The 72,089-nt window shown below is 27.9% G+C and overlaps 5 protein-coding genes across 14 annotated transcripts; 1 reads left to right on the top strand and 4 right to left on the bottom strand.

Annotated features, from left to right (window-relative positions):
• Positions 1-14,461: 14,461 nt before the first annotated feature.
• LOC113550958 (acetylcholine receptor subunit beta-like 2) lies at positions 14,462-30,632 on the bottom strand. The gene is made up of 11 exons (XM_026952933.1): positions 30,569-30,632; positions 29,258-29,403; positions 29,025-29,179; positions 28,078-28,258; positions 27,813-27,969; positions 24,823-24,950; positions 23,784-23,959; positions 23,545-23,697; positions 23,293-23,399; positions 22,963-23,066; positions 14,462-18,804 (listed from the first exon to the last, which is right to left on the bottom strand). The coding sequence occupies exons 1-11, from the start codon at positions 30,630-30,632 to the stop codon at positions 18,577-18,579; spliced, it is 1,599 nt and encodes a 532-aa protein (XP_026808734.1). The 3' UTR covers positions 14,462-18,576.
• An 11,251-nt stretch (positions 30,633-41,883) lies between these two features.
• On the bottom strand, positions 41,884-44,147 carry LOC113560749 (eukaryotic translation initiation factor 3 subunit I-like). Its single transcript, XM_026966803.1, has 6 exons — positions 43,987-44,147; positions 43,647-43,893; positions 43,433-43,582; positions 42,905-43,032; positions 42,287-42,487; positions 41,884-42,215 (listed from the first exon to the last, which is right to left on the bottom strand). Exons 1-6 carry the CDS (start codon positions 43,987-43,989, stop codon positions 41,967-41,969), a joined length of 978 nt encoding a protein of 325 aa, XP_026822604.1. The 5' UTR covers positions 43,990-44,147; the 3' UTR covers positions 41,884-41,966.
• Positions 44,148-46,326: 2,179 nt separating this feature from the next.
• Positions 46,327-46,713, bottom strand: LOC113550194. The gene has a single exon (XM_026951895.1). The coding sequence runs from the start codon at positions 46,711-46,713 to the stop codon at positions 46,327-46,329; it is 387 nt and encodes a 128-aa protein (XP_026807696.1).
• A 4,151-nt stretch (positions 46,714-50,864) lies between these two features.
• On the top strand, positions 50,865-54,396 carry LOC113560518 (transmembrane protein 138). The gene is made up of 5 exons (XM_026966441.2): positions 50,865-51,140; positions 51,229-51,301; positions 51,454-51,628; positions 52,558-52,696; positions 54,028-54,396. The coding sequence occupies exons 1-4, from the start codon at positions 51,010-51,012 to the stop codon at positions 52,683-52,685; spliced, it is 507 nt and encodes a 168-aa protein (XP_026822242.1). The 5' UTR covers positions 50,865-51,009; the 3' UTR covers positions 52,686-52,696; positions 54,028-54,396.
• On the bottom strand, positions 53,873-70,119 carry LOC113560517 (nocturnin). Of its 10 annotated transcripts, none has more exons than XM_026966434.1 (9): positions 68,182-68,337; positions 65,068-65,290; positions 64,787-64,935; positions 64,521-64,715; positions 55,554-55,726; positions 54,927-54,986; positions 54,707-54,828; positions 54,436-54,642; positions 53,873-54,373 (listed from the first exon to the last, which is right to left on the bottom strand). In XM_026966434.1, the coding sequence occupies exons 4-9, from the start codon at positions 64,709-64,711 to the stop codon at positions 53,876-53,878; spliced, it is 1,251 nt and encodes a 416-aa protein (XP_026822235.1). In that variant the 5' UTR covers positions 64,712-64,715; positions 64,787-64,935; positions 65,068-65,290; positions 68,182-68,337; the 3' UTR covers positions 53,873-53,875. The 10 variants fall into 10 exon arrangements, with proteins under 10 accessions (XP_026822235.1, XP_026822232.1, XP_026822233.1 ...); XM_026966431.1 differs by having other exon boundaries at positions 65,077-65,290; XM_026966432.1 differs by lacking the exon at positions 68,182-68,337 and adding an exon at positions 69,986-70,119 and having other exon boundaries at positions 64,787-65,290.
• Between the last annotated feature and the right edge of the window lie 1,970 nt (positions 70,120-72,089).

The following is a 72,089-nucleotide window of genomic DNA, read 5'->3' as shown; positions in this document are numbered from 1 at the left end:
TACAATATGCCATATGGTACCTATATTATTTGTAAAATGTATGAATATATATTTAAATTCGTGAAATATAGTGTACGTATATATAATAACTAATATAGGTACGTATAATGTATATAATGTAGATTGTACCAGTAACTACTTAAATATTCTTTTAAACATAGGGTTTGAAAGAATTCTTGTATACAATAGTGTGTTATCATAATAAAAGCAATAAAAGATAAATAAAAAATACTCAGTGTAGTAATTAATAACGATAATAATGTTATTGACATGAGATATTTAATGAGTAAATATAATATTATAGTACATTAAACATATAATGTGTAAATTAAAATTTTTAATCAAATCTTCGTAAATACAAATAATTAAATACGCGTCTGTACTCAGTATGTAAATATTTTTAACTCGTGATGGTATAACCAATAATTTTAATCAGTATAAATATTAAATATTATTTTTTATGCTTCATAATCACAATTTCAATTTGCATTCACAAATTATTCAACATTCATAATAAAACATAAGTTTGAAATGTACATTTACTGTTAACCATTTACACACATTCTAAACCATATTATTGTTACAAGTTAAATAATAACCGTGTTTACAACAAAATATGTTAATTTTTTTATTTGATATATTATGTAATTGAAAAATTACTATACTTTCATGACTGTTTAAAAACATTGAACACTGTGGGGCATACAGGAATTGTTTCAATGTACATTTTATTTTGTATCTACTTCTTATATTTTAAATAATCATAAAGATAATGAGGCAACATATTATTTTTTTAAGATGACCTGGGATTTTAGATAGAGCTTTTCGTTCACACGTGTAAGCACATTATACAGCATGCGCTGAGGTATATATTATATGTATAAGCAAATAAAAATTGTTTGTATTTATATAATAATTTAATCCACTAGGCACTCGTATAGGAATAATTAATTTTAATATTTAACGGTTTAAAAAAATTTAAAATAGGTTGTTTATAATATTAGTTATTTGCTGCAATTAGAGAAGTTTTATTTTGGAAAGTCGTAAACTAATAATAACTACTATACACTCATAATAAATTCATAAGTACGGGTAGATCACAAATTGACATATATATTATACTCAATCACAATAAATACCATTAATATTCAATATGGTGCGTGCCTAAGTCTTATATAAGTTATTATAATGTACATAAATGAATGATATTGACAATATTAAACAATATGTCTAAAATAATATATACATAATATATTACAGCGGTCGTATAGTTCTATCGTACAGTCTCCCCGATGTATGTGTTAATGTATTATTCGATGGTCACAATTTGGACCAAACGGCTGTCTGTACACACACACACACACACACTTATATATATATAGTGTATAATAATACACTATCGTACTGTATAATTATTATAATATGTTCATATAAACTAATACTATAGTCAATATAGGTACGACGCGCCCGCAATACCATGCTACGGGCCTCGAAACAAGGAACAACATAATATACGAAACTGAGCGCGGCAAGAAGAAGAAGAAGAATGTCTCCGGTTTCCGGTAATGTTCTATTATATATATAATAAAATACTATATAATAATATATATATATATATATATACAGCCGATGGTGACGCGTGCGCGCGATATAATTCAATGTTGCCATTTGCCAAACCACGTCGGTGTATATTATATATATATATGTATGTGTGTGTGTGTGTGTGTGATTTCGCGGCCGTACACTATATTTTTATACCTGCATGTCTACAGAGTGATAATTAAGTATTTATACAAACCGAATAATAATGTATCTAAGCGTTCACACAGTTTGATTTTTCAGCTATTAAAGGGATTAAAATATTTAAAATATAAAAAAATTAAACATTTTTACGATATAAAATTAAATGTAATATTACAGCATTTCTTATTTATTATGTGCCATTTTTACAATTTTTAAATGTTGATAGTTAGGTAATAATTAATTACTAAAATGAATAAGATGTTTCAAATTACAATAGCTCCTATATCTTCCAAATTTGTATTATCATTGACCTTAGTTTATCTAATTGTATTACTCTAAGGACCTATATTATTCTTGGTACTCAAACTTAAATGACTTAAAGACAACTTTTTCAAATTTTGATTAAGTATTTATTTACGTTAACGTTTTCAGAAAAATTATCAGCCAAATAATTTATAGAAGAGAAAAAAGTACTTCATTTGAAAAACAGAAGTTTTTATCTCCACGGTAGTCAGTACTCTTTAAGTAGTATAAACATCCCAAAACTTAAAAATATGGTTCTTCAAATATGTTTGAAAATTTCAAAAATCAGATTATTAAAGAAAAAAATGGAAGTGAGCATTCTTGGTGAATCACTCTGTATATATAAATTAATGTTCCTTTGTGTGTTTGTCCTATATTTTCTAAAAACTACTGGAACGTTTTCAATAAAAAAATGTATCAATAGATTCTTTAAGACTCGGATGGTGCTTTATAATTTATTTTTCAACTTTTCAACTTTTTATAGTTATAGGGTTGCTCTAACATGAACTTAGTTTTGACTCGTGAAAATGTAATGTTTTTTGTTTATTTATATGGTTGCCACTGATTGCAGATTATGTTATTAAAAATTATTAGAAATATCAAGTATAGTATACAAGAAATTATTAAAATCAAATACTGAACACAACTATTACAATGCTTACTTTTACGATTTACTTTCTTAATTTCTGACATACTTTTGATGTAAACACATAAACAGTAGAAATGAATATTAAATAATATTGTATGTCTACGACTGCCGCAGTGGCAAAAACACGTGATGAAACGACGTGTGTGTTTTAGCCGACGCAATAAGCTGTCAAATTTCGCATGGTTTCTCCGTGATACCGAATAGATTTATTTATTTTTTATTTTTTTCATCGCATATCCCGCGATGCCGACAATCCAATGTGAATATATGATATTCCAATTAAAACTAATTTCATTGATTTCATAATATATGAATACTACGACGTACGGTTCTGTGAACTATATTATTTTTTACATAATAATTAGGTATATTATTTTAGTCATTGGTACGTATTGTTGTAGCAATTGGAGTATTGTAGAATTGGAATTCTACAATAAATATTTATCAATATTGCTTTCATTGAGTTAAATATCACAATACAGCACCTGATTTGTATTACTATTTATTTATGTCCTGCTGCGCATTGTGCCTATAGACGATATATATGAGATAACACCACGATCTTTATGAGTTCTTTCAGACTTTTTTATATTCTAAGTGAATCGAATTATGTATGAAGGTTTTATGCATAATGGAGCATCGGTATTTTTCTATGTTCTTATTGTCTAAATTGAACTTTTATGGTGGACACCTTTTGGCTTTTAGAGTAGGGAATAGGTACTTATAGCGAAAGAATGTTCAAAAAGTTTTAGACAATACGCCTTTGTAGCTTGCGTACACAGATCGGAATTAACGAATCCATAAAAAATGCCGACAGGCGTGGTTTTTGTCTTAAAAAACAGTTTGAAGTACTTTAAAATATTATAATTTATAATTATGCACATATCATAATATTACGAAATTTATCGTGAGTAATCAAAAGATACTTTTTTCGCGGAATAGGTGCGTACGCGACGCAATAAAATGATGGTACAAGGATTAGGGTCAGGTACTAGTATTATAATATTATGTTTTCGTTTATATATTTTGTACACGTGAGTTTTTATGTCAACCATATTATTTAAACGTTATTATCTGGTACTCGCATACATTATATACGTGTATATAAATAAATATATATATATATATATATTTTAAGGTAATATATTATAAACGCAGTGGCGGCCGTCCACGCGTTGTTGACTTGTTGTGTTGTTATATCGACATAACCCAATAACTTTTGATGTCTGAAGGACGTGCACGACATTAAAATGAAAAAAACAAGTCGATATGGTGTTGTGATTTCCGAGAACGTAGTCCCGATCGAACGCGAGTGCTCTCTTCGAGCGGACCAAGTCATTATATTATGTACATTGCTGCAAGATTATATACGAATCGGGTTTTGTTTATTGTTTCTCTCTTCAGACGATTTTCAAAATGTATCGAAGTCGATTGATAAATACTTGCACGCGTCCAGCGTGATAACAATTATAATACGAAGAAGTACAACCGTATTGCGTGTGTCGAAATGTATCACCACATACGCAGTGCCAAACGCGTAAATCGCTGCGACTGCACTCTGCAGACGGACGGCATTTGCAATATTGCAATGCGATTTTCGTTTACCATCGCGCCTAATCGAAAGAAATTTAATTTTTATCGACCTCTCCTTCGCGTGTTTTCACTTTCTGTAGTAATCGGTTATTTATTGTCCAAACATAATATCGAACGCGCGTTAAACATTAACGATGGGTTATTAATATACGACCTATTGTGACTTGTGAGAAAATATATTGTTCGAAAAACACATTATAATATAGTAATTGATTGTTCTAATAAACATCTAACAGGCAATGATAATGGACATTCCCAGCATTAATTGTGGTGTATTTTACATTGAAAAAAATCGATTTTGATTGTAAAAATAAACACGAGTTATAATTTTCAACACGCGGGGAAAATCATAAAAATCGGTGAGCGAATATCATCACCACTTTGATTCGCTCCGCGGATTGTCATATAGCATTGAAGAATTCACGTCTAAGAGACTCTCGTAATGACGTATGCAGTCTACTTTTTACTATGTTTTTGACTTAAACAACGTCAATATCGTATGACATAAGCTTTGACTCGAGGGCTGCAGGGTCTGTCGTCGCACCAACACAACAAAACGTTATTGCCTATTTTTTATTACTCCGCCTGGTAGGTATTGTGTTATGATTTTATTGAGTTTTTCAATGGTTTTTAATCTGTTTCAAATCAGTTATCTGTAATAAATTATGTTCGTTGAATATATATTCAAATAAATAAAAAAAAAAAGTCATAAAAATATCGACGAGTGCCCCCCCCCTCTCCCCGTGAAAAAAAGAGGCTCGAATTCGCCAATGTCGTACGGCCGCGTCGTTGACGTCCAAACATATACGACCGCGAGCATGCGCATATTATACAAACGCCTATAATAATAGTTGACAAATGCGCGATCGAACATTATTATCTGTAATAATAATGAATTAACATTGAGCATGCGCGCACGCCACGACCGCGGTGGACCGGTTTCGAGACGGATCTGCGTCCGAGTGAAAGTGAAACGACGACAACGGTGGAACCCGCCCGAAAAAAACCCATCTGACTCACCGGCGGTTTCCGTTTAACCGCGGTCGTACGCACGCACGCGCTCTGTTTGAAGTCGGTCGGTTTTTTCCCGTTCTTTTTCGTTCGGGTTTTTTTGGACAACGCTTGCGAAAACCTCGTCGGGCCAACACGGCAACATTTACCAGGGTGAAATTATAATATTGCGATCGTGTATTCACGTCACACCGTGCATGATGTACGCGGCTAGTGCATTGTGTTTACGCCGCAGACTCGATTGGCGGGGGAGTGCCGTGTGCCGCGGCGATACTATTATCGTTATCGCGTCAAAAACGCCGCCCGACGACTGCGCGTCACGCGGGTAGCGGGTTGATATGTATTCAGAATAATCGTCGCATCGCGACATTCAGTTTTTGAGCACCCACATCTCAATCCTCCTATCTCCGTACACTGATGTCGATTCTTGACGATAAAAATTAATTTCATACATTATTACAAATTACGTATTATTACGTTAACATTCTACACACCTCGAGGCATAGTGCTTGAACATTTTTTGGTCGGATTTTTAAACATGCTTACATTTTTTAAATTCTGAATTTTGGTAACACCCAAACATTCAAAGCCATTAGAAAATTGAACATCCGAAACTCATATAGCGATAAACCCAAATGATTTTTTTTCCACAACACTCGAATTAACCAAAATTGTAATAAAATATTCTAGTAAACGCGAAAATCAAATATTTTTTATTATTTTACAAATTTTATAATAATTTGAAATTAATAATTATTATTCAGAATAATAATTTTATTAAATATAGATATTAATAATTGAATGCAATACTAATATCGTTGACACAAATATACTCAACATTTTTTTTTTAATTGAGGAGTACTTTTGTTGGTATTCATAAAATGTCTTTCTTGTGTGGTATATTAACATCGTGTATCTAATAAGTCTTTTATTTTTTTTTTAAATGTTTTATTTTAGTGTTTAAATGGTTTGAACACCCGAACACATCGGCCGCAACCCGCAACACTCAAAACCCAAATATAGATGACTCCAATACCTGAATTTAAAGTGTTATATTGCGGATAGCGGATTGTTGTTGCCTTAGTTTGTTATTATTTAAGCTTGTAAAATCAAAATTAAGCTTTAGTGAAATAGTAGCATAATATACGTTCTCCATCGATTTTAAATAAGGCTATAAAATTAATTAGTATAAGTATAATTTAAGAATAAATAATTACATTTTTTCTTCAAAAATCACTGCGTGTATTGAAAAAATAATTATCATTTTAACCTTGGTAGGTTAAAAAAAAACATATATTTACTTACAGTAACCGCAATTTTCATAAAAAAAAACCCTAATAATTCCCAATGACAATGTTCAAAATAATCTACAAGTATACTATCACTGCTAAAATACTAAGTACATATTCTAAACTATTGCCATCTATGCCACCAATTAAATAATGCTGATTTTTAACATAGGATCCCAGGATTATTATCCCGGTTTCCGTGACAATTGAAATTTAGAAATTTCAATGGATTAAGTGCATTACATTATTTATATTAGTATAATTAGCTACCTCAATTCTCTACTTTGTATTGGCTTTTATAATACATAGAAAATATATTAAGTCTATTTAATCTCTCTGATTCTTATGAATAATTAAGCGTATTTAAAACGAATAGTACTTACAATAATCTATATATATATATAATATCGTCGAGGTGTACAATTGTGGACAATTAATTTACGAAAAGATAGCAATATAGCATTGCAGCTATAAGATCTGCCCACAAAAATTAAAAACAATATTATAAATTCAAATATAAAACAAATTATTAAGCAAACAGACCGTAAAAAAATATTAATAACCATATAGTTACATATATTTTACATAATACACATAGTTATAAACGCGTTATTCAAATTTCCTACAGCCCTATATTATACTATGTATGTACATAGGTATTATTTAATATACGAATAACATAATATTCCTATAATATTGCTCTATTATGTACATTATATTGTATTTATAGTATAAACGGATACAACGGGTAGGCTATGTAGGCGAATGGCTGAATTATGAATACAGATTGACTAACACTAATATTATGCAGGCGTAAAATATATGTAAATTATATATTATTATTTATTCATATGTTATATGATTTTTAATTTCTGAAAAACTGGGCAAAAGTGCACAATATCTATAATCTATATTAAATGTTATAACTACAGATATATTTTTTCAATCAAGTTATTGCATAAAGTACATTTATTTCACGTTTTTCCAGTTGTACAATACGTTGTGCATGATTACAAGATTGTTCTCACTTAATTTTTTTCAATCGAGTTTGAACGCCTTTTTTAATGAACGTTTTTGTATTTAAAATATTACTCGACAATATACCCGTACGATTGGTTTCTATAATATAAAATGAAATTCAAAACTTGTGTTAAAACAAACAATAAAGCTACAGTTTCGAGTTTGGTGAATAAATTATTTTGCTCTATCCCTAGTTTTTTATACAATTTTGTCCCTGTTTGGGTGAAAAATATTTTTATTATCATTCATTTAACGGTTTTAATTTCCAATTTATTCTCCTCTTCAGTCCATAACTCCTAAGCTATAAGTGGAAAATGTTTTTAAGATTGGTCATTAAAAACTTTAAGAATTTGACTATATATTAAAATTTATAAAATTTACATCATTGTTAATGTTTCTCACGTTTAAACAAAAAATTGACCCATGTATCTGATCAAGTTTTAAACATTTTAGTTAATAATCAAAAATGAAACATAGATATTGATGGTGAGTTTTTATGAAATAATTGATTGAAATCCGAATATACGTTTGTTTACAATACTTGTTTTGCCGGAATGTCGTCGAAATTCTCAACACATCAAATGTTAAGTATTTGCGAACTTCGAATGTTGACGTGCTAACGGTTTAATTGAAAATCATATTATGGTGACGCAACGAACGTGGAGAATTTTTGTTGCTAGTTACATTTTTCTTTAATATATTATAACTTATAATTAACCAATGGAAAATATCGGGATTACCCGTTCCGAGAAACATAAACTATATGGAGGTGACCGTGGTACAAAGTATCTCTCCTCCACTGTTTCCGTCCGTCCGTCGTGGTTGATTCTCGATCAAACATTTTTCGCGTGGTCGTCCTACTATTAAGTATTGTGCACTTTGCAGTCGTCGTGTGACAAAATTCAAACCAAACGAGCTGTGTACATTACTTCCCAAGGGCGGCACATCAAAGTAAGACAAAACCGTGTCACCAATATTATTCACGTCATGTTTCTTTATAGGGGTCGACACGTTTGATGTTTTTTATACGCTCCGACGATTATTATTGACGTTATTTTAGAAATAACCGTAGAAATAATATATATTCACTGATGTATTTTATATCTACCTAGCTAAATATGTAAAATTAAACTTAAACCTTTGTGATATATAATCAGTAGTCAGTATAGTCACGTTATGTAGGATTGCAATTTGGAGTATGGGTATCAAAAAATGTTATAATAAAATTATTCTTTTAAAATTAGTATTCGTTTACTATAAATAGATAGAATAAATATTGAAAATTACTAAATAGGTGATATAATTTGTGAATATACTTGAATGTTTTAAAAACACGAAAGTTTTTAATCATAATATATTAAAAATGTAAACTGGGCTCAAAATATTTGAATAAAATGTATACATGTGACATGGTCATTGCGGTTGATATACAGTTATGTTGTCTTGTTGTCCATAAATTTTTTTTAATTTTCATCGACTATATCTCATATTTATAAATATATTATGAACTATAATTACAAATAAACAAAAATATTGTATGGTAGGTATTCTGCGACCTTATACTAAACACCAATCTTATATACTTACACTCGTATGAGTTATATTATAGGTCGTATTATAAAATGTCTGGCATATAATACTTTTCAAATAATTACTAATTTACTATGGAAACTTATAATATTAATACGTCCTTATAATTAAAAAAAATATTTCCACTAGTTACGTATTGCCAGTGAGTTTCGGTACATTATTAATTGAAATTTGAAGTGTACATTATCAATGTACCGTTGAGTTATTTATTTTAGAAACTATACAGATAGGTAGATAGTTAATATCCAAATATAAAATAATAGTATATAACACAAGGATTGATTAATCAATTAATCAGAACAAATAAATAGTTTTAAGTTATTTACATTTAAAATGTATTTTCGTAGACAAAATTGGACATGTGCAGAAAACTGACAAAATGTCATTGTACTATTGTCTATTGTTATATATAAATATATATAACCAAATAACCCAAAATGTAATCTGTGGCAGTCGTGTCTAGTTGTACACTAGTCAAGTATATCTATATCGGCAATATGTTTTTAATGCCTAATCTCTACTACACATGGCCGCTTTTTTAGAATTTAATAGTTTCTAAGAAATCAGACAGGTTTTTGTTTACTTTTTAATGTACAGCGTCGAAAAAGATTAGATTACAGGGGCTTATCAACTTCTTAAACACGTCTAAAACGTTATCGGCGTAAATGCCGCCGCTGCAGTATCGCTGCCATACGCTGAATTCACGTTTACCTTTACCGCTCAGCGTAGCCGCTCAGGTATATACATTAACTTAATAATTACTTATAATATACAGTTTTTTTACTCACTTTTGGATTTTTGTGATTTGGTAATATTATTTAAATCGTTCACTGTCTGAAATATTAACTACATATTATATTAATTATATTATCAACTATATAAAAGGTATTTTTTCGAATTAGGTTCCTAAATATATAGTATACATACACTGTTGTAGGTTGGTATTTATGTATGTGGTGGTATTAAGTAGGATAATGGAATTTACACGAAAGGTGATCAACACAGCAGATATGACGAATGGGTGATTGGTTGATTAATTATTGGTTACTGGTTAGTGTTGGTAGATGTTTGTGGGTACTGGGTAACCTAAAATGTGTGAACTAAAAAACTACGAAAAATAAATATAAAATAATTTTTTTCCCTAGAGCCCGACGAATAATGGATAATATTATTTGTTTATAATAATTTATGTTAAAGTTGCTTATAATTAAATATCATGTATATTATTATGTTTAATATTTGTATATTTATCTCGTCTCTCAAAGTTCGCACACGACGTCATGATGGTCGAAAACATTTTGTAAACCGTCTGTACACGCGATTACTACTTATGATAACTATTTACGACAGCATACAATTTGTATACGACCGGTGATTAGGTGGTTTAATGAATCGTGAACGCGTCCATCTGCACTATAGGTTCTTAAAATACTTTTAGGTTGAAATTATTGTTTTTGAGTTCTACCTGTCAAACTTGAAACCGAACCGCGATTCAAATTTGGAACTGCGGCCGTGGACCCCCCTCCAACCATGCACTCGGTACCATAGTCAAGTTATTGGTTCGATAGAATTGTTAAGCTGCATATTTCATGTAAATATGTACACATAAATATATCATATATACGCACAAGATAGATTTCCATTTTTACGAATAAATGAAAATGATAAATGTGTATTATAAATAATTCATTGGAAATCGCGTCCGTTTTGATACGTTATTATGTTAATGTAACAATATATTATATAGTGGCATTAACCTCGCGAAATGGCAGGTGCAGGCACATTAAATAAGTCTTGGGGAGGGTCGTGTATACTAACGTTTCATTGATTTTATGAGGGTGAAAATAAATAGAATATTTACCCTACATGTCGATATCTCACAAACAAGTTACTATAAAAAAAGGGAATTTATAATTTTATACATTTGTATGTTAATTAATATATTCATAAAATTAATTTCACGAACATTTGCGATTAAATTTGTATTTGCGACATGTGCAGTAGTGAAACTTGTATATATTTCTATATAAATGCGAAAAAAATGTGAAGAACAGTTCAATAGTTGATTCGTTTCTGAAATGCTTCGGAATTGATGAACAATTATGCGTGGGCATCCTATTATTTAACGGTAATTTATAATATAAATGTATTAATATATAATATTAAATATTATATATAATTATCAATTATAGATATTGATAATTCTGTCATGCCAAAATCTAAAAAGGAATACGTTTTTAAGAATACATACATACAATAATATACCTAAAACCTACTTAACTGTATATAACCGATTTAAAATTAATGTATATAAGCTTACTTCTAATTATTATACATGTTTTTATTTTGCATAGCCCTAAGTCCACGGAGATAATTTGTATTTAATTTTACAAAATGTGTTCAAGTAGGTACGTTCTGTAAAATATTAATGTACAATAGATTAGGCTATATAATATTTATGAATTAAAAAAATAATGTATAGTAATGATAATTTTAAATCACAAGTTATTGCAAAAACGAATAGGATTTTAGATTAATAATAATTCTTTTTTAGCAAACACTCTCAAGAACAAGATGTTTAATGGCGTTTAGAGATGAATTTATGCTGTGAAACTCATTGGTAATGCGTATATTTGATCCACATGGGCGCGTATATTAATGTATTAATTATTATACTGCGCCTGCACAGACGTCTATAAAAAATGTCTCATTAGCTGTTTAACATTTGATACGGTTCAAAAAACCGTGCACATATGTTGTTTAACACATTCCAGTACATCACATGTTATTTTTGTGCAAAGAAAAAAAAATGATTTGACATCGACTAATATATATATATATATATTTAAACCGTGTATAGTACATACGAAGACAATGTTTTAAGAACTGAGCGTGTGTATGTGTGAATGTGTGCATGTGTATATGTGTGTATGTGTGTGTATGTGCGCGCGCGCGTGTGTGGTGTGTAGTATCGTTTAATCCAATTTATATTTTATCCCGTTTTTCTTGCATCGTAGTTTTTACAATAATGATATATAAAAATGAATTTCTCCTATTGCCACACTCGTCTCTTTAATTGTTATGACCCTTCGGAGATAAACTCGCGTGTGGCTAGAGGGTCATTTGTTTAGATACTGTACCAGCTCGTATATCACCACCATTAGTCATACTGTTGGACTACACAATGCACATGAAATATATTATTGTCGTAACGTTAAAATTAAATTAAATTAAATTTCGTAATTATCCGCTACAGTGGTATAGAAGTACGTATACGGTATACCTGTGTTTATTATTTATTCTGCTAAAAACCATTTTTTTTTTTTTTTTTTTTACTGTACATTAAACGGGATATTGCCTCAAACAAAAAAAAAATATTTTTAAATACTTACGATGATATACATTTATTCCATAGTTATGATATTTATTATATTGAGGTTGCAGATTGCGTTTGATTTAAAATGCGTATATTATTATTATCGATTAAATTGAACTAAAAAAACTATTGTTCTACCAACAATAATAGAATAATATAATATAACATATATAGTATACATTATAGTACCTACATAGTATATATTATATATAAACATATTGCATTTTAACTATTAGAGCTCTTATCAAACAGTAAATTCGCTAAACGATCACGTTCGCGTACAATATAATATTAAAATATTATTATATTTTTTATAAACCACGATACAATTTTCCCGACACCCGTACGGCGAACGTATTATTTTTTAATCGGAAGTGTTTGTTATTCTTTATTCTATAATAATTGTAGAATAATTACAATGCTAATGCAAATATGTTTTATTTTATTTTATTTTTCTCTACAAACAAACGTATTCAGATAACGAAAGAAATGCGTTTCTGCCTAGGCGATAAAACGCCATATCGTTCACAGTTTATCTGCTTGCATCCATTATAGGTAAGTCAATGAATAATACACAAATCGACATTATTACCTGTAGCCTGTAGACTATATTAGTATAATTTAATAATTTTAAATATTGGTTACTATAATATAGTATGATATACAGCTATAAAGATGGTTCACCAAGCACGCGCTCCCTCTTTTTCTTCTTCTATATCCGTGATGCGCAATCTATTTTGATCCACGACCCCCAAAATTATTTATTTTGATAATATAGCTCCCCCCTTCCTACCAACAACATTATGTAAGTGTATAATATACATTTATTTGATAGTCATAGTATGCATAGTATATAACTTTTTCATTTGGTGTAAAATTATTGGTGACCCCCTAATAACATTTCGAGACCCCCTTTGGGGTCGCGACACCCAGGTTACGCACCACTGTTCTATATAATCTATTTGATAAAAATCTGAGTTTTGGAATTTTTCGTACCATTTAAAGAGTGCTCTGAAGAGTAATAAGACTGTGGAGGAAACCTCTATTTTTCAGGACATACACGTGGATTCTCTTTTTCTAGTGTATATTTAAGCAAATATTTTTTTCTGAAAAATAAAATTAAAAATGTAGTTTTTGAAAAATTTAACTTTGTATTCTAAGCATAAAAGGTTCATGATCATTTACTAACTATGAGTATAGAAGGTGTAAAAGGCTATGATTATTTAAAATTGTTTATAATTAGTATAAAATTATTTATCTATTAACAGATAAAATTTGTAAAAAATAGTCTAAGCATAAATACTATAGCTTTAATATTATACTTAATTAAAATTTTTGTGAAACCATTTTTAACGACTATCATATAAATTTATTATGTATATTTTAATAACTGATAAACTATTCGTTTAAATTTTAAATTAACTTCATCAACATTTCAAGAAAAAAAATAATCTGTTTAATAATTTACAGTAGAAAAGGTTCCTACGATAGCAATTTATAATATATTGGTTAGTCAGTAAATTATGCGATGAGTTCTACGCTACAGATATTTGAAGCACTTTAATCGCATACACTCATTCATCAAATAATAAAATTATTTCACATCTGCTTATATATGTAGAGTTTATTAAAATATATTTACATAATACATTGATATTATAACATACAATATAATTAACTATAATTTTTAATTTTACTACAACATTTAAGCGTTAAGCAAACCTTACAAACTATACATTATAATTTTATAAGTATACAATAATAAAATTAAAGTAAGTTTTGTAATAATAACAATAATAATTAAGGTATTTAGTATAATATCTTTCAAAAATAATTTAAAAGACATTTGTATACAAAAAGGGAATTAGCAGTTTAAATGCCTAATTAATATTATTTTGTACTCTGCAGAGCGCAGACAACTTAATGTAATTTTACGAATTCATTGAAAATGTTAAAATAATATAGTATGCTTCAAATTCTTAAACGAGTGTAATTATTATAATATGCTTATAATATTGTATAAGAAAATATTATATATTATTATTTTATTCGTTATTATTAAATTTTACAAATAAAATACTACAACATCAATTTTGGAACTATATAGAATACCTACTATTTTAATACCAGTCCACACTTGCATGCAAACTTATAATATAGGTATAAGAAATTCAATTTATTTTAAGTGAATCAATTCACTAAATTAATTTTCTTACGAGGTTACGGTTAGAAACGATAGTTTTAAGTTATTTTACATTGCTTAATTTAAATGTATTTGTATTGGACTGTAATCGTTTATTTGCAGGTAACAACAAGAATTATTGTACATTTTGATGACATATACGATATACTCGTAAAATAAATTATTTGAATGCATTGATTATTTTGAGAACGATTTGGGCTAAAAAATTTCGACTCTTTCAACTAATTAATTAATTTAAAAAGTATGGAAATAAATCGAGTATATTCAATAAATTGTAATAATATAACAAAGAACACACAAACACATAAATATAGATAGACTTTGGACATATATAAAAAAGGGTTTTGAAGACTTAGCACTAATATACAACATTATTCATCCAATTCAACAGAAATCTGTGGACATTGAGCAGGGGATCCATCCACATATCTATTATGTACAGCCATGATATTTCGATTTATTTCTGCCACTAGGATCACGTGGTATACCGGAAGACTAACGATAAAGTCCATCATAATGCCTACTTTGTTCGCGATTTTTGTCTCTATATATTTATTTATAGTTTATTTTTATTTTCTATTTTTTCTATGGTTTTCTACGTTTGGCGGCCGACTGCTAAATATCGTATTTTAAGACCTATACCTAGTCAGTATTATTCATATGAGAACGAAAACAAATGTTCCGCGCAAATTAAAAATTCTGGTGATAACAATATCATCAATAATATAAAAAACGCATAAAAAGTAAACAACGAAACACACTCATTAGCGGAATATGGATAAATATATTTTATAAGCACGATCGATTGTCAAACGTCATGCGCGTAGTTACTAGTTAGCTATCATTCTTTATGCTATTTACTATATTTACATACACTCGTCGAAGCATTATTAAATATATACCTAAAAATAATACATGTATAGTCTTTTGATAGATTGTTTGAGCAAACTTCAAAGTTTCGTTTTTGAATATGATGATGCATAACATGCTTTATAAAATAGGAATAACAATATTAACCTAATAATAAATATGTGTATATTGATGTATGTATACTTTTAGAAAGTTGGCGTCCAAGCGGATAATAAAAATACATCAATATAATAACATACATGTACATTGTTTATTATGCACATAATTAGATAATAGTTGTAATAATTATTATGTACTATAATGATTGCGGTAGGACATAAACTTGTAGAGTTATAACGTACCTATCCAAAAGGAATGTCACACGATTCTGATGTCGGTTATAAGTGTCCAGGCTAAAATAAATTACTCGAAAACATAATTTTTTACCACCTGTACTGACCGTTTTATACATACAGTATTTTTTTTATTTAATTTTTTTTTTCACCGAATAAGTTACTATACTCGTGTATCCAACTATCAATTAGTAATGATAAAAAATCTGTACGACTGCAGTCATCGTCTCCGTTTTGAGTAAATATATTATAATTACAGTGCATCGTGCAACGTATACAAATACGAAAAGTACAAGCATATTATATATAAATATAAATTTAAATATTATATTATTATGTATATAAAACGCACTTCGACCTCGAAACACAATCCCACTGTTCGTTATAAGACGCATATACACATTATATTCGTGCTCTGTGTGGTGTTTTGAATGTTTATTATTATTATTATAACCAGCAATAGACGGTCATATCGAAACTTCGGGTAGAGGGGGTTTATCTGCCTTAAAAGGTCCTCTCGACGCAAAATAATAATGATAATATATTTTGTTTGAGTGAAATATTGTAACATATTATTATATATTATATATATATATATATGGTCAAGCATAGAGTATTAATCGGATGTTGATCTACATAATTCAGATATTGCACTAAAGGGGCAAATCAATATGATCAGTTCTAAATTTAAATGGACTGTTATAAATACACATTTAACTATTGACTTAAATACGTGAAATATTTGTGAAATTGATATATTATTAATGTAAACTAAAATTTAAAACTGTTTCATTATAATTGTTTCAATTTTTGTTGTAAGTACCTATTTAACTATAAACATACTCGTATATTATATTATACAGATTATTGATTATAGCATAATAATTTCTATACATCTGCGTATATATTCTAAATTTTTAACCATCATCATACATTTTAGCAATTAACAATCATTGTTCTAATTTCTATTAGACATTCCATTATTATCAAATTAGATATTAATTAAACGTTATAGTTCTGATGTAGAGCGTTCAATTAGTGTAAGTAACCAAATCACCGTTTTGTGCTCAACTAGGATTCTTGAAACAGAAAATCTGTACTCGTGCATAAATTTTAATATTCCACTTTTATACGATTTGGACCCCAAGGATACAATATCCCACGGCTCACTACTAATGGTTGTATAAAAAGAAGCGCGTAGAATTATTAAAAGAGAAAAATCAAACGGGAATACGGGATTATTTTAGCGGCATATCTCCTTTAAAGCATTAGAAAAATATTAAATTATTGAAAGTTTTGTATATTGATTATTGTCAACCGAAAAGAGCGAGTGGCCAATTTGTTCACCCTCGTGCTCAAAACGTGATGATAGTTTTCAAAATGCATTAGCTCAAGGTGTTCTATATATTTATACAACATACGATTTATATAACATACGATGGCTATACTTGAGTTCAAATGCGTTTATAATATCGTATCGTTGGAAACGTATTTATTGATTACTCGAATAATATAATACGATCACGTGTATTATCGCAACGCTATCAATACATAGGATATTTCGGTAGTTTTGGTAAATATGTAATTAAAACATTTAAAAATTAAAAAAAATAATATTGATTTCTATAAAATATCACACAATCAGCTTTTTTATATATATATATATATATAATATAGAACACACATTATACAATATAAATATTTTTCATACGACGACGAAATTTGTTAGGATTCGCTATACCTATTCAGTTTTCCCACGTAACAATACCACATAAACACAATAGTTGTATACACACTATTATACAGACCAAACAGTCATAATAATATGATTATCGTTATACCTCTATAAGCATCATACATATATACGACGTGCGATTCTGTACGCCGCAGTTTCCGCTCATTTATTATAATATTGGATCGACGTATTGTATTTAAAATAATAATATCATAATACGCACGTGTGCCTACACGGGTTTTTTGGAGTGTCTGATTGGCAACGAATTACGTACGTCAAAAAAAAAAAAAAACGTGTCCACGACGCGTGCGCAACCTAAAAATGTTTAAAGATACCACGTCCATGGGGCTAAGAATAGGAAATGAAATTTTATTTTTTCACACGTAATAATTATTGTATTTTGTTAAATGCGTTCAGATAACATTTAACGTATAATAATTATTAACGGATAGGACATGTAGCGTTCGCGATAAACGAAAATATATATTTAATGGAGACGTTGTAATATTTCGTCAAAACGATGTTATAGTATTACTTTTCATCTATATTATTCGTGTAAGGTTTCCGCCACGACAGTTCAAAAAATCGAAATCGTTTGGGGTTGGAGACTTGGAGGAGAGGTGCTAATTTTTAAATCTTTCCATTCTCTCCTCTCGTTTGTATGAGTTGTGCCACTGCAGTCGTCGCGTTCGAGGATGATTCGAGGATGATTTATATTCGCGAGTGTGACGGACGTGAATCACTTATTATGTCGTTTATTCGGTATACCTATAAATACTTGTGTATTGTCTACGTATAATATTATGTACAATAAATAATGAGCCTGCAGAGGGATTTCAACGGATATCTATAAAATAATACTCTAGTCGGCACCGTACGTGCGCTCGTAAAAGTCGATTTCGTGTGGCAGCGCCAGGTTGCTGCGACGCCGGGGTATGCTAGACAGCTGGAAGTCGATGGGTTGCCGTTGGTCGTACAGCGAGGGTGCCTGGAATATTATGGCGCACGTTCCTACTATGCAAGCCAAAGTGAATACCCACAGGAAGAACCGGTCGAACACCATCGAAACGTACTTCCAGTCCTCGATCACCTGGAATATTCATAAGTATTATAGTACATAAAGTTATATATAAATAAAACTAGTACTTAATAATATTATATATTCGCTAACTATATGTTTTGCCCCGGCCTAGAAAACACGATACGCAAATATTAAAAATTATATGCGAGCCTGCAATGAGTGTAATGTATACAGTAGTGAGTAGGTACCTTGCGAGATGCAAAGTAAAATCGATAGATGTACCGAATTGATTTTCGAGGTTTTATCCCACTTGTGACTTGTCATATCACATCTACAACCATTTTCATTTAACCGAAGTAGTTCCGGATTCCTACTTATCTAGCTTCTGTTTAACGTAACGTTTACAAAAGTAGTTGATGTTTTTAGTCAGCTTTGTAGTTAAGGTAAAGTAAAATTTTAGTTTTATTTGAAGTTATTATTAGAATATAAAATCACGTTATCAATCATTAGCATGTTAAATAAATATATTTATTTGAGTTGCAACTAAAATGCTAAACACATATCTATATTATTATACATTGTATTAAACTCTGCGATATAAATTATTATTATTGCCATTGACATTTAAAAAAAAAATAAGTACGGGATAAAATTAGATAATGTAAAAACGGTAACGAGATGATGCGCCTATGTTAGGTAGTTTTTAATATCAACATCACTTCGAACTACGTCTGTAATCTATATCTATGGTATATTTGTAAAAAAATATGTTATAATAATCGAATAATATGTAGTTCAAAATAATGTATATGATTGGAAATATATGTAGGCATGGAGGTGTTAATGAGTCATTAACTGCAGTGTGACTATTGTTTTTTTCTTCCTCTATATTACCGTTAATTATTATACAATTTTCTAGCATGCGTTATTATTATAGATTATAACTAGGGCCCAGATTTGTATGTGAATAAATATTTTTCAACGCTTCAATTTAGAATAAATCTGATTAAATGCGTAGGTTCTGTATAGTTATTGTTATTATTATTATTATTGTATATTCAAGTAAAAATAAATATAAGTTACATACTTCATTATCGTAGAATACAGGTTTTATATATCTTAAATAAAATAATTTGAATTTCAATCAAAGAGATTTATTAGTTTATTACATTCTTTTACTGTTATGGACTATCGAACTATTTTGAATATGATATAATAATCGAACAATCCGTTGAAAAAATTTATAATTTTCTGAATTTTTTCATGTAATAGGTAAATAATTTACTTATTGTTTGTTATTAATTTAATTGCAATTGTTTTATAATAAATCTATAAAAGAAAAAATAAATAAAAATGCTTTTAAATGTTGATTTTCATAAATCTTTGATAAACTTTTCACCATTTTCTAAGTATTTTTATGTACCAATGAACATATGGTTTTTCATATGTTTATATATTTTTTTATTTTTGTAATTATACATTTTGATGCATATGCTTTGCATAATATTAGCATAATGTGTATTTATTCTAAAATACTGTTTGCATAAAAACTCGGGGTTTAGTTATAACTTATAATGTTGTACAGTTATATTTTTGCATTTAACGACTTTCAAATAAACTTTACATTTATAGCGATGTGTGTTTTTTAGCTTTCTCTGGTAAAAAGCTTTTTTTAGTCTAAATAGGTATTAAGTGATAAAAATGTGTTGTTTTTCAATTATACAATTTATCATTTTATATTTTAAGATTTGAACATTGAATACAACGTTAATAATATGATAAGCTAATCGTAATTCAAAATTTTTTATGAAGATATTTAATAATTTCATAATTACGAGTATAAGCAGTTGTATGTATTATCTATAATTTTTTTATTTGATTAAAATGTGGAATTTTGGCTTGAAATTGACATTTTAATACGAATTAAATACGATATTCAATATACAGAGTGATATTCATCACACACTACCCCTATTTTTCTTTTAATAATAAGTTTATACAAATTCTGATTTTTAGAAATTTTAAGCATATCATATTTTATACAAGGTCCATATTTTTAAATAGTTGAAAAAATCAAATACTATTTTCAAATACCGTCCACGGAGTGTCTTATAGCGATATCAACTTTTTTTTCAACTGAGAATCACTTTTTATTCTTATAAATTGTTAAGTAGATGACTTTTTTGAAAATATTGTGGTATCTAAATAGAAATCCAAATGAGTAGTCTTTAAATTATTTTATTTTGTGTATTAACGATAAGATAAGAAATCTATGATAATAGATTTAGATGATATATAATGAGGGCTATGATAATTTGAAATGTATATCAATTGATTAATTATTTTATTAACATTTTAAAAGTTGTAAGAACTATCTGAGCGATATATTATACGATTATGTTATTATATTATATTTTTAAACCCTTTTATAAAGAATAACACTTATTTTAATCCTTTTTCCTTATTATATGCATTTAAAAAACTTACAACTACTCGTTTGCATTTTGATATAGATGCATCAACATTTAAAATAAAATTATTAATTTCACAATGTACTGAAAAAATAGGTTTTTATTGGAAGAAAAGAAGTTTATTATTATGTCTACAAAACACACTTTAAATTGTAGAAAAATCTAAGCACAATAGATTCCGCTTAATAGAAATATCCATTAATTAGAAAAACCATTTAATTGGGGACATTTTACAATTGCCAGAATAAATAAATGGTTTTAATGTAAATATTTACCGATTATCTGGGTCATGAAACCAGATACATTTTTATCAAAAATATTTTATTAATTATATCGATAATCTGATAATATTCGTTAATCGTTATAGAATAAACATAGATAACATCAATTATTTTTATTAAATGACTAGAGCATTGGGATCAGGAATTAGACAAATGTATTTGTATGCAATGTATACGAATCGCGCTCGTATTTGAAAACATGGGCTCCTTAAATACATTTTAAAATATCAAAAATCAGAAATGAAATAAAATAAATGTACTGTTTTAAAGAAAAATGGAGGCGATGAAGCGATGGTAAATCGTCTTGTTTCTTGAAATATAAAAGGTTTTTAAAACATCAAACGTAAAAAATACACGAATAAACCATCAAATTATAAACATTATCAACATTTCATAACACGCTTTTTACATGTATTTATGTTTAGTCATATCACATATTATAATTGCTTACATGATTTTTGTAAGTAATAGATTAACAGATGCATATATAAAATAAAGTTAAAAATAAAATCAACTACAAAATCAACAAAAAATTTGACAAATTAAATTTATACCTAATTTCCTTCAAATGTATAAGTGGTTATCACTAATAATATAAAGGCTTTAGTTAGATAATGAAAGTAATACGAGTGCCTTTTAGTTTTAGTTAACTTCAGTTCCAAACATTTTTTTTTGTGTATATGTCATATCATAATATTATACATTATATATATATACGTAATCTATAAAACTAACACAAATTTAATTATAAACATGTTATTGTAACTGCATAATAAGTAGATCAATTTATTTTATAATTGATTTGTTTTTTACATTTAAAAACAGGAAATTAAAATTCGAATGAATTCGAACTAATACTAAGTGTTATTTATAATTTATTATTTATTATAATCGAATAAATTTATAAAAAAATGTCTACATATACTTTATACATTTTATGATGGTTAATATAATATAAGTACTCCATGTTTTTTATAAAAGTTTTTCTTTATATTAATTAAGACAATGTATGAATAACATGTAAATTAAGATTAATAATAGTATTTAAAATAATAAATTAAAGATAGGCGAAGGAGAACCGGAATGCGATCAACTGTAAAACTTATTTTTATAATCATTTTTTTAATCACTGAAATGTTCTGAACTTCTATGAATATTATGTTTTGAGAGTTTAATAATTGTAGGTTTATATTATAATCTTTATTATGATGGTACAATGAAGATAAAGTATTTAAGTATATAATATATATATATATATATATATATATTGATTAAAAAATTGTTGTTGTTTTTTTTTAATGTGTACTTACATAGTATATTTGCATTTCTATATTATAAATATTATTATTCAGTTCACGCGTTTATATTATATGAACATTAAATAATTTGAAACTAATAAAAACCATTAACCTATTTGAATATTGTATAATGTATAATTAAATTAATATTTGATTATTGTATTCTATTCAATTTACCTCTTTATCTTTGTCTGCGTCTTTGATATGTTGAGCAATATAACAGACCCCTTGTAAAGCCTTGAGTAGATCAGGGGACATTGTCTTTGGCATTACATTCTCCGCTAGAGAAGTATAATAATTATTTTTTATTAGTCGTTATGCGAATATTACATTTCATATTATATGCATACTACGCGTTTATAATAGAGTTAACAAATATTAAATATTATATATTTTATATTGTAGTATTTATAAATAATTTTCCATTAACAGTGAGAAAATAAATAAATAAACTAGAGGTAGTTATTTATTATTAAATATTCATTACATTATTATATAATGACTTACGATAATTGTGAGGCTGTACTGACTGAATTTTTTTGAAGGACCAGTGTCTCTGGGTCAAAGATGGAGGTTTCTGTTCTGTTCCACCACTATCGCTTATACTGTCTCGACTGTGGATTATAATAATATTATAAGTTATTATATAAGCAATAACTATACTAAGTACGGAACTGCGCATCCGTAAAATTATGACATTCACGTGTTCAATGATTGTTAAAAATGTTTTAAAATTAAGCATATAGCTGAACTAGATACCTGTAGTCCAGTTCGTTGAAGTAACCAGGTGAGCTTTGGAATCCGTCGTTGGTCATCAGCGAATACGGTGGTCTGCGCATCATAAGTATCTGTGGCATCATGTGCAGAAACACGGTCCTCACCCAAGGTGACAGGGTGTGGGTTGATGGTGACCTTTGGGCGATTCGGTTTTATTAAAAGACGCCAGAAGTAATATTATATATAGCAAAATAAGATCTGCACGATAAACGTACACTTACCGGAAATGGATGTTTAACACGACCACGGTCATACCGATCGACATTGACACTAAGACCATGGTAAACAATAAGTACTTGCCAAGGAGTGGAACGGCCAGAGATGTCGGGGGGATGATCTCGGCTAGCAGCAAGAAGAACACTGTCAATGACACTAGTATATTACTGCACAGAGTCACCTGAAGTGTATAATAAAAAAACGAAATAGTATCACAGTTATCATTCGTAGTATTACAGATAGGTAAATTATATTTTTAAAAATATTTATCTAAATTTCCATAACAGTTAATTCGTTACAAAATACATTTTTTTATGTTCTAGATATTTTTTATAATAAATTAATAATACGTTAGTAAGTTATATTAGTTAGTGTTCCAAAAATCAGTTACTCGTTTAGTATGTTTTATATTTTTATTCATTATACCTGCTTAGTATATAAACGCACGATATGTTTTTAGTTATTTAATTTGGGTTGCTAGAAATCTAAATATACACAAAGACCTCGAAATTCCAAATCTTCAAGACCATATCAGAACCTTGTCGAAAGTTTCTTCACGTCTGTCCACAAGTGACAAGTCAACAGATCCACTGCACTACCATCACAACTTAAGACCATCACTTCAACGCCGCCTTACACGTGGACGTCCGCATAGCTTAATTACTTAAGGACCATTTTAGCGTTTAACATTAATTTACTAACCATTTAGTCATAATATCCCATAATAATTTAAAATTAATTTACTTATCGCGCTTAGTAAGCTAAAATATGTATATTTATTTATTACTTTTAGTTATAGATACCGCAAGTTAGGAATATCTTATTTTCAATATTAAGAAAAACTTATTTAATTTGTACTCAATAACGAATTTTTATATTATCAACTCAACCGGTCAAAAAAAAAAATTTTGCGACTTACAAAACAGTTTCCGATGTGTTTTTTTATAACTGGTCAATGTGTTGTATAAATTGAATTGTATGTATAATAGATATAGATTGTTTTCTTAAATTGTTTCAAATACATCTATATAATTGTTACAGTACCTTTTCGCCAGAATCAGATGGCAAATAGAACACCAACACAGTCATGAACGTCAGTCCTACGCACGGAATGATCAGATTAACTGTGTAGAACAAAGTCTTACGCCGCATTTTTATGTTGAACGTTATGTCTGAAAAAATACACCTAAAAAACAGATTCAAAAATAAATCTTTATTAATAGTTACATTCCATTAATATATCACTATATTATATTAATATTCTAATGACATATCTGAACTAGTCTTAAAAGATATAGTATACATTTTATATGGTCTTACCTTATTAGGAATTTTTTTTCACTTGGTTTTTTGGTCGAATTCCATTTTGATCAGAAATTATTTTTTTTTTAAAAACACAATATGTATTAGTATGGACAAATTTAATTATTAAAAAATATATATAATACATAAATAATATAATATTATGTATAAAATGTATGTAAATCAATTTTTATTTTTAAACTAAACAACAAAATCCTTGAAAAATATTTTATTTCTATACACAAGTTATATACAAACCTTTTAGCTAAACTTTATTGGGGCTTATATTACACTATTAATTTGTGTAATTAAAAAAAGACTAAATTAAATTCCAACATTTATATAAGGGACATGAGGATTTACAAGTTTAATAAATGTAATTTTTGTAATTTTGTTAATTCGTAATTGAACTCTGATGTATTATGTTCTTTTTACGTCTACCTTTTTATACATTATACATGTGGTGTGTGCTGTCTGGTATTTTTATTATAGTTGATATAAATTTCTATGGTCATAGTTTTTAAGCTTGAAAATTTAATAGGTTTGAGGTTCCTTATAAGTTATTCTTACCAGAAATAAAATAAAAGTTTAGTGTAAATCCACATTCATTTTTATGAGTATTTCAAGTTACAATTCTGGCGTAAGTCTTCAAAATCACGAATATTTTGCAGTTAAAAATGAATTAATTCATAAGACTTGATAATTTAAGACAAAATTCCTTTTACGATAAGTTAAATTTAAAGCTACATTATTTTTTTTGTTATAGTTTGAAGTTCAAATTACGACGAAATAAAATACTCAATATATACAAGCAGGTAATTAAAAATATAACGAATAAAGACTTGAAACTTTTTACCGTGTTTATAATTATTTACTATACGTCTATACATAATAACATTTTCAACATTTTAGATTATTTTTAAATTGTTTATACAACAAACCTATTCAAAACATTCTACGGTAAATCGGTATTGACTTATACGTTAATGACACGCAACTTGTAATATTATGATTCTTATTATATTATGTAGTCATATAAAATTATCCTGGGTATATTAAATAAGCCCGTAAAATAAAAATACATTTTACTATTATAATAAAGGTATTGCCTTATTTGAAGCTTATTATTTTGAAATTTGAAAATAACTTCATCGTAATAGTATTACTGTGATATCAAGATTTACAGACATCCAATCGATACAACAGTGTCTCCAATAATTACACAATGCATTTTCGTTGTTTATCTATATTCTATACAGTTAGCTACGATAATACTTAAAGAGGTTTTGCATCTAACAATATTTTTATCTCACTTAAATAATATTCGAAAATTAGTCCATTTCTATTTTCAAGTGTGTAAATAATTTGATATCCTTGGAAATAACATTTTTTTTTAAATATCAATGGCCTTATTATGGTTGTTGATTAGACACATTTATAAACAATAAGTAGTATATACTATATATATATATATTGGTAGTATTGGTACTCAATATTATTGAATAGCAATCGATGGTAATTAACCAAAAGATGAAATAGGTATTTAAACGTTGAAAATAATAATATTATACTACCTACCTAATATAATATATTTTGTTTCTCACTGTTATTTTTTTTCAAATAATATGTGATTATTACAAAAAAAAAAACAAAGTTTAAGTTTATCAATAATCTCCCACACAACTAAATATCTACATTTACCCACAATATATAAAAAAAGTCACATTATCACAATGACGCATTTGTACATAATAATCAAGTATTGACGAAAAATTAGGACGTCATAAAATATAATTTACGATAGTGAATAGAGATTTTTTTATCGTACTAAAATATTAAATATATAATTTTAAGGTTTTTATATTGGTCGAATTTATTATATATTATCCCGTGCACACAGAATTATTATTTACTCGATTAATGTGGAAACGAATATGATATAGGTATTTTATTTGTCTGTCAACTATTTGTTATAGATATGTTATTATTTTCTACGTATAGGTAACTTTGTTACTCTACGTCAATAAAATGCTGTGATCTTTTATACATCTTTCTTTCTGTTGACGTTTTCATAATGCTAATAAAAAATCACAATACGTGAATGCTGTTATTGATTACTCAATATCAGTTTTTAGAATTAAATGTATTCTATCCATTTGAGGTTGATTGGCCAATGTTCAAAAATCGTAAGATCGCCACAATAACGACAACAGTTAGTACTTTTGTTTAGACAGCGAAAGTTGTTCTTAAGGTTGGATATTTGATCACTTATTATTCCATATATGATGTATAACATTATATTATTTATTATATACAATAAACATGTATAATAAGTCTATTCAGCATTTTTGTTTTAAGACAATGATATTATTGTACATGCAAAAATCTACTAAAATTAATGTCTCTCAAACATAGGTAGACCTTGTTGTTTTGGTGCAATCGCTGAGTACAATATAAAATGTTATCGCGTAGATAGGTACCTATATAACTGTATTAGGTGCTATTCATTTATACAACGATTTGCTATATTATACCTGTCATATAATCATAACTAATAAAATCCAAATTGTACCAATGTAACCATACATATAGCACATATATGTTGATACAGTACACTAAAATATGGGTGTGGTATGCATAGCATTTAAATAATAAAATATACTGGCTTCGTATATTTGACTATATTTACATGATTTGTAAAAAAAAATCAATAATATTGTGCTTCAACTCACCTGTATATGACTCGGAGCAACAGGAATAGAATTCTTCGTTCCTGATCGCAGGGACTTCGAGTAAATCCCATTCGACGGATAGATAGAATTCGCTTAGATCGATTCCAACGTCCACACGGTTTCTGCCCTGCGATTGATCGATATGCCTCAAATCTACCTGGACATTTTAGCAAAAAGGTATGACTAGTCTGACTTATCCATCACTATTTTATTACACCTATCAAAAATATTTATAATGTTTATTTTTGCATTATTGAGTACCTACCTGATTTCCGTTGTAAGTCCACGAACCGAACATCATGTAACAGTTTTGTTCGTCAAACGGAAAGTATAGAACGTTTATCTCGCAGTACGATTTGTAGATAGCTGGAGGTGACCATAATACTTCGCCAGTATACTTGAGCACCGCTTTTGTCATTAGGGTAACTTCGTAATTCCCGTCAGCACTACACAATATACATATAAATTTATAAAACATCTGATTTTATTAGTTCTCAAATTTACTGAATTCATAAGTGAAATCATCAAAATTATTATACGGTGTAGGTTCCACATTTTTGCATTTCCTTTCTAACTTGGGGTAGTCATTGTTATTAGAAAAAGTTGCTATCTATGAGTCGGACGGTTAGTTATTAAAAAATATAAGTTCTAACCGTATTACATTTGGTATAATAATAATTATTTATAGTATTATAAAATTGTTGTCCAAATTTAGTTGCATTCAAATTGATTTAAGTTTTCTTCATAATTTACGTACCTGCAATTTACTTAAAAACAGCTCTACGAAAACAAACCCAAGGCCAAACGGACATTCCATAACAAATAAACAATATAAAATACAAATACATATTATACAATACTACATAATATATGGATCAATATATATATATTATATTTTATGTTCCTCTATTATACAGTTCATAAATGCATTTCGATTGGAATTTTCACTATGAATATTATGTAAACATTACACAAGAAATGTTATCCACCCACAATTGGTTTTTTGTTAAGCAGCTAAACTCCTCTGTGTGGTCGTTGGCAACAATTACAGCTTGTTTGCGTAATAAATCAAAAATCATGAAACTAAAAATTATGTGTGAAGATTTATGGACGACGATAAAAAGTGTAAAGTTATTTTTAGCACATCCTTATAAATAATATAATTATTTTGGAGTTCACGAATTATGTAGCAATGTTAAGTAAACGATTTACTTGTTAAACAAAACTATGTCTGGCAACCAAATATGATCCGAAGGTACGTATAACTTGTCTAAGCCACCATATTCTTTGGGATCCCATTTCAAATTGCAGTCAAACCATTTCTGGATCAACCACACACTCGTTGTCATCACTTGACTTTTAAGATTCTAAAATAAAAATAAAAATGTGTTGAAAGACATATAAAACTTAAATTAACTAGTAATATCCGTCGTCGAATCCATTACCATTTCGGTTAGCTGAGTGAGTTTTAAGCCCATCCAAACAGTTAAGTTCTCCGAATGATTTTGAACGGGTCTAATCAGCCGATTGTAGTTGCTCAAAAGGTCATCAAACAGATGTTTTTTGTAAGGGTTTCCTTCAAACTTCGTATCTAATTACATTTTAAATGAATTAATAATGCAGATCAATTAATAATATATATAATTAATTGAAAATTAATTACATTATTTCAACAAACAAAAATAAAATAATTGTTAAACACAATCAGTTTTAATTAACGCCATTTATCAAGAACAATATTTACAAAAAAAAAAAAATGTTATGCCCACCTATAACTTATATAATATGTATTATAGAAACTATAAAGTATGAAATGTAAAACTGTTGTTTACCAGGTAGGAGGTATCTACAATTACGAAGCCGGTAATAATTATTTCAATAATACAGGTCCATTTAATTTATATTATCGAATAATGTATTAACTCCTAGATGGCTAGATTCGTAAATATAATTTTTTGGAGTGAGACGTTTTGAAGAATCTTCAATGATCAGTTTATCTCGTCTTAAAATGCTTTGTATATTTTTTAGAGGGTATAGATCTTGGGGGTAAAGCGTTCATGGATCTGTCTCGATAGAATAAAACGTCTAGTTTCTATATTCAACGATTTAAATTACATCGATACTTGGATTACAATATAAACAGTACATTTTCTGATAGTGATAAGTTTATAGATAAGGTTTCACTATCCCTTCAACATAACAAGCGACAATCGATTTTTGTTTATACCTAGATATTATTATTAGCTGTAATATGTTATCCACATTATGGCATTACGCAACAATATAAAATTATTGCCTTAACGTTATCAATTTATCATCAAACTCGTATATACATGCAAATTTATGTGGACATAGCACGTCTGTGTCTACTTTCTGGCGAGCCCAACTCTTAAATTACAATAAAACGAATTAATATATAAATTAGACTAGATATTACACACGTGAAATTAATAGAATTCCAATGGACGAGTCGAACACCACAAATAAATAACATACATACATAGTGCATACCTGCTATTGAGTTATAAAACATAATTTTAACAGTTAAATAATCAAAATGGTAGATTCAATAATTTTTTGAACTTTAAAATATAATTGATTTAATTTAAAGTTCTTTTCGACGCGGTAGTACCTATTACTGGCTTGTAAACACAATCGTTATGTTTTTACACTTATCATTTATGTCTACACATAAAGTATAATAGAATACAGGTCTCGTTCGTTATACATATAGATGATATCTATGTTTTACTTACTGTTTGACGTGAAATCACAATAGCTGAGAGGTAATAGTAACGGGAGGATGAATAAAATATTCATTTCGACGCTGTTAAAAACTAAAACACTGCACAGGAAATTCACAAAACATAAAGAGTGGAAGACTAACTTACATTTCACGTCAGCTGCTTGCACTTTTCGCGCAATGCTAGAAAATCAATAACCACGCCCTCGCGTCTCCAGCTTCCACCCCGTTCCATGGAAAATTCGAACGGACCCGCACGGCCGCACTGAAGCCCGCAATGACGTTTCATTTCTTTCGTTTACTTATACATTATTGTGCTGTCAAAATTCAATTCGATTCCACCAGACCACAATACAATAGTGTTATGTTAAAAATAAAAATAAAATCTATACAGCATATAGAACGATTATAATTCGTTTTAAACCATACATATTACATAATTACTATAGTTGCTATATTTCGAGGTTTATAAAAGTCGAATGTCCATAATATTATTCAAATATATAATAATATTAACAATTAACTCACTTTATATACTATTACTGCAGGTCGTATAAAATATAGGTACCTATATTCTTGTTTAATGTCTTAAAAATACCAATTACCCTAAATAATATAGTTGTTAAACTGCAGTATTATTATATATCATGGTAATATTATATTATGCAATCTTCGTTGATAATGTTGAAAGTTAAATATTTTAAACTTAATTATAACGGTAGACAATGTAGTTACTTTTATATTATATATGTGCAGGATATTTTTTTAATCGCAAAATATGTTACTATTTGTTATTAATATAGTCCTTACAAATAGTTTTAATATAAATTACTATTTAAATTAAAATAAAATAGATTAGGTACAATACTTTATTCATATAATATTCTTATAAATATATTGAGTGTTTTCCAGTTATTGTAGTACAATACACTTGCCATAGCTGCAATGCGCACACATTGGAAATGTCCACGTTAATTTTAGAAAACCTGATATACCTGAAATACCGGTGCAATGAAAAATTGAAAATTCTAGATAAATGTTCAAGTTTCAAAATGTGTTACCGATGTTACCGCATCACATATTATGTGTACAAGTTAGAATCTCGTTTTTATAATAGTCGGCTCAAAGCACTTAATAAACCAAACTTTCAATGCCTTGCTGTCACCTTCGTGATTATTTACGATTAATTGTGTTCATGTCATATATCTGTAAAGACACGGTGTATTATAGTACATTCATATGTTCGTACATTTAACTGCATGTAAAAAAAATAATTTTACATTATTGTAATTATAATTAATTATTAACAATAACTTAAAGTTATTTTATGTAAATATTAAAAAATTCAAAACACGCACTTGATTATACTGTATAGTGTATACTGAGTACTGACACGTAAGTAAGTACATGGTACATAATATATTATAATTCAAAAAAGGTAAAATAAAAAACTATATACACATATAAATTTAAATATCTAATAAAATACAATTGTTGAATCAAGCCACATATAGGTATAAATAAATAATACATAATAGTATAATCATGGCAAAAATGTAGAAGTGGTGTCGGTATATGCGTGACAGTGATTTACAGTTTGGCAAAAACTATATACCTATAGATCAAGGTTGGACACCTACGGCTCCTTTAGTATGCAATTCACAGCTCCTTGGATTATGAATCAATATGGGGAGACCCATAAAATATAATTTAAAATTCAATTATATTTTATTTTAGTTTTATTATGATGAACAGGTTTGAAACTCTTTTGAAAAAATTTACAAATAATAACATAAATACAGTAACTAGGCACAATAATACTCATAAAAGATAAGTCCCCCTTCAATCAAGCCGTCCAGTCCTGTAATCAATTACCTTTATTACTTATTATATAAATTAATACAGATATGTATATTCTTGGTGTCCTTAATAAAAAAAAAGATATATTAGTAAATTCTACTAAACATTTTTAAAAAATTATGATAATCATAAGATAGATAAATTATTGGCTATTATTATTAAGCGTCTAATAGGTTAATTTTTCATATAATTATTCGAATATATAGGGACATAAAAGGAACAGTAGAACGGAATTGACGAGGATGGGCCATACATTGATGAAGGATAGTAAATTGCATGAATCAACTTAACCAAACCGCAATCCTTTATAAACTTGACGCAAATGATATACGCCTGCGTTCGGCTAAAGATGAAAGTCCTAATTTAGTAGCAACAAGAGAATAATCGTATTGAAGATATCCGATGTTTAACAAGAAATCAGCAGAACGAAGAAACCAGCGAGTCGTTAGCAGTACACGGACACCTGACAACTACGCCATATTCCAATATAAACCGTACTAAAGAACAATATTATAACGAAATAAAGTTTTTCTAAATTCAAGACTTATCATTGATTTTAATGCTCACCAATTCCCGATGAGATTGTTTAGTGAAATAAACAGTCATGTATTGTAATACGTCATGTTTTTTCAAGTAGGTACTGTACTTTGAAAATTATGATTTTGCAATTATTTGAAAAATAGTTTACACTAAAAGGTTCCGGACCCCTGCTATAGAAAATATTGAAATAATAAACGTCCTAGTAAAAATATATACAGGGCTATTTACCAATTATGCTCTCTGCCCTTTTGGTTTATTATTTTTAATAATGTATTTATTTAGATTCTAATTTTTGGACATTTTAAGTCACTTAAAAGCCATATTTTTTTCAGTTTATCGATAGATTGCCAAATAATTGGTTTTGTAAAATTGATTAATGCAAAAAATGTATTATGTTAGCCATGAATATTGTTGTTATGTTTTCGTCCTTGGTAAATCATCATGACTAAGACAATTAATATAATTCCAAATATCTATAGAAAATTATGGTAATCGGCGATTACTTCTTATATGTCCAAATTTCAGTCCACGTTGTTTCTAAGTAACTTACAAGTAGAGATAATATTTTATTTTTGACGTAATACTCGCTGTGATGCTGTATTTTTAATTCTATCTCAATATTACATTTTTATGTAAAGTGCGGCACGGGTATCTTTTGTATACAATGTACATATACGTAAACCAAAGCATATATAATTTTTATTCATACGTAATACGTACTTGTATATTTTTTTAAATTAATAATATATTCTTATCTATTTTTATAGATTTAAGACTAAATAATTCACTTGGTTCGCAAAGCGACCAAAACTTCCGGTTTTTCGACCGGATTTAGTGTAGAACTATTTTACTTTTATTGTTATTTTATTAATATTCTTCTTAGATCTAGCAACTGAACTACTGCATCTGAATTGCGCCAGGGTATTTATTAATATTTGTGGTCGATGAAGTCAGAATGGTACACGATATTATATAATATTTTTATATAGCATATATATGATTTCATGTGTATCAAGTAGAGAACTTATTTGTACAGAATTATCTCAGATTTGTATATTTGCCAATTTTTTTTCTGAAAAATAAACAACACAAAAACTAACAATGGATTAGAGTAGATGACTTTTTATAAATGTCATGTAATATTATGTAACGGTAGAAAATATAACAACGACTATTTATATACTGACTGTTTAAGTACAGGATTTTAAAGGAAACTTCTTTCCGTCGTACATTTATAATATAAACTGTTGATTATTATAACTAATGTAAATAATAAGCATTATTATAATATAGACACATAATTACATTTATATCAACCTGTATAATATAAAAATGTATAAATGTTATTTAGTTGTCTTACAATTTTACTTAGCAGTACACTATCTGCCAAACTATTGCGAACATTTTTTGTTATGTGTACATTGGCCCGTATTGCATTTATATTTATAATATGTAGATAGCTATTCAATTTTGAGCGAACGGACGCAATCGTTTAACTTATAATTTTAAATTATATTATAATACGATTATATCATTTTTGTAAAAATACTTTTTTTTGTTGGTATTTTTAATCGTTTCCGTCAGTTAAAACATTTTGCAAACAGTTTATGAATTATTTCAAAATAATCATGAAAAAAACAAAAAATAAATTAGGAAAAACTGGAATTTTTACGTAAAAAAGAGCAGTAACCACTTGACCACATTTTCTAATACATAAAAGTTTTATTTGACATTTTTAGTTGACTATTACACATGTCATAGTTTGCCAATAATATAATATTAATATGACAATATTATTTTTGTTGACTATTTTCGTCATCAGCCACCAGTCGTTTTTTAAAATTCATACAATTATTTCTATTTACTTGTACTTAATACTATAAATCCTATAATATAATACCTATATTGTACCTTACGTACAATTTTACTAAATATAGTTTTTGAATCTGGATTTTCATTCTCAACCCAAGAAAAGTTTTTAGCGGGCGTAGGCGTAGGTACACACTAAGCTGCGGAATCAGGGCTTGCTAGTTATAATACGAATTACGAAAAGCTATAACATATGATTAATTAAATATATTAAGTGTAGTATTTGAGCATTTTTTTGATACCTACGTACATAATACAATATTATAATAATAACCTTTACGTGTTCAGGAATAAGTAACTTCGTGATAATATACCTAATATATTGTAATTCCGTTGTCTATATTGAAAAATAAATTTATTATTATTCATCATCATCAATGTACGATGAACTTATAGGTACCTATAATACATACTCACTGCTATAACGGGAGTTTATGCACTATGCATATTGCATAATAAATCACTCGTTACGTGTATGCATTTCAATCATTTTTACCATCATACAGAACCAATTTGATGTTTTACACCTGGTAAAATAATAATAATGCGTTAGGTAAAATATTTACAAGAATTAATAATGATCGTAGTCTATCTACACATTTTTTTAAATGTATAATATAGTATATAGGTATACTCTATAGTCTATATTGTATAACCGTTGTAACTGTATAATAGTATACATATTATTCAGATATTCCACATTATTGTTATAAAATGGTTTAAAAATGTTAATACATCGTTCTACTTGACATTTTAGTCGAGCATTAGTCCAAACGATATATTTTCACACGGTCGTTGATAATGGCAACTTGATTATATGTCAAACCAGTGAAAACGAAAGACAGATGATTTACTGCGGATTTATCGGTTTTTGATAGATCGACACTATATAATGTGTAGAACAATAAAATATGCAGTCGATTGATTTTGTCGACACTGCAGCTGCATCACGATGACAAAACGGTTCCTAATAGTAATAATATCAAAATAAAATGATCAACAATTTTAAACGCGTATATCTATTCCTTTTTATTGGCGGCAAATAAAATCAACAATACACACCTAATAACATTTCAAATTTTACGCGATGATTTCTTTACGACATCAATACATATTATCAAAATATACGAATCAGTGCATGATTATTGTGTTTGTCGCAGGTAAATATGTAATTCAGTCGTCTGCGGGTCTGTCAATATAATAATGATTTATGCATTTCTACTATCTTGTTTGTTTCACGCGATATTTTTACACTTTTCGTATAAAACTTAAAGTGATGTCATCCATTTATTAAAAAAAAACGTGAAATAACACTATAATTTCGTTTAAAACAAAGCGAACATTACTACATGTTTTCATGTCCATTAAGTCTATTTGTTATTTAGGTATGTTTGAAGAGCAATGACATCTGTTTCGCGGACAGAATAATTTTATATCGCTCGTGGATAATATTATGGATAACATATATATAATATAATGTATAGCCCGCGCTAGCCACATAGGTGCCTCGATACGTGCACATGCACATGTGGTATCACATTATACTTATGTATAATAGGCGACGACGACAAGTAATTTATTGTTATTTTGATGGGTGTTTTTAAAATTTAAACTTTGATCTACGCTACACATAAAGAAGAATAATAACAATGTGCGCGCTATGTGATCCATAAAAATTAGGTTCAAATAACAAACGAGTTGATTATATTCCGATATCGAGTAATAGTTTGATTTGATTTTACATTATGTAGCGATTTAAATTATATAATATTATGCTCGTCAATATAATTTTAGAAATAATAAATAATAACATTAAAAACATCATGTGTTTTTTTTTATCAATAATAATAATAATAATAATAACGACCTATAGAAGTTATTGTTTTTCGCATCACTGAACCTATGTTATGTCAATTACAAATTTAATTGACCATGACCTATACCTACATAATATATGCCTACATTATTATTAATAATTTATTAATTATTGGTTATTAGTCATTACTCGTTATATATACCTATGTTATTCTGTTTAAATTTAATACTGCTTAGTGTTCGATGATTCTGCAGTACACATAGATTCGTATTTCCCTAACCCTGGCCAGACACGACTGCAGCGACGACACGTCATAATACATAATTTTTTTGTTGTTATTATTATTTGTATAATGTCTGGACTCGAGGTATGTGGGTACATAGATGCATGTGTGCACGGTATACGGTTGTAATGTAAAAATATTGCTAATCTCTACGATAAGACAATAATATAATGCATAATTTATTATAAATCATACGTTCGTGGTTTGTAGATTTCACCTAATAGCTTTCTCCATCATCGAGTATTCTTATTCTTCGGCTGTAGGAACGCGTGGGCTCAGTCGATTAGCATTACATTACGTGGTTAATCGTTATAAATTTATAATACATTATTATTATTGAACGTCGGGCCGTATTGCAACGCAGTTAAGTGTAATATAACCGTATACGCTGCAGTTATGGTTCGCGCAATCCGTATCGGAAACTGTGATCTATATTCGAATCGATCTCGTTTCATATCGGTCGATCGTATACGTGTCACTAATATAGAGGCATAAAAGTTTTAAGGTCTTATAGGGACCCCTGCGCTGAACCGATATAAGAATGTGTGAACGCATGGCTATACATACCTATAATATATACAGATTACAAGGTCATTTTTAGACGTTAGACACTAATTATTTCTTTCGAAAACTATAGACATTTTTTTTTACCTAATTTTAAATCATAAAAATTATAATTTAGAAAAAAAATTATATTTTTTATCTTTTATCGTTTTAAAATGTTTACTTAATATTACGTTTTAAATTTTACATATTAATATTTTTCAGAGTGCTTCAATGTATAAAAATCGAGTTTTGAATAAATAATAAGTTATAAGTTGTTTTATAAGTATTTAAAGGTTTAGTTTAAATGTGCAGAGTGGAATAGCATAATCATAAAGAAATATTCCTTCACTTTAACTAATTAACTACTCCTCCAAAATTTGTAACGTATACTATCGTATTCAAAAAAGTAAATTCGTAAAAATAATAGCAATAAAAATAGAAAAATGTTATTTTTAATAATTTAAAAATGTAAAAAAAATTGACTTTAATAATATTTTACATATATAATGGTCATATAGTGAATGAAAATTACTTGTGAGACAACTTGTGCTTGCCCGAAAATACGACCACCATGGTAACATTTACTTATGTTGAAGTCGTAAGCCAAGCCAGGTGACCGCAATCATCCAGGGTGGTCGATTTTTCATGAGAATCTCATACCGCCGACGTCGTAGTTTTGTCGTTTGGTACGCATTTAGTGTACAAACTGTACATAGGAAAAAAAATATTGAACGTATACGCGACTCGCCAAAAATATAATATACTTACAACGATAATAATAATAATAATAATGAAATAACATTAGATGCAATTGTTATTTTTTTTTTTAATTATTGGTTTGTAGCAGTAATTTAATTCGTCGCTATTCAATAAATTATGAATATGATCAAACCGGACGTCACGCGTTTTGTTTATATTCCTTTTCTTTGATTAAGTTAAGTACCAAACTTTTAAAGTAGGAGACAATTGGATAGAAGCGATAGAGCAAAAAAAAATGTTCATAATACATGTTTCTAATACATAAAAATCTCGAAAAGTGTGTTTGAACACTCTTATGCACTCAAAATATACTAAAAAAAAAAAATGTATTCGATGTTCATAATTTTAAACAGAAATATGACAAATGATAATATATTTAAGTAAGTAGGTACATAAAAAAAATCTTATTATTAAAAAGTTAATTAAATAAAAACTATATATATTTTTTTTGTAGTACACTATATGAAAATACTTCACGAATATGAACGATAATCTTTTGACAATTTATCACGAACAACTATAGTTAATTACTTACACGTGTTGTGCATAATATACGTGTGCTCGTAGTGTTATAGGTAGTTTTGTCATTTAAGCCCGGAAACGATGTTCATGGAATGGTGAAATTGTTATTTTTCTATCGACAATTTCCAAGTGTTTTTATTTGTTCAACTCTTCAACACTAACTTTGCTGAATCAAATAATTGAAAAATACGTTCTAAATATTTGTTCTAATAAAGGTACCTATTTAAAAATACATTTATATCACGCAGTAATGACAAAATATCCAAATACAATTTGATATGTACCCAATTTCCTAGAGTTATAAAACATAATAAGATTAACCACATTGTCCTGTTATACCTTCCTAGACAAACATAAAAAATTAGAATTCCTCAACCCAAATAATAACTATAATAACTCAGTAATAAGTAAAATATAGCAGTAAAATACAAATTTCCTTGAAGTTTTCATGAATACAATACTCTATACAGCAATGTATTTATTGAAAGATATAACGGTAGTTAGGGATTATTGAAATATAAATGAATTTTAATAACTAGACGATATAAGAAAATATATAACAATACAATTAGTCTAAATATGATTAAACTGATCATTTTTTTTTCTGTCTTAACTAACGCATACGGCATACTTAGTAAAAACTTGAAATAAAGTGCCTATTACAGTTTTATGTTGTTGAAAATACCTATAATAGAAGACTGTTAATATAATTGGCAATTAGATACTAATTATTAATAATAATTTTAGACAGCATACATCAGTGTACTCGAAAAACGTTTTAAAATTAATCGTGTTCTAGTTTAACCGACTTTGGCACAGCGCAACTGACTTGCGTACCTAACGCGCCGGAGGATTTGTACCAGACTTCGGAAATGCGCTGTACAGTGCATATTAAAAAGCGCGCTACGGAAGTTTGTAGGTATTTACCCTGTACCCAACACACTTTGCTAAGTACACAATACATTTATCACTAGCTGTGTCGGTAACTGCAAATTGGATCAGCCAACCTCGGTGCATGCGGTGCGTCTCTCGGATAACACTAATATAGGCTGATTTTTGGTAGGTACCTAATCAATAATTCATTATATATCACCATAGAAAAGAAATGTATATTTCATTATATTATATGCACGCTGGAAATCTATTAATACAAAAAGTCTCTGGTAATCAACTCACTCAGTGGCATAACTAGAAAAAAATCTAGGGGGAAGCAATATAATATATTTATTATTATCAAAACTCTGACACCTTTCCTCCTCAGTTAAAATATATACCTTATCTCTCAAAAAATCGTCAGGGGGCAAGTTACCCCCCCCCCACAATTACGCCATTGAACTCACCTGCGCACCTTCTGAGTAACACAATACAGTGGAACATAGTATTCAACTTGTAGACAGGTATTATAACAATATAATATAATTAACAGCGTTTTATTACCTAAATGTACTATTGAAAAATAATAAAAAAGTAGACGAAACCAATAGCCGAACGAACGACTTGCAGAACATTATAATACGTGTGAACATCCAATACCGACAAGCTACAATGAGAAGGTATTCGGTGTTTAGGTATACTAGGTACATCGGCTAATCACAGACTTCGGTTACTTTCTTCATTTTTCTTCGTTTACACATCGATTACAGCTAATCGCAAGAATTAATACAATAATACTGCAAATATCGTCGTATCACCAAAATCATTGCCTATAAATTATAATTTATAATAATTTCAATACAATCTTACAGTTAATGTAATATAAAACATTTATTTTATTCATAAAGTGATCGCGACTGCCGACTTCCTACTTTTCCCGTTTAGTTTGTATACCTACCAGCACGGCACGGGGTTGGGCTGGTCCATTTCTTCTGGTAAATATCTATTCTAATGCTAATAATTATGAAATTATTTTTTCAATACAGTTCAATCTCCAATCTTTAATAGTTAAGGTTTGAAGACATAATAATACAATGTTTTTCATGAGCCATGAGTATTAAGGTTATTAGCAACTTAAGAATTTCAAAAATTTATTTGAACTATTATGTTGATCGATATTAGTTCAAAATTTATAAATTTTAAGCTATTTATATAATCTAACTATTTAAGTATTTTATAAAATAATTTTAAATCAAGAGACATGTTGCACACATGTCACACACATACATAACACATAGGTATATTATATAGTATATACAATTCACAATGTTTGATATTTGTGCATGAAATAACACAAAATGGTGTTAATTGATGACAATTTTAAATTAAATACTAATTAGGATTAAACCGTGATTAAAAACCAAATTTTATATCATAAATATTTTTTCTAAATTAAAAAAAAATATATAGAAATGTCAAAGTTCATGGTAATTAAAATCTGATAAATAATTTTTCAACATTAGTTGTTAAATAAACATAATGGATATCTGTAATAAATTATAATTCATAAAACAATTAAAAAAAAATAAATTATATACTGTGTGGTTTATATTAAGAGCACACCAAGTTGCTACACCCAATGCAAATTTATAACATAATAAATTTAAGCTCAGCATTCAGTTTTTAGCAATTCACTTTAACAAATTATTTTCTCCATTTCACATGTGTCAAACATAACAAAATTACTTTCAGCATTGTTGGTATTACTTTAAGCTGACCTATTCGTAAACTTAAAAATAATAATATTGTTTTTATTATTATTTATTCATTGGTAGGTACTAAATTTAAAATTAATGATAAATGAGTGAAATAGTTTAAAAATGCTCATAACTTGCTTTAAATATTAAAAAAGTATCTTCAACAAAATAAATTCTATGTTACTTAAAATTTCATAATAGGTTATTTCATCCAATTCATCCAAATATTAAAATTTAAAACTAATCAAGATAAAGTAAATTACTGAATATAAAATTGCTATATTTTATGCTTGTTAGTCAGAGATAACAAATGCAAGCATGGTGTCCTGTTAACATTTAAATAATATATTTTTCATAGTAAGCTAACTTTAAAATTAGAAATTTATATGTATGGTGAAATGCAACAAAAATTGGGTAATTAAAGGAATTAAAAGAATACAAGGCTAACTAATCGATAAAATCCAACAACATATTAGATGGGTTGTAATAAAATAATGTCTCGATAAACATTAAACAATTGATGTTAAATATTTTATTAGAAATTTTTTTTTTTTTTTTTAATTATTGACAACAGTAAAATAAATGATCAATAATCAAATCTAAATTCTTTGTAAGATGGATCAAATGATTGTACCCTAATGAAACCATCCTCTCCGCCAGTACTGAAACTCTCACCATCGGGATGGAATGCTAATGAATTTATTGGACCGAAATGACCTTTAACTCTTGCAAATTCTTCTTCGAAAATTACATGGAAGAATCTGGCATCAAATTTTCCTGCTTGTGCAGCTGTTGTTGTTACATCCATAGCATCTTGACCACCACCCAATACAACCTTAAGAGTAATAACACAATATTTAGATTTAAATGAAATATACAGGCAAATTTTATAAAATGTATACTAACATGATCGTATATAGGTGAAAGCGAAGCACTATTGACAGGACGTTCAGTCACATAAACTTTGTGTACTGATAAATCATCAACATCAAACAATTTTGCGGTTTTGTCTTTTGATGCAGTAACAAACATAGTACCTTGTCGGTTCTTTTGCATATCGTTGATTGATCCTTGGTGATCTTTTACAGTTTCTATGCTTTTACCAGTCTATAATAATTTATATAAATATTATATTTACATATTTTATATACACAGGCAAGTCTTAATAATTCAAAAACCTCAAAACCTCAATTTTTTCATGTCTTTTGAAGTTAAATAAGTTATAATATAGATTTTTAAGTACAGCGAAAACTCTCTATAACAAATTTAAAGGGACCAAGAGATTTCTTACGTTATAAAGTGTTTTCGTAAAAGAGAGAGTATAAGAATTATTTAATAGATTATAAATCAAACTAACCATTATAATGTAATATTTACGTTACATAAAGTTTTTCGTTGTAACGAGTTTCATTATAAAAAGTTTTTACTGTATAATGTATTGTTATCCCCCTTAAAATTTGACTTATTGACACCTGATTGTACAATATATTTAATATAAATTTATTTCTTATAGATTATACATACTCTCAAATCCCATTGAGTAATGGCACCATCTTCGTGTCCAGTAATGATTGTATGGTCCAATGTACCCCAAATTAAAGAAGTTACTTTGGAATCTGGTACAGTCATTCTTAAAATCGGAGCACTACTTTCTATAATAAAATATTATAATGATTAATGATTTAATATGCATACATGTTTATTTAATAACTATGTTTAAATAAGTAAAACACAATATTTAGATGATATAATAAACTTTCATACTATTTGTTTTTAATTTACATGAAAAACATTAAATTTAATTGATATGATTTGGAAATATTCAAAACAAAAATAACCTCATATTTAATTAATACTATTAACACCATACTGTTGGTTGTAAATTATAAACCATCTGAAATAATACATTATTATATTAATCTATCTATATTTTACTTATATTCTTACACGTTATATATACACCTATAATGTTAAAATAAAATATTGAATTTTTATTATATGTGGTCACTGTTCAGTACAGTTAAAATGTTATAGCTTTGATTGGTAACTTACTAAAAGATTCGTCATTTCGAGCATCCACTATAAAAATTTCACAATCTTGTTTCATAGCCTGATCTGTTGAGTAGCTGGCGAGATCAGCCGAGTAACTGAACGAGCATGTACGCACAGCAGAATTACTACTAATATTACCAATTTCCACGCCTGCAAATACATTTTAAAATAATTTAATTTTAAACTATTAAATGAAAGTTTTAATATCTATTACCAGTAGCAACATCCCATAGTCTTAAGGTGTTGTCAGCAGCTCCAGACAAAAATTTTGTAGTCTTCCAATCAACGTCAATACACCATACAGCTCCAGTATGGCCAATGTATGTACCAAGACGCTCACCATTCAATGAATACCAAACATTTGGTGTTACGTCCTTAGCAGACGAGAACAATAAATCACCCTCTCTGTTGTACTTAATTTGAGTAATGGCACGCTCGTGCCCTTGTAACATTAAAGGTTTCTGTAAAAAAAAAAATCAAAATGACAAATATTTAAAATAAATGACTATGAAGACAATGTAAGTACAAACAATGAACGCCAAACGGCAACTTACCATAATGAATTTGTGAGAAGGTAATTTTTACTTAAAAGTTAAATTTAAAAAAAGGGCTTTATCTTTTTAATCGTAATTAAACCCTATTCGGATTTCGGACCGTGTGTTCACGATTGTTATCAGTTATCACGTTTCACGTTTGCGGTGGGCTGTGAAAGCGCTTTTAATAAACAACATTTTTATTATACTAATTTTGAACTGAATTATTTCCAAAGAGAATAAAGAAAAGTAGTCGTATGCCATAGATAATGCCAATAGTCCAGTGTTGCCAGCCAGTCAATGTTTCATACCTTTTGATCTTTTATTATCGCCAGATTATTGTTTGAAGCTCACTGGCGCGATCTGGTAGTTTGTTGAGACAAACGTTACGTTAAATTAGAATAATTAGATATTAAAAATTTTAAACACAATTATATAGATATTGAATATCTATAATAAATATTTTATTTATTCTATATAATATCTGTGCATATAAACAAAGAATAATGAATTCGTGGAGACTAGAAATGTTTACGTATATTATAATATTTTACTATTTACGCAATGGTATTTAAAAAATAGTTATATTAGTTTTAAACTGTTGTCTGCCTACTCTGTTTAGTGTTTATAGTCTATACCGTATTATTAATACTAAAATAAATTGTCATAACAATTAATTGCAATTAAATAGGCAAGATACTAGCATTGATTAAATATATTGTATATTAATTCATCAATGATATTATTATACTAATAATATAGGCTAACAGCTCGTCTCCGCTTAAAATTGTTTTTTGTATGCAAAAGATACTTCTTGAAGTTGAGCTACTTAACTACTTAAGCACAACTAGCATAAGAAAATGAAAATATTTAAAATCGTGAACTAAATAGAGAAATAATAAAAGATAAATGCAATATACACACAAAAGAGATCATCTATTCTGTGATAGATTATACAATCTTCTGCGTTTAGTTATATATTATAACATTTGCTTTGGCGCACATTACCGATGATTTATTGAACAGAACCTTCAGGATTTCATTTTTTTTCGTGGGAAATTGGGAAGTATATTTATATTCCCTTGCCATATAAAGGGTTTAAAATGCAAGTCCAATAAAAAACAAATAATATAATAATAAAGGTTATAAAAGATGATGAATTTTAGAAAACCAATTCTTATTGTAAAATGAACTCTGAATAATTGTAATTTTTGACATTAAATTAAAAACTAGTCTTTTACTATCTGTATTCTTTCAAAAAATTTACTACTGTATTATAACTTTACTTTTACAAATATATAACTATACAAATATAAAATTGAAATATTTATTTCAAATTAAATAATGAAAAAATGTTTACTTTTATTTTTTTATTAAAGTTTTTTCATTAATTTTAGCTTATACTCTATAGGCGCACAATTTGAAGTGTGGCAGGATTTATAGACTTTGATACCTTTATTTTTTCTACGTCTTATTGGTCTCTGTTTGGGATCACCCGAGTTGCGAACGGTAAAAAAGGTATATACGAATTGCGTCCCAAAAAGTATAGGACGCAATTCGTGTATTTAAATCAGGGGTTCTTAAATAACTAACAAAAATAAATAACAATTATAAATAAAATATAAGTCAATCAAAACATTGTTTATCAAATATAATAAAAAAGTAAATAAACGTTAAATCACTTAAATCCAATCAAAATTAATATAGTCCTTAATATAATAAATAAGTTAATTAATAAATAATAATAATAATGTTGTCAATAAAAATGTCAGTAAAAAATTAGGTTTATATTTATTAGATAAGCTTTTTACAAAATCTAACCTTGTTATTTTATTTTCATTTAATTTTTTGATCTGATTTTCATCAAATATAATATTTTTTCGGCGTGGTTTCCTATATTGACATACAGAAATTAGCGAGCTTTTTATTAACATAACACTATCGGTTTGCATTATCTTTAAAACATCTAAAAGTGTATAAATATTTGGATGGGAACTATTAAAAAAACTATTAAATTTTTTATGAAAAGACTCGCACGCGTTTGTCGTTCGCTATAAACTTGAACTCTTTTCTACCCATATTGATGGAGGGAAAAGTGATTCTTCTGAAATATAATTATTAACTAAATAGTCAGCGAAATCTACAACTTTAGAATCAATTGGTTGTATTTCTGATAATTCAAATGAAAAAAAATCACCAACTTCCTCTGGACTCAAAAACGATAATCCAAAAATATATGATAGATAGTTGCCAACTTCTACATTCAACCTACATTCTTTAGCTAAGCCCAGGTCTTGCATCTTTCGCCACCACGATTGTCCTAGGTGAACCTGCATCCTTTTATGTTTCTGGCCAAATTTTCTAAATTGCCTTGTGAATAGAAACTTCAAAGTTAACAAAAATTATATATATATTTTTAACACTGACATCAATACTTTCTTTTAAATGTCGATGCATTAGTTTAACTGGTCTTTCATATAACTCTTGTATACCTTTTCGTTTAAGAGAATTACTAACAATTTGCCGATTTATAATTGCTTCAGATAGTGCGTCGTGGTTGTGGGCAGTGTCACTCACGTTAAGTAAGACATAATCATTCTCATTAATTTTTAAATATGCTTTACATGTTTTCATCGTACATTTCCAACGTTGAATATTATTAGCCAAACATTTATGGAAACAGAACTTATAATTATCAATTATTTTCAAATGCTTTTGTTTTTCACTTATAATATTTTGCAATTCCATTCTAAATAATTTATAAAAAGTAAACAGTTATCACAACTCACGTAGGTATACGAAAAACTAAAAACTAAGTAAGAATGAAGACTGAACTGCAGTAAAATATATACTAAACACAACAATATTATTAATAGTAGATACTGTACCTACCTAATCAAATATTTTATATCAACTTGGTAAATTCAAAACATTGCGAAACTAAATGCTATATACACATACATATAATACAAATCTTTACCGATAATCGATATAGTATAGGTAGAATAGAAATCATGTTTTATTGTTCACAATGACGAATGACGATGAACGAACTTGCTTATTAGTTATAAATAACAACGTTTTGTTATAAATGTTTTAAATTTACTATTATGAATTATAATCTCACATTCTACCAAAAAAAATTAGCTAAAATAGTTGTATAAATGAATAAATTCAACAAAATTGCAACAAAGTTGAAAAAATCCCAAAAATTGCACTTGAAACTTTTAGATTTGAATTTCTACTTACATAAAACGTATTTAAAACTTATTAATTAAATAACTATTAAAAATATACCTCAGAAAACCCCTTAAAACGAAATAAAAATTCTACTACCTAACCAATATAGTGGGACGCAATTCATGTATACCTTTTTAACGGGACGCAACATGCAACTAAGGTGCCCCGCTCTGTTTAATATTTACATAAAAGTTTAAATTTATTATGAAAACCATAATGCGTATATTATTTATAGTTTATAGATGTATAAATGTTATAAGTGCATGATCAAAATTATTTCCAAATTCCAATTTTTCAATGTTATATTTATATTAATTTATTAAAATATTAAGTATAAAACTTCAATGTAAATATATTCATTACTTATAGTACAAGCATATATAAAATGCATGTATTTATTATTATGAAGAAAAAGTGGCAATGAAAACATTGAAAACAGATTGGTCTGCTTAAACTTTATTAAAACCTCAAATGTCGCCACTATACAAAATTATGTCATTTAAGATTTTTATACAGTATCAGGGATTGTCGAACTGCATCACTTTGTTAGTAACACTTGCATACATTTTAGATTAATAAGCATATTAAACAATAATATAGTAATGTAAGCAATATGTGTATTTTTTTTTTTTGTAAGCGACTGCGTCGCCAAGACAAGAACGTAGAATAAGCAAGAGTTAGTCGTGAATAAGTAGCCGATTCGTATAATACTGTGCCGTTAAAGTATTCTTATAATAAAATAATTAATAAAATATTTTCTTAAAGTTAAACGGACTTTGTGCAGTGTTTTGAATACAACCCGTAAGTGAACGAACTTTTATACAACATATATAGCTTTTGGCCTTAACCGAAAGAGTATAAACAACTTCTTAATTAAATCAAAGTGATCGAATTGTATTTGATCTCAAAATACGTTAACAGGTTATGTTCGAATCCCATCACTGGATCTGATCATTCCTATATTATAATATAAAACTTGTAAATTTTGTTGACATGTATTTATTTATTACAATTATAAACGACATAAGTTCTAATTTATAAATAAATATAATTCGTACATGATTAAATAATTTTGTATTTTGTCGATAATTTTTTCCAATAATATATTATATGTGATATGATAAAAATATTTATAGCAGGGTTTTGTTTAGACTTTTAATTATGTAATATTTTAATATAGGTACTCTTTTTAAATTTCTGAGTGATCATGTAAAGTAATTTAGTCATTTACATAGGTATACAAATCGACAGTTACCTACCTATTTGAATTTTAAAAATAGTTTAATCAGTGGCGGCGACTCGAAGGGAGTATATATTTTGAAACATGTGATTCGCAAAAATATTAATGGGTGGGTGGGTGTCTTCTGGTTGGAAAAGGTAGGCAGGACCATTTTTAAAGGTTGATAAATAAATTATAAATAATAAGTATAATATATATAGCCTATATTATGTGTACTCAGCGGAAGATGTACAGTAATAACTAAAAACTAATATTACTAAACAAATAGACAACAGTACCTTAGGCGTGGTTAAGTATTAAATAAAAATATTGAATGAATTAGTTTTATATCTAGGGGAGAATTTATTGGGTCTTTAGGAAGAAATTTGATGAGCAAAAAAAAAATGTCCTAAGCTTTAAACCATAATTATTTAAAAAACCCACATTATCCGATTTTAGGAGGGTGTAAAAATATTTAATATAATTTGAGGAAAAAAGTTCAAGTCACCACTGATTTAACTAAAATTATTTTCGTAATATTTACTCGAATAAAAACCAAACGAAAATTAGCTAAATTGTCTAATATTTTCAGAGAATATAACGATAACGAGTTAATAAAACAATAACCCTAACCGGTTAATACTTAATAGTTTAGTTCGTTTAAAATTATAAAAATTGTAAGAATTCATGAAATTGTACTAGGTAATACACGCTGTCTTTGAATAGTTTTAACCATATATGCATACGCATACCTATAGACTACAGACCATTATTATACTATTTAAATGTAAGCGGCACATAACATTGTTGTGAACATTTCAAAATAATTGTATATAGACAAAAATGATACATCAAAGGTTAGCTATGTATAAGAAAATATATAAATAATTCGGCAATTGGTCATACTCGTACAACTATTTGAAATATTTTACTTAAGTTTGTGACTTATTATAATAAATACAAAGTGCCTATTAGGACTTAGGAGGTCCCTTTAAACTAATGTAAAATGTACATTTCATATAATATTATAGTAATACATGATATAGTATATACTACATATCAGCGGTTTCCCACCTTTTTAATTGTAGTGCGGACCATCAATTTTATATAAGTATAGCGTATTATAATTAATAATTGTGCTACGACAAATAAAAATATTTTTTTTAAATAGCAATTTAAATACGTAAGAATAAATCCTATTTTTCTTCAAATAATTTTTGTGATTCTGTTGTAATTCAAAAACGAATTATTTTCATTGAAATCACGAAAATAAATAAACTACTTACAATAATATTTTGATATTTTGTATTAAAAAAATTATGGTTTGACGTTTGAAATATTAATACAATTTTGTTAAATATTAACAATTAATTTACACTGGAACTAAAAATCAAAAATATAAATAAACATAGGTACCTACCAAATCATTGTTTGAAGTTCAAATTCTAATGTATAATAAATACGATGTTTTCCACAAAAATGTTATCCTACCGTAATACTAACAGTAAAATAAGTTAATTCAATAGTATAACATAAAAACATATCATGAAATGTACCTACTCAGTAATAAAAATTTTATTTAATCTGTGGTAATACACGCTGACCAGCCGTCTCCGTTCAGAATCGTTTTTTATGTACATACAATAATATGTAATTCAATTTAATTTTAACATAATATATATCCATTACAATGACTCACTTGATAAGGTACTATATTATACTTATACACTATACAGCAAAGCGTTACCCACTGTCTACCTTTTTGTTTTTCCCTATATTTAGAAAAGTACTGTGAATTTTTACAAAAAGTACCCAAAGCAGATTTAATTTTCTACCAGAAACCACCCCAAAAGTTAAAAATCGAAATATTTTTACTGCCTCAAGAGGTTTATTTGACAAACACAACAAAAAACACTCACACATGATAGTAAAATCAATACATCGTTTATTGTTCCGCTTAGAAATTAAAATTCTTAAAATAAAACGTTTCCGCCCTGAAATTACATCGTCTACACCGGGACATCCATCACGTTCCGTTATAACAACTACCCTCCCACCACTTAAATCCTATCCACGCTAGATGCCATACAAGTGCGCTATACAGCGCCATACGACATAGGAATACTCGTTTCTAAGTCTGTGCTTGTCGTACGTCGTACCTAAAGTAATATCATAATAATATACCATCACTTTACCACTCGGCCTACCCAAGTACACGTTACACGGTCGATTGTAGGCTTTGTTTTTTAATTAAACACACACACGACTCTGCAGGTCTCGGATATAACATGTTCCACGATGTTCTCTCAAGCGTGTGTGTAAAACATTATATTGTATAATAATTATATTATTATTGTTACCTACTGTTGTTGTGCGATGATGTTCACTAGACGGAAACGAATAGCGTGGCAAACCGACGTTGCTATAGGGACCGCTGTGGGTTTTCCGGCTAAACAATAAAAACCGTGTAGTGGTCGAGGAGGGGGTCGATTGGCGAGTGGGCTCGCCTGCGCTCGAATTTACAGCAGCTCATATTATACTTACCTCAGCTGTCCACCCGCACTCATGGGAGGTCGCTCGAAGTAATGCAACTGTCAGAGTTTAGGTACACCCTGGTGCTGGTCGTCCAGCTGGCGCTGCTCGCCGTCGACCTGTTGTTCAACACGTTCATCCACCGGTACCTGGCCAACACGGGCATCTCGATTTTGCTCTTCGTGTGAGGATGACGATGAATATGAGAAACTGGTTTAAAGCCTTATTATATTAATCAACCGTGATTTTGTGTATTTTATTGCAATAAATAGGCTCCAAGACATCGGCCAGCTGGTCGCCATCGCCGTGTTGCTCATCACGTTCTTCCAGACCAATATATTTCAGGTGAACATTTGAATAATAAAATAATATAGGTGTATGTATTATGTATATTATATTACCTACCTACTCGTGGGAATAAAGGTACGTTTTCGTACTTACCTCAACGAGGAGACTCAATTCGAACACGTTACTATATGGCTTTATAATTCCTGCAGGCGGGTTTCATTGTGTTGCTGTTCAACGAGTTCCGGTCGACTATCATTACCGGCGTTGGTTATTTCGTTCTAACCCTGTTCGTGCAGGTGTGGACTCTGACGAACCGTTTCAAGGGCCAGGTGTACTTCTACTGGCCAGACGGACTTTACGTATTTTTTGTCTTACACAAGTTCAGTAAGTGTGTTACCTGACCATATAAGAAATGCTATTTGTTTGATGATAGTTTATAAATAGAATTTACGCAGTTCTCGAAAAATTGAAAACGTCCTATCAGTCATCAGATAATAATGATAATATTTGGTTTAGATTGGTGTTTACTGAATACATCGTAATACACTGTATTGTCAACTTTTTGTTTTTGCGAAAAAAAAAATGCTCTAGATCACAACTATTTTATAGTCAAGTTAATTTATTAAAAACGCTATAAGAGTATAAATAGGTACATTAACGATCAGTACAGAGGTTTTGGTGGTTGAAGAGGGGGTCGATTGACGGGTTCAAATGCCAGGTTTTAAAAATGTCATGGGGGGCTCACTATTTTATAAACACATGTAGGTACAGTTTTCTAAATAATAACTTAACATTACTAATCGTTAAACAATTACTAAAATATAATTATTTTTTGTTTTGTATGTTATAACATTTTAATAGTATTAGAAATTTCAATTTTAAGGGGCTGAGCTCCACCTTATTAAGCTCATGGGGAGCTGCAGCCCCTGAGCCCCCCTGGACCAATAGTATATCTATCTATAGTTTTATAATAAATAAATACTTTTTTATTTTTTGATAGTATGAAAATGTGGTAGTTTTGGCTACGGGTACTTAAATAATATAAAATTGTTGGTATCTAATTCATAATTATGAATATATTATACATATAGTCCTATAGGTAACTTAAAATTGAACAAGATAAACAAAAAAAAAATTGTTCTTTTGATTTAATAATCAATAGAGAACGGTTAAAAGTTAATTGAATAAATAAATAAGCATTATTGCCGGATTGTATGAAATATTAATTGATTTAATATGCCAATTGCGGAAGCATTAAAATGTAAAAAATATTATAAATTAATAATAATAATTATTAAATATTTTGATTACAGCTTCATGTTTACATTATTACTTATATAAAAGAACAGCCCTATGTATATCAGATCCTAAATTTTATACTGATGAATGGATTAATCATCGCATAAATCAAGAATCAGAACAGAGAAGCCCTAAGTATTGATGAAATTGGATGTATGTATTACTTATGTTAAGATGAAAAATTAATAATATTATAATAAAATATTAATCATAGTTAGTTAGCAAGTTGTCATTTAATCAAAATCATAAATTTACTCATTGGTAATTTACTTTTAAGTATAAACTGTATTAAAGCTGCTAATGTCATAGGTTAGATTAGGAAACTAGGGAAAAAGATAGCTTTCAAATGAAATTAATTTTTACAACAAATCTGATATTTATTAAAATACATAAATAAAATAAATAAATAAATAAATAAATAATAATAAATATAGATTTTAAATAAGTCATAATATCTTATAAATAATTATAAATAAAATATTTTGATCTCTTTTTTCTTTTAAATAAATATGTTTACTATATTTGTAGTTTTGATTGGTAAACACACTCTTATAATTTATGGTTATTTAGTTCCTTCATTGTGCTCATAAAAAATAGTTGGTAAAATGGTAAAAGAAATAAGTATCCAAATCGAATACATAAAGTACACACATTTTAAGTAAGTACTATTGGACTAACAATACATGGTCAACATTAACAAACTTTAAAATAATTTATAATAAATAATATTGTCAATACTCAATTCCTTATGAAAATAAAAATTATCTACCTTATAATTTTTAAAAGAAAAAGTGCAGATACAGTAGAACCTCATTAATCCAAACTAATTGGGGCTCTAAGCTGTCCAGATTAAATAAAATAACCCAAAAAATGTGTAATATACATTTAAAAATATGTATTATAACATACAAGATACATACATAGTATTAGACACTACTAAACTATTACATACATATAATCATTATATTGGTTTGAAGAAATTGCAGATCTTTAGTTTTTTACCATGAATAGGTTTACTTAACGACATTACAGTATGTATGTATATAAATAATAATGAAAAAATATAAATTTACTAATATGTAATACACAAAACACAACAAACCATAATAGGCAACCGACTACCGCAATCGAATATTAGATAATGTGAATGTCAGTATGTAATTGGCATTTAATCGCATTACAAGTGGGAAATTTGTGGAACTTATTTTCATGTTTTATTCTAAAATAAACATGAAAATAGCCATAAATAAATGGCTAATCGGTCTATTGGGGTCCAGGTTAATGAGGTTATACTTTAAATACTATAGTTGAAATAAAATCATAAAAATAAAATTATTCACAAACACTTGTATTGCTGTTAAAATAAAAATCACTTATCAAAGAAAAATGATCTGATGGATAAGTCATAGATGGTACTCTATTTTCACCAATATCGATTTCTTTTGGCATGTCTAGTATGTTACTAACAGTTAATTTATGTTTAGTGTAAAACATGTAGTCAATGGTATGCATAACTTCGCCTTCGCCTCCACGAATCTTCCAAGAAGTGTACGGCGGTTCTGAGCCAGACAATTTATATGCACTATCTAGTGGTAAATAAGAACAACTGCACATGGTACTGTAAACTGGTTCTGTAGGTTCTGCATTAAAATCACCACAAACAATTGTTGGACGGCCAGCTGTATGAGAAGATATGAACTGTAGTAAATCTTTCCCTTGTTCGTTTCGCAAGGTTGAAAGCAAGGCTCCTTTACGAGCTTTTAGATGAGTAGTAGAAACACATAATTCTTTTTGTGTACTTTTATCTTTAAGTACTAATAATAATGACACCTTAAAAATATATGGTATTAAAAATACTTAAATAGTTACTGTTTTTAAAATTAATATTTTACCTGATTGCTGTGCACTGTCCATACTTGCAGTACTTTATCGTGTTTTTCTAGTAGATCAAACTTATCATTTTTGTAAAATATTGCACAACCATCAGGTCCATTATTATCATTTATATACACACATGGGGAATCTGGTTTAGGTACAAATAGACCGCTATAAGATTGTGTGGCTAGAGCTCTGCTGAGGAAATCAAAATGATCAACTTCCTACTCAAAAACAAATAAATAATTAGATTTTTATTAATTAAATGTCTATATTTTTTAATATAACCTGTAAACATATAATATCAGGATTATGTCTTAGAATTTCTTCAAGCATATGACATCTTCTATGTTTCCATTCTAAAGCTTCCAAAGGGCAACTGTCAAATCTATCATTATTTTGTCCCAATGCTGTAATAAAATAGGCACAAAAATTACTGTTGATAATAATTATAATAATAATACAATAGGTAACAAAAAATTACCAAACTACTGATTATATTAGTTACCTTGTGACAAAACGTTCCACTGAAGAACTCTTACAGGATTTCCGTCAACACTATCTGGATCTACATAAATACATTTTTAAATTAAAAAGTAATTATTTGCTAAAAGGTTTTATAAATTTAAATTTAATTAATTAATTATGATATTAAAGGTTTAATTAAATAATTAATCAATCATATATTTGAGAAGAAATATAAGTTTATTTTAAGTGTATAAAATAATCTTAGGAATGATAGAATTAGACAATGTGTCTGTTAAAGTTGTATGCCACTAATTAGGCATTAGAATGTAATTTTTAATTAAAAATTATTCTATATTTATATAAATTGTAATTTATTTTGATTAAATTTTTGAATTTCTCTAATGAAATAGTTGCTTTAGAAATACATAAAAAAAAATAACAATGTAAATTATTTTAGTTTAACTATTTTTTTTACTCATTAACAGTGTTATTAAAAAATATAAACTAAAATTAGCTAATAACTATTAATAGGTAATAAAAATAATAATTTAACATAAAATTTTACATTTGTAAACACTAACTCACAATTTGAATGATCAGTATATAATATGATATAGGAATGATAAAAATGGGAAGTATAATATATATTATATAAAATAAAACTAACCATATGGGATTGATGTAAATGTTCTTTTTATGAGTTGTGAGTTAGGCCATTGATTATTGTGAGTACGGCAATATTCAAGTAATTGTTGATAGGTCTCAAGATTTTCAAATGTTAAATCCTTGTCTTGGGAATCTTCATTGTCAATTTTCACAGTAGATGTAAAACTTCCCATCCTATAATAATTCATTAATGAACAGGTATGTAAATTTAGTAATTGTCTATTTACTTATAAATTTTAATAAAAAAAAAAAAAAAAAAAAAATGGTTAACAGGTTTATACAATTGTTTCTATGGAATCAATATACCTATACCTACTACAATATTAATAAACAACGGGGATCATGACATTTTTAATGAAAAGGTATAACCTATGCACTAGGAATAATTAATACATTTTGTGACTAAACACATCCAAATTATAAACAGGAAGTATTTACAAAAATAAAATATCTAATTTTCTGAGCAAGACAAAAATAAAAAGTTAGCAAATATATTATGAAAGGATACTTGTAATTACGCCACAGTTATTATTACAGTGTACACATACTCAGCTAATATTAATTGATGTCAATCGTTACTTGTCTGGGGGCATAAGCATCTGCATAGCGGACTCTTACCAAATATATTTTAACATAGTCGCTGCTCTCGTCTTGACAGACGCTTTAGGCCCATCACCGTTAACATTAGAGGAATAGAATTTCTTTGGCCCCAGTTTTCGTGGTGCCGCTAAGGCTGTGGTGCGCACAATTGGTCTAATCATCATGTACGGATTCACAAGCGTGAAAATTATACAAATTATCGTTTTTACCTACCTACGATTACTAAGCCAGCAACATGGCAGAAAAATGAAAAATGTAACGTTTACGTTTCGAACCCAAGGTCGGGGGACCGTAAATACCGAATACGTACAATGTTTCTTGTGTGAAATTCTCTGCGCACCGCAAGTAGTACATTATTGTCGAACGGAAATGGCCAAATAATCCGCTATTCGGTAGAACAACAGTTTCCCCCTAGGGGGGGAATGTGCGCGCGCGCACAGCGTCGAGTGTGTCAAGAATATAAAAACGAAATAATATAATGCAATAACGTGTTATGTGGTAACGACGATTGCGAACGAGCAAAAATGTGCAAAAACAACCGAAACAAACATACGGCAACAGCCAACAACAACATGCAAAACCGTCCGCATCAAATGTCAGTGAAACAAAATAGGGGAAACAACAGGACGGCTTTATCACACGCGCGCGAGCGCCGCGGTGATAACGTCGTCGTCGGATGGCGCGCCAACTGCGGGACAGCCTACAACGTACTATAAATATATATATATACGTATTGTGTATACAAAATAATAATAATAATATGTATATTATACGTCGGGTTATTAACTCCGCGGGGCGTGCGCGGCGAACGGTACCGCGGTAATCGTTAACAAATACATTATTGTCGCGCCCGTTACCGCGACCTATCCCACGCGTCACACGGCCGCACACAACAACCGTACGGCCGGACAGGACGTGTGCCGCAGTACAGCTGCACCTGCGCTGGCTGTTGCCAAGCCGGGATTACCGATTAAGATTTTTGACCACTGCCAAGGCCGAGTTTTCTAGAGAGGCTCCGATATGCGATAAAATAATACTGATATATTATGATATGATAAAAATAAAAAAGTGACAATAATATTGTGTTTTTATTTTTATATAAAACATTACATGAACGACTCGCGTAATAACTACCTATTCAGTTGAAAATTGTAAGAGAAAATTTTTGGCTTTTGTTGACGCAAAATTTTGTATCATATCGTATAATATATTTCTCGTTTACACTGATAATAATATTAAATTCTAAGGAGAAAATTAAGAAGTAGGTACCAAGTGTCTTGTTTTCAAAGTATAAATCTATTTTTTTTTTATAAATATTTGCATTTATATCATATTAAGGATTAAAGCATTTAAAGCTACGAGTATTAGATACTTTTCTTATACACACAACATTTAATAAGTTGACATTAACACCTAACATAGTATCAGAGTAAATAAAAGTAGTTAATAATGTGCAATTTAGGTATTAATGTACAAAAACCTCAAGTCTTTTGGCCTGGGAGCCATGACCCTATATGAATGAGGAAAAATTCCTAATATCATATATATAGACTATATTATTTAAATATATTTCAGTATGAAAGTTTATTTTTCATAACACGCGTTGCTTTCAATAGCTGTACCTATTGCCTACCTATATACATAATAGTGAAATTATTCCATTAAGTTTGCTTTACATAATTTCACAAATTTTAGAAGTTTTAGTGTATATTTTAGGTATGGTCATTTTATATGTAATTTTTACGCCGTAAACTTACGCCGTATAGTATGAAATTTGGTATGGATAGTATGAAATTATTAACCGTTTAATGAGTAATGACCAATTTGTGACATTATTTTAATTAGGTAATATAACAAATAATACTACTTTCGACTTTCCCTCAACTTTGTAACTGATAACAATGAATATTTGTTAAGATATGATGTTTTTTCGACGAACTGTGACAACAATTGATAAATTATGCCTAAATAAAGGAGGACATGGTCTAAAAGACCATTAAAGCTAATTTTTTCTACAAAATTATTTTTTCAATGCACACATTTGAAAACGATTTCAAAAAATAAAATAAAAAATGTTCATATCACGAAAAAAAGGTAATAAATGATATATTTTTAGTAAATATATATTTAATAACAACATGATATTATGATAATGTATGTAAATATTAAAGCAAAAAAAGAAATTCAAAACAACAGTGTAGTAGAATGTATTTTTGTATTTATAGTAGATATTAGAAAAATGTTATTGCCATGGCTCATGTGTTATTGTGTTAATATAATATTAATTAAATATTTAATTATTATTTATTGATATTATTGGCATTTTAACATAATAATAATTTATAAAAGCGTCCAACCCTTAAAATAAAAGTTGATACTGGTTTTTAGTTGTAGTAAATATATATTTAAAATGTTTAAATAATATATAACAATTGTGTGTAATATTATAATATTATAATGCTACGTATAATTAATGTAACATATTAACATATTTCTAACCTTTTGTCTTTTTAATAATTCTATTTTAAATAGTATTACAAGATTTTGAAATTATATAAAACCGTTAAATGTACCTAGTAAATCATTTATTACAAATGTTTTTAAATAAGAAGAGTATCTGATACTCTACTGCTGTTCCATGGCCTAATGTATCTTTAATCCAGACGAACCAATTATTATATACTTATTATTAAGATCACGGATATGCCCTGATTACCTTCGAGTGCTCAAAATATTTAATATTTTCTTAAATTCAATAAATTCATAAGCCATATTACCTACTACCTATAATTATCGCATAGTTCTTTACCTAATTATCGATAGTCTCTTCTGGTGACGTGTACTCATCTTAAAGATGTCGGAATATTTTGGTGATTCCATGTCCGGACTGTGGTCTATGTCTATGGTTGCAGCGTTTTCGGACATGGCGCGTATAAAATTTATAAATCGGAAAACGCGTAAGTTAATGGTGTGTATACGTATGTAATAGTAGATTCAGAGTGTTAACGATAAACAAAAAACGAGTATTTTGTTTTTTTTAAATGCTGACTCGGACGCGCGCCCGAACCATTCGGTATGACGTAGTTAATACTTATACGAAAGCTGAAAACGCCGTGGAAGACTCGCATTCTCCGTCCGCGTCGTCTTCTTATTTATACAAGCGCCATGGATTCGCCACAGTTATGCAAATAAGTGGCTTAAAGCGACTTTTTACTATTCATTTTTTTCTCGTCCATTCTAGTCACGTGATGTTTTTTTGTTCACGTTTTCTCTTCTCTTCCCGTACACCCGCACATAAGTCATAGCGCGTGTACCTATTATATTGTACGCGCTTACAAAATTATATTATCGTTCACGCACACCGCAACGTTGGTTTGAACCTATTTACGTCACGCGGTCTGTACCGATATTTATCCGTAAACTGTATACATACATATAATATATACTTATAACATGTATAATACTGTAAAGGTTTACATTGCGCTGTAAATGTATATACATGTATATTGAGATATTCTCATCATAAACAGGGTGATCCACTGAGCATGTTTGCCTATTTTTTTTCTTCAATAATACGCAGTTATTCAAAATCCGATTTTTAAATATACCCCAAGAACGTTTTCAAAATATCAAGTTTTTTTTGCACAAAAGAAGTTTTGTGCGGAGATACGAACTTTTATTTTTCAAATGACAACCCTCGGTTTTTACACTAAATTATTTAGTAGATAATTTTTCTAAAAATTTTAATGTATCAAAATCGAATTTCAAACGAATAGTTTTTGAATTATTTAACTTTGCGTATTTGAAATAAAAGGTGGTTATGATATAATGGGGTTGGAAGATAGCGACGATTTAAAAATTTCAGTAATTATTATTTAACATCTAAAATTTATAAAAATGGTCCAAGAGTATAATAAATAATAGATTCACTATTACATATGTATTATATATGTTTACAAAACTATTTTTAAGGGCTATTATCCTTGCTATAAAAATTTTAAAAACTGAGAAATTGTTCGTTCAAATTTTGAATTAAGTATATCAACATTTCAAAAAAAAAAAAATAATCGACTAAATAGTTTACAGAAAATAAAAGGAGAGATTTCATTAGAAAAACAGAAGTTTGTATTACTACGACACACTCCTTAAGTAGTACAAAAAACCGGGAGTGAGCATGCTCGGTGAATCACCCTGTATTTTAATAATAATAATAAGATGTGTTAAAAAATTTAATATATGCGGCATGTACACGCGCGAGAAAAGTGTACGCAGCCTCCTCGTCGTTGTATCAAAGTTGTCAATCTCCTCTCCGTCCAGAGACAAACGACGACTGTACAATGGGGTTATTACTCATTATAATAATATTATGTTACTGGTCGCGCGTGTAGCGGATTACGCGCCCCCGCCTCCGTTGGTGAGTTGCGGTTCATATTCTCATTGTGCGCGAGTCCTGCGGTGACCGAGTTGTTATCGGATTTCTGCCCACCTAGCTGGTGCTTAACGCCACCACACGTAATTATAATAATACGATAATATTAATATATTAACTCCATAAGTCGTACACGTGCACAAGTATTGAACTGTAAATTTATTATTATTATTTATAGTATTATATTGTACCTATAATAAATCTACTAAATCCGTTATCGCCGTTATTAAATGTATTGGAATAACTATATATATGGAAAGTGAGGCTATGGGGCTTCGCTCCCCAAACATAGATTAAAGCCTCTTCATAATTATTTTTTTTATAGCTGTAAAGGTTTGTTGGGATGTTTTATTTTTGGACACAATTTTCAGTTTATTGTTTCATTATTGTCAAAAATGTTATTGGCCAAGAAGCATTATCAGTGGCGATGTGTAAACAGGAAAAATATTCGGGAGACGCTCAAGCTAAGTATCTGAATATAATATAGTAAGCAATAAATGCACCTACATGAAAGTTCAGAAAAATCAGAAGCATACTTGGAAAATTCCGTTTAGCTGATATTTAAATTTCAACACATCACTATTGTTATTTTAATAATTTATAAACACTATATTTAGACCTACCTACAGAATTTGAGACTCATTTTAATTTTTATTTCGGCTTATATGTTCAATGAATTAAATAAATCCTTTCATAATCATTAAAAACAAAAATTAATTAATAAGTGCATTGAAAAACTTATTTATTCCGTTTATTACTGCATAAGGGATACATTATCACTTTTTTAATACATAGAATATAGATAGCATTATTTTGTTTAAAAGTGCAGTCTAAAATATTCGAAAAGTTTATCGATTACGAGTATAAAGTCATTTTTATTATATAATAATTAACATATTATCGTATTATGTAGGTATATACTGGAATGATACAGAATATGTGCAAACATTAATAATTTATAATACATGATGTAACATTTAAAATAAATATTAAATAATATAATTCCTAACTTCATAGTATGGATACAAATTTTCGAATCAATAATTCATTTTTATTTCGAAATCTCACGTTGTGTTCAAAACGTATGCAGTTTATGTATATATTTGAATAATTAATCAACTATTAACACACAAAGTTATATAATAATAGGGTGTACCCTATTACCTCTTAGTATACAATTTAGAGAAGACCAAATATTTAACACGCTATTGATAATAATTATTAATATTAAACTATGTATTTACGTTAGCTATAATATAAGAATTTTATTTACTAGAGAGTATAGAGACCAAAAAAAACATATATATTATACTATAATTAAAACTGGTATACATATTTTGTACTTATAATTTAAAATAATTGTATGGATTTTCTTTCACTATTTCAATGTTAACTTCTCTTTGAAGATTATGCATAAGATAATAAAGATAAACCTTGATTTTCGTGAAATTTACAGATATTGACTAGTTTTATTTTTGGCGTTTAACGCCAAATTTAACACGATAAACTAATTCTGACTACTCAGTATCAAGGCAAAACGTTTTACTATTTTAGTATTATGTCTTTAACTTTTTTAATTGTTTTGTCTTATATTTGGTTATATCAAGGTCTATCGTTTTTGTTTCGAATGAAAATGTTAAATAATAACTATGTATGTTTTAAGTGCTTACACTTACCTATTTATGTAAACATACAACAATTTACCAATAGGGAAGTAACTATAAGCTGTCTATAACAATTAACAATAATTGTAACTAATTAAGAATTCCTTTCATTTTTTCGTTTTATAAATTAATAAAATTAAATTAAATACGATTTTTTTTAAACAAATCATCTAAGAGATTGTAAGTTTCAATATAAATTAACTCTAAACTTTTCACACAGAGTTAATTTTAAAATGTATTAAATGTACGAATAAATAAATAATTTACACATAGTAGCAAACGCATTGATACATAGTAAAATATATTTAAATAGTATGTGATATATTTAATAACACGAAATGAAAAATGTATTATAGTTTAACATGATTATAGCAAAATTATTTAGTTTTTTCTATTGTAGGGATACACTATACCTACTAAATAAAACAAATTATAATGTATTAATGTTTAATAATAACAAACTTACTCAATTTTTAGTTTATAAATAGTACTTGCCAAATGATTTAAAGAATATAGTTTAACACTTGAACAGAATTATATATTTATATCCATCAATAAAATAATATGCACTTGTTTATCACCAATAGTTAATAGATAGGTACTTAAATAAACTGGATACAATATTTTATCAACGATGGTTAAAAAATAACTGATTTTGACTCTTTGCAACAGATGTACAACTATTTCTATTGTCTATGTGTTAACTAACAAGTCAATTTCCACGAGAGTCAGAGTAATTGTGTAAGGTTTCAACAAAATTAATTATTTTATTTTCTATAAACATATTATAATATAGTAGAAATGGGGTGAAACTATCCAAACATAAATTATTCATATTGTCATTTGTATTATAATATATTAGCATTATTTACCGATTTGCATCATTTAATACCTGCAGTATTTAAAAAATAAATAGATACTTTTTAGTAATACAATATTTGAAACAAATATTCTTTTATTTAATAAATTACTCTGTGAAGTAATTATACTTCTAATAAATAATAATACTTCTAACTGAATACAACATTTTTATAGTATATTTTATGATTTCAATTTAAGTAAAATATTTATTTATTTTAAATTAATGTTCTTATTTCTTATCACTTTATCGAAATGTGCCAATTTTCTAATGTATTAATTTAAAAATTATAGTTCAATCATAATATAATAGGTATAAAAAATTTAATTTTTATTAAAGTATAACAATATTTATTTTTATTGACCTTGAAATAAATATTGTGAATATCGTATATTTGAAAAAATTTACCATTTGAGAAATGTGTACCTATACATAGACATAATTTTAATAGATAATCATTAATTATTTATCAGTAAAGGACATACATAGGTATATTAAAAATATTATGATAATACTGCTTATATACTTTTAATTCATAAATTACCAAAATACTGTTTATTTCACATAATAAAGAATAATAATAAATATCTATAATATGGCTATAAAGTATAATTTACTCATATTATATTTTAAGAATAAATACAAATTTATTTAGCACGATGATAATAGGTAGACGTTTGTGAATTTCAAACTTATAATATTGTGGTTTATAATTCGTTAAGTATTTAATTATGAAATATTTAGAATTTTTAAAACATTATAGTATAAAGTGCTAAAAATTTAACTTTAATTTGACGAGAATAATTATTTTAAAATAATAACAAATTTTTTCTTTTTAAGGAATGTTTGGTTACTAGGATTTACTAATGTGAAGTGGTGAGATAATTGAGTTGTCTTAACAATATTGTTATCACTATTAAACAGTAATTCTGTATGGGATGAGACACAAGTACATATTTAATGATTTTCGTAGTAGTTATGATAATTTATAGTATGCATTATGCAATAGTTATATTATTTTGAAAAATTAATATTTTTCTATTGTGCAAAAAAAAAATACATGCTGTTTACTGCAGTGGCTAAACCTAGAATAATGTTATTGTTCATTAGATATTTATATTGAAACATAGATAGGTACTCAACAAATATTTTAAATAGTTTATTATTACGTAGTACTTATATTACCTATATAACTATATAGTATAAATAATTTCATCATAAAATGTAGGTATATTATTTATGTTCAATGAATCATAAATTAAATATTATATATTCTCTAAACAGAATAATTGAGCATTGAATAACACATGCAATTAAAATGGTATATTAATACCATATAGATTTCAATATTAATATTATATTTATATGAAAGTTAACTATATGGCAAATAAACATGACAATTTTTTCAAAACTTACCTAACCAAGTACAAAAGTAATTCTCTGGGCGGTTCATACGGTTGGCCTGGTCTTAGTCCTAGTTCGACACTTCTTGCTTGTAAACGTCGTCTTGCAGCTGGCGATGTCATTAAGCTAACACTGGCAAGAGTTTCAGCCAACTCCAGTGATCTTTTAATCGCGGATAAGTCATACCGACACGGCTTTTCCATTTTTCTTATTCACAACAAATATAAAAGGATATTTTTCAAAAATAAAATTTTAAAAACCAAATTATAATTACTCACAAAGTGTATAATATCACAGAGAAGAACAAAAGCAATTATGAACCGGTGGGTGCGGTAGTGAGAACAACAACTGTGCGGTTTTCGGGCGTGAGTAAACACTATACTTCTATACTTGATAGATAGTTAATTTAGTGATAAATAATAATCATCTAAAAATTATAATTAAAGGGTAAAATAAATTAGCATTCAATTTCCGTGGGAAATCTTAAGTTGCAAAATAGTTGCCCGGTCAAAAAAAATAAATAAATAAATAAATAAATAATAAAACAATTCAATTTTACTCGTATTACTTAAACAACGCGGCTATTTTCCATCAGTCAGGAAGTCGAACACACGATAACTGTTGAACGACGTTGTCTCGGCGAAGAGACTTCAATGCCGAGGTCACTACCTGTGGCCGGCCTTCCAATACGCAGCTCGCTAGTACTTTGTGTAACATTCACCGGTATCACGTGACCGATAGTTTTCACTGATATAATTTCGTTTTTTTACCCACTTGAGTACCTGTACATGAAAAAAAAAAAACATTAGACAAGACAATTTTAACTTTCGGCAATAACTAAGTAAATTGAATCGGATCCGAAAAGCATCATACTGTTGTACTTAAAAAAAACTATTTTAAAATAATATTACTCTATCGACCTGTTTGAAATTCCTGATCTCAGGCCATAGAATAATTTTCTAATTTTTTAACATATTAATCTATTATTACGTGTAAATAAAATTAAAATTGAGTTAGAGCATTAAACTGAATAAATTCAAAAGAGTTAATATCATAAGTTAATGTTACGACAATAAACGGTTTACTCGAAAAAACTAGTCATTTTTTTATAATTGAGTATTATTGCTTATCAAATTTTCTTAGAAATTGTGTCCTAGGGTATAGATTGTATATTATATATATATATATATTTTTAAATCTTGTCTTATAGACGTAAAAAAGTAATTGAATTGTTTTTCAGTCTTAATATATCACGTATATATGGCGGGTGTTTAAAATTGTAATTTCGTAATCAAAATAATTATTATGAATAATAGTATATAATTGTATTATATGATTTAAAATACTATGAAAACTAGATAAAAAAAATCAAACGATTATAATTTATAATCCATACACCTACTTATTTATGCTATATAATAGTCTGTGTTCTAGACTCATACAATTAAAAATTAAAATGGTTTACCATTACAATTCACAGATAAAATATAGTCTATTTATATAAATACTAATTAGAATCAATAAAAAATACTACTCAATATTTTGTATTGGAAAATTATTTTTATATTAATTTAAAAAAAAATTGTAATTTAATATATTAATAGAAATATATTTATATTTAGTTTAAATTTTTAAATTTATAAATAAAAATTATAAGTTATTTTTTTTACATTATCGATTCAATAAATTTATTAAAATCGTAAGAAAACATCGTACATATGCATGTGTGTGATTCAGTATAAGGTTCAACAAAGATTGAAATACCAGATTATCCCTAAAAATTATAATAAACCATATTATGTTTAAAGATTTAACTTAGAGAAATTCAATAAAAATGTTTTACAGTGTTCAAAAAATTATAATTCATTATTTATTCACAGTTGTATCGTATTAATCATATTAGGACGTTGCATAAAAACAAGTATACGTACAGTATAGCTATGAAAATAAGGTCACCATAACCGAATGAAAATAATGACTGCACATAGGTAAATTATTTATAGTTAAAGTTTTTAAATATATTTTGTGATTGCAGCGATTATGAAAATAATATTCATTTGTTTATAGTGTTTATACTTACTTCTTAGATATAAACAAAAAAAAAAGTATAAACATTTATTGATTTAGAAAATGTATAATATATTACAATACGCTATAGAACTAAATATTTAATTATACTTTAAATATTATAATTTATAAGTTTATTTTTATATTCTCATTTGATATGAATAAATATTTTTTCGACATTTAATTTTACTTGACTTAAAAATAATAGTTTGAATATGAGAACTTGTAAATTTGTAGACATTCAAGTACCTCGTAAATATAGACTAACTCATGAAGTGATAAATAATAAATCTAAAGATAAAAATTTAAAAAAAAAAATCTATAACTATGATTTTAAATCATATTTAGTTAATTTAACCTCATATTATAATAATCCGTTATCTGCCTTAATATGTTATTATATTGTCTTTATATCCGTTATTATGCCTTTAACATAAGAAGACGATTTACATAGGTATACTGTATATCCAATAAAAATTAATTTATGATAAGACATTGGTTTCATGGCACGATCTTGATTAAAGTGATTGTCTCATGGTCGGTTAGTGCATACAAGTCATTATACTTTTAATATCATGATCATGTATTGAGTATGTATTGAGATACAAAAGAAATTGTAAAAAAAAGATCATATAGATATACCTACTGGAGAATCGATTGTGCTTAATAGACATGGCGTATTTGAATAAATCATAAATATTCAAAAGTAGAGCACAATATCTGTAGGCGCACAACTATCTTTTTATAACAACAACAAAATAATAAAGTTATTCGATTATATCCTGTAAAGTGTAGACCGAATGTAGAACAGTCAAGAAACGTTAAAACTGATGATGAAATATTGATATTACATTTTAGATTTCGAGCGAAGCATTTGATTTTTTAATAAAGTGTTCGGCATGTTTGTTTATTGATATTTAATATTATTTTTTTTAAAACCATGTTTTTGGGTAGTTACTGTTTAGAAAGGGTGTCAAAGACAAACATTTTATTTTATTATAATATTGGATAATTCTAAATTGAACGTATAAATTTGCGAAATTAACAATAAATTGCGAATTAAAAACGGTATCATTCATTTGAACAATTTTGTTTGAACGCAATCGCTTTCAAATAAAAAATAGTAATTTATTGCTGAATAGTGAATACCTACCTATTGGATATTTTTTTTTCAACTGTAATATTTCTTCTTAAAAATTATTGTATTGAACATGTTAACAAAAACGCTAAATTAAAAAAAAAAAATTGAAAAAATAAGCATTATTTATGTAATCTTACATGTTATTGTAGACTGTTAAGATCGTAAAATTAGAGTAAGTAAAATACCAATAAAAGTTGTTTATTGTATTTAAAAAAAAAAAAGCATCATAATCTTTTCCACATAAAAGATTGGTTTTTTCATGTCGTCATCGCTATCATTAATTATAGGTATTTACAATTTATATATAATATAATTATTAAACAACCAAAAGTTGTGTATTGAGAAAAAAACATGTTTCCCTTCTTGTCTTGTAATTTTTGCAAGATACATCAATGACGGTCAACGATAATAAATGTTTTCCTAGAATTTAGTTTTATTATAAAATACCTACATACAAATACATACTTCAGATGCTTTGAACTATTGCGGTGGCTTTTTTCTAGTTGAATTAACTTATTGAGGGTATGTGCAGCCTCAGTAAATATTTTATAGAAAACGAATTAAAATTGTACTTTTATACGCATATAAAGTTAATAATTTGTTGATGATAAATTATTTTATTTATTTCACTCAATGAATCTATATTTTATTTACTTGTATACACCAAATATAAGAGAAAGAATGGGTTTAAATTTTTAAGTCTTAAAAGCCACACAATATTTGAGAATTGTAAACATAATTATTAACTGCGAAATTGTGTATTTTTTAATGAAATTTGATTTTAAAATAAATAATTTAACACAAAACATAATATATAACTGCGTCTGAGTGTAGTATAATAATGAAATGCCAGGATTTTTTAATTCCACCATCGCTTATTATACCACTTAATATTTTTTTATAGATAAAAACCGTTCTGACGTCTTCGACGTAAGTCATCTAATCAAAATTAGTATTAAATTGCAGTTACATATAATTATCATATTAATTGTATAATTAATGTGTAATAATTGTGTGCTGACATACTTTTTATATATCAAATTAGTGATTAATGGCCGACAGTAGTTTACTGGTTTGTTTATCAAACGCAGAAATCTTACGATCAACGTTTGTTATAGATAGTCGACGGTATAATACGCTAGATTATTCCAACTAAAAAGTGCGAGTAATGAAGTTGATCGTTTTGCAAACATAGGAAATTGTGTTACTGCAGCTCTAACGATAAAATAAAAAGGAAACATTTAAAACAGGTTCATACAATTTTAATAACAGATTATCTATATCTACGGTGGTCCATACTATTACTCGTATTATAATATAACTACATAATGATTATGATATTGATTATTGATTAGATTTATATTATTAGGATGTCAACGCACTATTTGTTTTCTTTATCTACGGACCCACGTGCTATGTAGCACGTTTTCGTTCAGCAGAACCAATCTTGTGTTGTTATAGCTCCAATAAGTTATTTTGATCATTACCTTGGCTTTCTTACGGTTGCTATTCAAATTATGTAAAACATTAAACTTTAACACTAACGTCCGTCATAATATACCACAACATTTTTAAACATTATTAAAAGTTCAACGTATATAAATACAAATTAAGTTTTTAACTTTAAGTTTTGTAATACACCGACAAAATCTAATTTAAATCTAACAAGTAATAACACAGAATTGGTTCTGTGGCTGAACGAATATTTGCGCGAAACGGATTAGAGAAAGAAAATAAATAGCACAACACTTTAATCATTTTAAACGGTTGTCTAGACGAAAAATAATGTGCTATATTATAATTGATATTAGATATTAAGTTAATAATTAACGTGTTTTGAACGATAGTTACTGCAAAAAACTAACAGCCAAAAACAGGATATGATGTGCGATCACCGATGGCGGGCTGATAATGTGCGTGCGTGGTGTTTTTGAAGAAAATTCATAATATTATTATATATACATATATATTAGTTATACTGCAATATACGCACTACAGTCAATTATGCGATAAATGTTATAACAATAACACCATGTCTTATGTATTTAGTAAACAACATCAACCGTGGTAGATGGTAAATAATAATATATACCTCCTAATATATATATACATGTACAGTTGTATACCTACGCCCAGTACGCACTACATAAAACTGCAGTTATTATGGCGAAATATTATCGCGGAATAACATAAACAATGCGAAATTCATTGTATGCGATTTCATACACTATACAATACGCGGACACGCGGTAATAAAATATATACATACCCAAACACGTTTATTGCACTTGAAACACTAGGATTTAATATTTATTATTAAAAATAGCTGCAAAATAATATAATATGTGTTCATGTGTCGAACGACGACGACGACGACGATGACGGACAGACGGACGACCGAATGTTTCTGGACGGACGTATATATAATGTAAACATTAAAACGTTTCTTTGGCGGACGAAAGGAAATTATTTTTTGTTCGAATAAAAAACAACAACACATGGAGTAGGCGTCACCTCATCAATATATTATATATATATATATTTATATATTAATTAATATGCATAAATGTACAGTAAATAAACTCGTAAACACGCGTTTGCTAACATATGAGTATATTTTTGTCAGCAGTTCGGACTCTGAGAACAAGAGTATATGATATTATGTGTATATATATATTTATATATTATATGCGTATGCGTGCGAGTAGTTTTGAAAAATCGCCAATTATAAATTTTTTTAGGCTTTTTTTTTTAATCATAGATCTTATTATTTATTTTTAAAACCATCAGAAATTTTACGTTGAGTCATACATAATAATTAATATTATTTATATTATGCTGGGCTTTGCACTATCATACACCGCACGGACCACGGTAATACTTAGATGGTATTTATACTTCTACTAATTAGTGTTTATTAGTTATTACTAATAACGTGTTCAATACTATTTCAAATGGTCGCACAAAAAAATTTAATTCCCAAAAAATCGTTAGGTAGTGAATAATAATTAGGTATGTAATTAGATACTAGAAAAATGAATTTTTTCCTGGTCGATTATTAACATTAATATCGTCTTAACGGGATTAGTATATTAGGTCCTATAAATAGAGTCCCGAAAAAATATACATAATTTAAATTTATATGTTTTTCGTACTATCATGTTCTAAATAAATAATATTTGGTATAAATAATTAAAAAATGTTGTTCCGAAAAAACATGTTAGTATGCTAAAATATAGTACGTCAAATTTTATAATATATGGTGCAAATAATTAAAAATATATTAGTACGCTAAATATAGTAGGTACGTCAAATTTTACAATATATGGTGCAAATAATTAAAAATATATTAGTACGCTAAATATAGTAGGTACGTCAAATTTTACAATATATGGTATAAATAATTAAAAAAATTGAGTTCTGTAAAAAAATATTAGTACGTACAAATATTATGTTTTAGGTAAAAACTTAAATGATAAACATTTAACAAATTTTAATTGGAGTCCGGGCGGTGTACCACTATATGCAATATTACGTATTATTGTAACAGAATTATTCAAAAGTAAATTGTATAAATATTAAATATTAAAGTTTTAAATTTTTAATATTTTAGACCTAGTTGCGCCAATGGTTTATAGCCGGGGCCCAACTTACCTACTAACTTTTTTTTACCCGGGACTCAACTTACAGCTTTCAAAATGAACAAAAATTATCGCGGACCCAATTTACCTAGCTCCAGTCTTAAAACATAATCTCCACAAAGACCTGAAAATACCGACCCTCAACGAACTGGTCAAATCTAACTACATCAAATTCCATTCAAAACTCCACTCACATCCCATATTAGTTAAAAACTATACTCTGCCAATCTCATCCCCAGAAGGTTAAAAAGGCAATGACCAAGAGACCTGCTAAAAGCATAGAAATATTAACTTTACTTGTCAGGTGGCACCGCTGGTATCCGATTCTAATTCTAAACGTCATTACTCATTATCATATTTCTATTACATTTACTTACTATACCATGTTTATTGTATGTATAGATTGTGAATATATTGATTTAAAATAAAAGAAAAAGTCTTAAAACGTACAATATTAAAATTGTTTATTTTACTGATTTTAGTGATTCTTATAAAGGTAATCACTAATTTTTCACACGAAATTAGAAATATTATTTACATATAAATAAGTAGTCGAGTCGTAGTTGAGTACCGCGTAAAATGTAAATTCACTAAATTTTTCCCATTGAAAAATTTAAATATTAATGATGAATAAAGTTAAAAATAATAATAACTACCTATTCATTCAAATACGATTTTTATAATTTTTTTTTTTAATTCATAAACATTTCGAATTGAATTATGAAATGAAAA

Source organism: Rhopalosiphum maidis, chromosome 1 (genome assembly GCF_003676215.2).
Source record: "Rhopalosiphum maidis isolate BTI-1 chromosome 1, ASM367621v3, whole genome shotgun sequence".
Classification (NCBI taxonomy): domain Eukaryota; kingdom Metazoa; phylum Arthropoda; class Insecta; order Hemiptera; family Aphididae; genus Rhopalosiphum; species Rhopalosiphum maidis.
Note: the sequence above shows the minus strand (reverse complement) of the source record. Positions and strands in the feature narration are given on the sequence as shown.

Bases quoted from the DNA above. Each gene is read 5' to 3' on its own strand.
- LOC113550958 (XM_026952933.1), bottom strand. From the start codon at position 30,632: ATGAATATTTTATTCATCCTCCCGTTACTATTACCTCTCAGCTATTGT. The intron at 29,404-30,568 runs GTAAGTAAAACA...AAATGTAATTAG, and splicing joins TTGTGATTTCACGTCAAACA to ATACGAAGTTTGAAGGAAAC. The intron at 28,259-29,024 runs GTAAATCGTTTA...TATATTGTGTAG, and splicing joins GACATAGTTTTGTTTAACAA to TGCTGACGGGAATTACGAAG.
- LOC113550194 (XM_026951895.1), bottom strand. From the start codon at position 46,713: ATGGAATTGCAAAATATTATAAGTGAAAAACAAAAGCATTTGAAAATA.
- LOC113560517 (XM_026966432.1), bottom strand. From the start codon at position 64,711: ATGGAAAAGCCGTGTCGGTATGACTTATCCGCGATTAAAAGATCACTG. The intron at 55,727-64,520 runs GTAAGTTTTGAA...GAATTATTATAG, and splicing joins TTACTTTTGTACTTGGTTAG to GATGGGAAGTTTTACATCTA. The intron at 54,643-54,706 runs GTTATATTAAAA...GTTTTTGAGTAG, and splicing joins CTGATATTATATGTTTACAG to GAAGTTGATCATTTTGATTT.
- LOC113560518 (XM_026966441.2), top strand. From the start codon at position 51,010: ATGCAACTGTCAGAGTTTAGGTACACCCTGGTGCTGGTCGTCCAGCTG. The intron at 51,302-51,453 runs GTGAACATTTGA...TAATTCCTGCAG, and splicing joins TCCAGACCAATATATTTCAG to GCGGGTTTCATTGTGTTGCT. The intron at 51,629-52,557 runs GTAAGTGTGTTA...TTTTGATTACAG, and splicing joins TTTTGTCTTACACAAGTTCA to CTTCATGTTTACATTATTAC.
- LOC113560749 (XM_026966803.1), bottom strand. The intron at 43,583-43,646 runs GTAATAGATATT...ATGTATTTGCAG, and splicing joins ACTATGGGATGTTGCTACTG to GCGTGGAAATTGGTAATATT. The intron at 43,033-43,432 runs GTAAGTTACCAA...ATTTTATTATAG, and splicing joins TCGAAATGACGAATCTTTTA to AAAGTAGTGCTCCGATTTTA.